At 39.7% G+C, this 72,089-nt stretch overlaps 1 non-coding gene across 1 annotated transcript; it reads right to left on the bottom strand.

Moving 5' to 3' along the window:
• Nucleotides 1-45,765: 45,765 nt before the first annotated feature.
• On the bottom strand, nucleotides 45,766-45,874 carry LOC120104879. The gene has a single exon (XR_005507235.1). It is a non-coding gene; the product is annotated as a small nucleolar RNA R71 (small nucleolar RNA).
• Nucleotides 45,875-72,089: the final 26,215 nt, after the last annotated feature.

The following is a 72,089-nucleotide window of genomic DNA, read 5'->3' as shown; positions in this document are numbered from 1 at the left end:
GAGTGGTTTTACAATACTGTGTAATAGTTTCAATCGTTTTTGTTTGCATTGTGAATAAGCCTGTCTCTGCTTTATATAATGCAGCAGGTTTGGGGGAAACTGCCATAGGACTATAGTAACTTTATAAATGCATTCCCCTTTTTTAATTGGAAGACTTCTTATCGATTCCTTTACATAATATTTTGGATTGAAAAAAAATCAGCCTCTGAAATACAATGGAAAAAGAAAAGGTGGATCCGTCGGCGCCCCCCTCCCATTTTAATTTTTAATATGCTGGAATTATTCTTGATGCAACTCGAGTTGTATTGCAAGCGTTATTGTTCAATCTTAAACCCATTTGTTAAGCTCTGTTATTATTGTTAAGCTCTGTTTAAGGGAAGCAGTTATTCAATCATGGTCTGTTCAATCATGGTCTGTTTAAGCTCTGTTTGCAACTCGCTTGAATCAGAGATTATTATAGACCCATTTGCAGCCCAACTTGCTTGCAACTCGAGTGGAAGGACTTGTCTAAAATCAGCTCTGTTTAAAAAATCTTAAACCCATTTGCCAGCTCTGTTGTAATTTCATATGAAAATAAGCTCATGGATTTTAGTGATTTGATGGTTTCTTTGTCAGCTCTGTTGTAATCTTAAAATAAGCTCATGGATTTTAGACTTTTGATGTCTAAAATAAACCCATTTGCCAGCTCTGTTGTAATCTTAAAATAAGCTTTGTTGAAAAATAAGCTGTTGTAATTTTGAGGGTTGATGGGTTGGGACTCTGTAAAGTTCATGGATTTTAATACTGGCTGCTATGTTATTCATTACTACAATCATTGTTCATCTGCAAGGAAAAATGGAAAGTGGTGGAAAGTGGTGTTGCTTCATGGTTGTGACTTATTTCCAGTGTGCAATCAAGAAGCTAGTCAAAAGGCTTGCTAAGAAGTACCATGCTTTCCTAGCATCAGAGGTGATCATGTATATTGCCATTTGTTCTATGTGAAGCAGATAGTATTCCATATGTAAATTTGGATGATTTGACTTGTATTCCTTGTCTTTGTAAAAATTAAATGCTTTTTGAATATTGCTGTTATTAGATGAATGAACAGATAACTTGTAAAGATTAATTCCTTATGTTCAGCTTTTTGTAAATATTGAATGTTTTTTTAATGTCAATGATGCTGGGACAAGATTGAATGAGTTATTTTTGTCATGCTTATGATAACTTCTCATTTTCATAAATATCATACCAGTTTTTGTTTCTTTTACATTTTTTTATGATCTTGCCTTTCGTGTTTTTAATGGTTCGGTTTTTCTTATGTTGTTTTCTTTTTTATCATCTCTCTAATATTTTCTAGGCTTTCTTATGTTGTTTTATTTTTTTAATTTTTAGAGGAACTATGTCAGTTGATCGTAATTGGATGTACCACCGACTTAGTGAAAATGGTTATATAAGAGCTGAGTTCTGTGATGGAGTTAAAGGGTTCCTTGAGTTTGCATTTACTCAGTTAGAGTATTGTAGTGGTGATAAGATTAGATGCCCTTGTATAAGATGTGACAACCAGAAATTTCTTAACCGTGATACGGTCAATGTTCATCTTTTGAGAAAGGGGTTTACACCGGGGTATTCAACATGGTTTGCACATGGGGAGTTACTTGGTGCAGTTGCTCCTATAAGTACAAGTGCAGTAGAAGCATCGACATCAATGGATGTTGGTTGTGAACATGGTCAGCAATATAAAACCATGGTGATGGAAGCTATGGGCCCAGAAGAGGAACTTCATTTGAGGAGTGCACTTGAAGTTAATCATGAGGAAGAGCCAAACAAGGATGCTGCAGATTTTTATTCTTTGTTGAAAGATGCAGAAGTACCTTTGTGGGAAGAGTGTAAAAAACACTCTAAGTTATCTGCTATTAGTCAATTATTAAATTGCAAGTCTGAATTTAATATGAGTATATCTTGCTATGATCGAATCATGAAAATAGTGAAGAATATGTTGCCGGAAAGTGAGAAGCTGCCCCCTGATTTCTATCAATCAAAGAAGATGCTTCGGAAGTTGGGATTGGAGTATACAAGTATTGATGTTTGTGAGAATAATTGTATGCTATTCTATAAGGAAACAGAGAATTTGATTGAGTGTACCATTTGTGGTCATCCTCGATATAAACTCAGAAGAAATGATGGTGGTGGTAGGAGAAAAGATATTCCTTATAGAAGGTTGCGATATCTTCCAATAACACCAAGACTTCAGAGGCTATCATGCGCCAATTTTTCAATGGTCCGTGGTTGTCATGGAGGGAGGTCCCTACACATGCTAAAGTTGGAATGTGGAACAAATTTGAAGTGATGTAATTAATTTATATTTCTTATCATTAACTTTTGCCCTTGTTACACATGCCAATTAATAAGTCTGATTACTTGCGACCTATATATTGTTAGGAGATACACACAATTCTTCCAGGACAATTGCATCATGTGCATCAAGTTTGGGACAAGCATTGTCAGCGACGGTTGACAACCTCATTAGGGAGGGTCAGAAGCCAAAAGCTTCTGGAAGCAAAAGGAGATTTAAATAAAGCCCGTGATAAACCCCCTAATTGGATCTCTAGAGAAAATTGGAATAAGCTAATTGATATTTGGATCTCCCCAAAATGGAAGAAGAAATCAGAAGCCAACAAAAATAATAGAAACACCATGAAGAATGGTAGCATCTCTAAACACTGTGGAGGATCAATCATATTTGTCAATCATGACGAACGATTAGTACATATCTTTATTCAATTAGATTTCTATAATAATTTTTATATTATTGTTCAATCATCTTAAATTAGCCCATTATATGTTAATGAATTTTTTCTTTTCTCTTTTGTAGAAATTAAAGTTAGGTAGGGAGCCAACAATAGTTGAATCTTTTAATCGGACGCATAAGACAAAGCAAGGCATGGGAGGATATGTAGATAAGAGAAGTGAAGCTGTCATGGTAAGTATAATTTTTTTATGATTCATAAATATTATTGAGCTTGCTCATGTTTATCTCTTGTTTGATCCACCATAATGTTTTTCTCTTCTTTTAAATCAACTGGCAGGCAACGTATTCAGCTGAATACTCCAAAAAATATGGTGATGCCTCCACCTCAGATGCTCCTCCACGTGATTATGACTTGTGGTTTGAGGCAACTGGTGTCCCCACTCATGGCCATGTCTATGGCTTTAGTCCCCTAGAGGATCTCACTGGAATTATTGGGCAATCATCATCCTCTTCCACCTCTACAAGTCAAGCTCCAGAGCTGTACACTCATGAAGACCTTCTACGTATTCTTGAGCAGGAAAAGAAAAAATGGCAAGAGGAGGTTCTTCAAAAGATGAGAGAAGAGATTGGCTTTGGACCAAGGCATGCAGATCGGGGGAGTAATGGTGATTCTGGTTCTGCTGATCATGCTTCATTATAATTGTTTTTGCCTTAGATGATAGGTCTTTGCATTCCTAGGAGGAATGAAATCTCTGTTGATCTTTATGACATATTTTTAGACTTTGATTTTGATGGATTCAGGACATGTTGATGCCAATTTTGAATGACATTTAAAATGACTTTTGCGTAATGTTGAATGCCTTTGCTATTAATGATATTATTATTATTATTATTATGAGCCAATCAATGTACCAAATGTACCAGGTTATTAGATTGTGATCGGTGACCAAATTTTGGTTACTAAATTGTTTATCAAGTATTGTGACGAGCAGTCATAAACTTAGTAACAGGATTTTGGTTAATAAAAATTGATTTTGCTCAGCGCGTTTGTAACCAATTAGTGACCGTAAACTTATCACTAGGTCAGTGACGGGATTAATGACAAATGTAGTGACAAAATGTGTGACCATGTCTGTGACGACTAAATCTGTCACTAAAGGTTGTGACAGATTAGTGACCAAACTTGTGACCGCATTCTGTGACAAAATCAGTAACCAAGTTACCTTCGTCACTAACTCCGCAACTAGATAGTGACGGGAAATACATAATTTCTTAAATATTTAATTCTTGAATTTGTAACGGCTTAGTGACGGCGGTTCTGTCACGGAGTTTAGTGACGGAAATCGCCGCCGTCACTGAGAATTTAGTGACGCGTGTTTTTGTAACCAAGTCAGTGACGGAAGCTCCGGTCACAAATTTCATATTAGTAACCGGAAACACGGTATAGTGACGGAAATCTCCGTCACTATACGCGTGTTTTCTGGTAGTGATCATTACATATTTTTCTCTTTTTGCAAGATGACATCTTTGCTTATCAGACCTTATAACCTGTGTATGGTGGTTCCGCTAGGGAGAGTGACACTAGGGGAATGAATACAATTATAACATCCTTCTTATACAGCACAAAGTCTTTGTCTGTTGTATATCATAGCTAGGCAAAACTAAGGCAAGAATGTAAGAGGCTATATTTACAAAATACGCGTTGCCCAACAAGAAGAGGAAGTATAAAATAAGAGGAAGAATGGAACCTGAGTATGTAGGAAACAAATGCAAGAAGGTAACCCAAGAGGAAGAATAGAACCTATAGAAGTATGTTTCTTCTCAAATGCAAACCCTTAGTCCATTATATATATATAAACTAAAATTTGGGCTATCTTTGATTGCAAAACTTAGAATAAGCAGCACATCAAGTGACTCCATTGACACAAAAGATGACACGAAAGAGGCATGGCATTCGGCAAGGATGAAACAAAAGCAATTAATATTTTCTTCCATAATATTCATTGGTTTATCATGAAGCAAAACCAAATTCAAGTCTTTAAAGACACATTAATATGTCAATAAAAGGTGATCTAAGTATTTTTTTTAACAAAGACATGATCTAAGCATTTTTTTAACTAATAAAAGTTGATATACCATCTTGTTGTGGCATGACAGGGTTAGTGTGTTTATGAATGCTATGTGATGATATACTATGTTGACATAAGTAAAACATGCTCATAGTTTGACACAATTAGATGGTTTTTGTCTAAACTCTAAACCATGTAATTAGAGCGACCAAAATGGCAAGAGCGACTGCGACTTATGTATCAGAACCTGCGTTTCTCATTCATGTGACCGTGGACGCTGCAGAGATACCAGAAGTAAACCAGTCAATGAGACTAATTGTGACATTTTTTTCTATTTTTTATTTTATTGAGAAAGACGACTGACATGTGATCTTTCAATACGTAATTCCACGAAACTTTTTTACTTCGTTTTTTTTTTGTTTCATGCAGAAGGACGCTTAAGATGTTCATGAGAAATTTCTTGAAACTTCCAGTAAACATTCCTTGATTTGTTCATCTGCAACTGATCAAACAATTTGTTCTTTTCACCATCAGATAGTAAATCTGAATAACTTTGCATTCTTTATATTTGATTGTAACATGTACTTGTTCTTTTCATTTCTTGAATCACGAGCCTTCTGTATATACTGATAAATTTTTAGTACCGTACCTGATCTTTAGTCTTCGATCATGTTTTCCTAGTGCTTACTGAAGCCTCCCACAAAGGAACCCACTGAGCCAATCGATCTCATTCTTCACAGTGATGTGCGTGCAGTAGAGCGTGCTGAGTTCGATCTTCAGGTAATTATAAAGTTTGTCAATGATGCCTTGTGATGCTTTCTTTTTCAAAACTTTTTGGTTAATGCTGCTATACCTAAATCAATTTGCTAGGTTGTCGAGCATCTAAATTTTCTCAAGCAAATTAGAATGGAGAAGGAGAGGCAGCGAAAGGTATAAAATATAATGTCAGAATGCATGGGTATATTGTTCATAGTAAACAATATCGGACCCTTCAATTCATGTGTCCTATCTAGCTACCCACCGCTAGCTCTTCTCCCTCACGAATTATGATAAACCTGGTCTCGCAGTTGGAAGAAGAAGAGCAAATACGGAGATTCAGAAAAGAGCTCATGCCGAGAGCTCGGTCCTTGCCTTACTTCGATCGGCCTTTCTTTCCGAAGAAGTAAGATAGTTCGTGCTGTTAAACCATACATACCACTTGGATTGCAAACTCTAGTCCAATTCCAAAAATAAAGGCCGACTCTAGCTTCACTAGACCACTCTGTTTGCGTGGTGAAGGTCAACGATCCTGTACAAAGCGACGGCGAAGATACTTGCTGTTAGGTTGAGAGATATTCTTCCGAGATTGATCAGTCCGGAGCAGGATGCTTTTTTGGGAGGGCGGAGTATTTCAGATAATGTGCTGATTGCCCAGGAGTTTATGTTTGACCTGCATAGAGCCCCGATAAGAAAGAGCTTGATGGGGATCAAGCTCGATATGGAGAGAGCCTACGACAGGACGAGTTGAGATTTTTTGCTGCGGTCTATGCAGGGGTTTGGCTTTCATGAGATATGGATCAAGTGGGTTATGAGATGTGTGAGGGCTCCTTCATTCGCCATCTTGGTGAATGGCTCGCCATCCCGCTTTTTTAAGTCTGCTGGAGGGCTACGACAGGGATGTCCCCTCTCGCCACCATTGTTTATTATGTGTGCGGATGCGCTGTCCAGAGCTCTCAGACAGGCGATGGCCACTCAGAAGATGGAGGTTTATAGACCGGTAGAGGAGGCTCCTTCGTTATCTCACCTTCTTTTTGCCGATGACAATTTATTGCTTACCCGAGCTACGAGGCGGACCGCGGAGGTCCTTCGCAAGATCCTTTGGCACTATTGTGAGGTATCGGGATAGAGAGTTAATATGGGGAAGTCTTCTGTATGTTTTAGCCCGAGGATCAGGCCGGCAGTGAAGAATTCTATCTTAGAGATTTTGGGGGTGGGCGAGCGGGAGGGCATGCTGAGGTACTTGGGGGTCCCGATCTCTGGCCGGCGGCTGCATAGCAGAGACTGCTCCTCACTCGAGCTCAGTATCAGACACAGACTGGAGGGATGGCAGATGCATACTCTTTCCATAATGGGGAGGATCGCATTGGTTCGGTCAGTCCTTTCTTCGATTCCCATCTATTTATTATCCAATTCCTTTATTCCGATGTCTCTTGTGAGGATCTTTGAGCAGATTTTTAGGAACTTTGTCTGGGGAAGGAGTAGGGGTAGAGATGGTATCCACTTGTTGGCATGTGAGGTGGTGTGTCAGCCGATCAGATTTGGTAGGTTGGGGGTGTTGTCTCTGATGGCTAGGCGGGAGGCTCTAGCGGCACGACATGCGACGAGATTTGTGTTAGAGCCTGGTAGTATGTGGTTCTCGTTGATAAGAGCCAAATATGGAGCTCTGATACCTGGAGTGCGAGGTGGCCGCTCCTATTCTTCGGTATGGAGGGAGATGTGTACCAGAGTTGCGCTGTTGCTACCGGAGATTAGATGGGCCATTGGGGATAGGCGGTCTATAGATGTTTTGGAGGACAAGTGGGTGACTGAGCATCCGATTAGCCGACTTCCGACCTTGGTGGATTCGACGAGGATTGCTGGATTTAGGATCAGTGACCTACTGGACCCAGAGGGGGGCTATTGGAGGGAGGGACTGATTCGGGAGGTGTTTGGGGAGCAGTCGGCAATGATGATTATGGATCTTTCGATTCCATGCAGGAGGTGCCAGACAGGTTAGTTTGGTGGCCGACGGGCCGAGCCCAGGTGCGAGCCAGGGATCTCCACACTTTGATCAGTAGGGTGCCAGATCGGCAGATTGAGGGCAGATGGATATGGCGGTTGCAGTGTGTCACGCCCCGAACCCATCACCCGGGTCCGGCACGCGACCGGCCGCATGAGCCCTAGAGCAAGGCCCTAAAGATCATGCAAGGCCTAAGATAAACAACAATTCCAATAATTCCAATAATTCCATAAATGCCAAAATCAAAGATTGATGTAATTCAATCAAATCCAGCTACAATGTACTGATTTATTACATAATTTCAAATGTCCATAAATAAAAGATAAATTGACTTCTAACTATCTAGCAGTCTGACTCCAGATCGAGCTCACTTCTTGTCCCATCCGACAGATTCTACGAATCCAGTGCCTCTGAAAAAAAATGGAAGTGTAGTATGAGCTTTTCCAGCCCAGTAAGAATCCCAACAGCCACACACAACAAAATCATAAAATAATCAAGTATCAAAATATATATATCATTTCATCATTTCAAAAGCTCAACAAACAACAAATATATGTAATCAGTACATATACACAAATCCTTTTTCACATTATGTGATCCATTCCCGTATTACTCAAATTCCAAAGTTTTCAAACTTTTCATTTCTGGCGTTGGACTAACCAAGATCATGTCCCAGTCCAAGACTGCACAAATCCCACGCATAAGCTCGTGGCAGCTATCCCACGCGTAAGCCCGTGGAGGCTATCCCACGCGTAAGCCCGTGGAGGCTATCCCACGCATCAGCTCGTGGCCGCTATCCTACGCATAAGCTCGTAGAGGCTATCTCATGACAAGGTTAGTCCAACCCATATTACATGTCTAGTTTTACATGTTCAATCACATTCCCATCACATCACATATTTTCATAAATTTTCAAAATATATGTTATTTCTTCCCAAATGAATTTATCTCAATATTTTCATTATAAACAACATGCACGCCTCATAGGTGCCGCATCAACTCATAAACAATAACAACATAATAATGAAAATATGTTGATAAAAATTCGTCTCATATGTATCATATCAACTCACAAGCAATAACATCAAAACCGTAAATAAATCCAACGATAAATCAATATATGCATAGAAGTGCTCAGATGTAGGGATTCTTACCGAAATTGTAGACTGACTCAAACACAGTCCGAATCACAACCTACGCGCTGGGGTGCTGAGTCCCTTGATCAAAACCTTCTGGCTCTGCCGACTCTTCCTCTACAACATTAATTACAAATCACAACTAAATTATTTAATATTTAAATATTCCAAACCATAATTGATATTTACTATGGGGTCCATAACCAGATCCCCAAACATCTCAATCTCTCCAAGTCTAGGGTAGTCGGGGTGGCCCGACTCCCACCCTTGTACCACCGGCCCATGTCGTCGCCAGCCGTGGCCGCTGCCACGCCAGCGACGATGGCCGGTCCCGATGAAAAGACCAAAAGAAGGGTGGATGATAGAGAAGGGTTCTTTCTCCACCTCTTTGGTCCAAGGGCAACAGCCAGGGTGGCTGTGCCCTCACCTTCCCCACCCTCGGCCACCATTGGCCGAACCATCGCCGGCCGCCCCTGCTGCAGTCACCGGCGATGGTGGCCGGCCAAGAGAAAGAGAGAAGAAGAAGTCTCTTCCTCTTCTTCTTCTTTTTCTTCTCCTCTTATTATTATTATTATTATTATATTCTTATTTTTCCTCCTCCTTTTTCTTCTTCTTCTCCTTCTCCTTCTTCTTTCCAACCGACACAGACCCCTCCCCCTTCCTCCATTTCTTCCACGGAAAGGCCACCGTGATGGTGGCTCAGCCCCCAACCGACGACATCCAGCCGCCGTCGCCGCCGCCGGTGGCCAACCGACGAGGGAAAGAGGAGGAGAGGATGGGATCCCGAGGAAGAAGACCACGGATCCACCCTCCCTCATCACATACATAGCCTAGAAAACCCTCTCCGACCCTCACATAGACCCGACCGACCCCCAATACCATGGATCTCGGCCCATCCCGGCGGCTGGCGGCGGCTAAAAATCAGAAAGAAGAGGCCGAAACAGGGGTACCCTGTTTCGGATCCCTCTCTGACGGTTTCGGCGGCCAAAACCCCTCCAACGCCACCCAAAATCCAGAACATGAAGCATAAGGAAGGAGATGTACTTACCTCAGCCCGACGAGGTGCTCCGGTGATGTTTCCGGCGAGGAACTGACGGAAAAACTTGTGAGCAACTAGCGGAGGGTTCTCACACCAAAGGAAAGGAGGAGGGCTTCACCGCGGCCGGCCGGATCTCGGATCTCCGGTGCTCGGTCTCCTCCGGCGAGCCTTCTCCTCCGGCAACCAATCCCTCCGACGCCGCCACCACCGGTCCCCCCTTCTTCCCCCTCTCTTCCACGATCGTGCCCTAGGCACGATCGTTTTAAGGGGGATGGGCCCGGTCTTTTCGGGCCAGCCCATCCGCCCTCTTTTTTTCTTTTTTTTTTTGTTGCTTTTCTGGAGTATTACATACTCTCCCCCTTAAAAAAAATTTCGTCCTCGAAATTAACTTACTTGAAGCCTCAAACTTTAAAAAAATATACATCCATCATATCTGTGGAGTGATTGATTAAAACCCCATTTGATTTTGATGAGCTCAAAGCATTTGAGTATATCTTGTGATTACTAATGAATTCAATTGAGTGTTTCAGTGAAAATCCTGTCCAAGTGTCTCTAGATTTTGGTTCATAGTATTTTGGATAAGTTAAGAAGTCTGCTGAACCAAAGTCTGAGACTCGAGTCGACTCCCGAGTATCACGAGTCGACTCCAAGCGTATCAAGTTCACTGGCACGAGCTCAAGTCGACTCCAGACTAGTACGAGTCGACTCCGACTGAAAACAGAAAGAAGAACAGAAAGCCTCATCTCAGAACCTGTCAACGAGTCGACTCCTGAAGTGCGCGAGTCGACTCCAATGTTCAACGAGTCGACTCCAGGGTAGTAAGAGTCGACTCCAAGAGGTACACAAAGAAAAGTCAGAGAGCAGTTTTCGAGTCTGAGATTCGAGTCGACTCCAGTGGAGTCGACTCCGATGGTTGGCAAGTCGACTCCAGAGAAAGCAAGAGTCGACTCTCAGCGGTACACAAAGAAAAGGTCAGAGAGCATTTTATGGACTCTGAGATTCGAGTCGACTCCCGCAATACGCGAGTCGACTCCGAGACTGTGCGACCATCGACAGACAGAAAACCATGTTACTGCCTCTGAGATTCGAGTCGACTCCCAGACAGCTCGAGTCGACTCCAAGACAAGCTTCACGTCAAAAGGCAGAAGACCAACTTTCGGAAACTGAGAGCCGAGTCGACTCCAAGGAAGTTCGAGTCGACTCCAAGACTAGATGAGCCAAAAGACAGAGAATCGGGAGTTCGGGCTCTGAGATTCGAGTCGACTCCAAGGACAGTCGAGTCGACTCGAGTGGACAAAATTCAAAATTGGATCCACGGACTTCAGTGGATGAGTCGACTCCAAAATTGCCAGGTCAGCTCCAGAAGTTGGCGAGTCGACTCCGGGTCAAGACGAGTCGACTCCCAGTCGTGACGGCAACTTTAATTCAAATTTGGAACAGTTGCCGAGTCGACTCCGGAAAAGCTTGAGTCGACTCACGCTACAGCCGAGTCGACTCCTGATCGCGCGAGTCGACTCCAACCCACCAACGGTCATATTGTCAGGCTGCGCAGAGTGTGCAGAACGGACAGAAAAAGCAGTGTAACGGCTAGTTTCCGTGGGGGTTGGCTTAAATAGCCACAGAAGACTGTAGCAAGGCAGAGAACAACCATTCCACTCCAAGCATTCAAGCTTTCAAGCTCTGCAACGTGCTCTTCAACGAAAAAGGGGAAGATCAGCATTTACTGCAACCAACTACATCTTCCCAGCAATTAAAGCCTCCTCCTGCATTCAAGTCGACTACTCATTCGAGAGGAGACCTGAGTTCAAGAAGCCATTCCTCTACTTCAGCTTAAAAGCGTTTGAGGGCTTCTAAACTCCTCTTTTGATTATATTGTTTTACATCTGCTTTTGAGAAGCTTATTTTCCTTTCTTTCTATAACTTGTATTTACTTGGTTCAATCGGGGGATTGAATCAAGGGGATTAAGGTTGGTTGGTGAGCCAAGTTAAAAACCAACGTGTGTAAGGGTTTGATTGTGAGCCCAAGAAAACAATCGGGGTTGGTTCTAGTCGGTGAGCCTGGGAAAACCGACCGAGTTCGTTGTGAGCTCGTAAAACAACAAGTTTGGTTGTGAGCTTGCAAAACAACCGGATGTAATCCAAGGGGGTTATAGTGAATTTCCAAGAGAGACTTGGGGAGTGGACGTAGGAGCAAGGGGTAGCTCCGAACCACTATAAAACTCTGTGTTTGCATTGGATTGTCTCTTCTCTTCTTCCTCTCACATCACTCACAGCACTTAGCATTAATTAAATAACTTGCAATAGTTTTTAATTAATCATCCACAACATTTTAATTATCCAAATTAATTTAAAACCCAATTCACCCCCCCTCTTGGGTTGTCTATCTGGGCAACAAGTGGTATCAGAGCCAAAAACTCTTCCACTCAAGAGTTAAAAGATCAAAATGACAACCCCATTTGGATCTTCTCACATTGAGGGTCAGTCCACCCAAAGACCCCCTTTCTTTAATGGATCCGACTACTCATACTGAAAGGCTAGGATGAGAATATTCATCCAAGCCCAAGACTATGAGATGTGGACCATTGTAGTAAATGGCCCATACATCCCATCCATATATGTAGATGGTGTCAAGGTACCCAAACTAGAAACGGATTGGGATGAACATGACATGAGGAAGGCACAACTAAACTCTAAAGCTATGAATGTGTTTTATTGTGCCTTAGATAGAAATGAATTCAATAGGGTCTCTACTTGCAACTCTGCAAAAGAGATCTGGGATAGACTTGAAGTGACCCATGAGGGCACGAATCAAGTTAAAGAATCCAAAATTAATATATTGGTACATAAGTATGAACTATTTAAAATGGATTCTAATGAGACAATCACTAGCATGTTCACTAGGTTTACTGACATTGTCAATGGCCTAAAAAGCCTTGGCAAGAGCTATACTAACAGTGATCTTATCAGGAAAATACTTCGCTGTCTACCAAGGTCATGGGAAGCCAAGGTGACGGCAATCCAAGAAGCTAAAGACTTGAACAAGCTTCCACTCGAAGAGCTCCTTGGATCCCTAATGACTCACGAGCTAACCATGAAGCAACACAGCGAAGAAGAGTCCTCCCATAAGAAAAAGGTAATAGCACTTAAATCTACTTCATCTAACAAGGACCTGTCTTGCAGTAGCAGCAGTGAAGAAGAAGAACATGAGGAAGATGATGGTGAGGCTCTTCTTGTGCGCAAGTTCAAGAGATTCATCAACCACAAGAAGTCCTATCATCAAAGGAGAGGCCCCTCAAATTTCTACCGCAAGGACAAAGGTAAGGAAAGGGAAAACGAGGGGATTGGGTGTTACGAGTGCAAGAAGCCGGGTCACATAAGAGCAGAGTGCCCCTTACTGAAGAAGGGGAGTAAGTACAAGAAGAAGAAGGCTCTTGTCACTACACTATCCGACTCCGACTCATCATCCTTCTCATCAGATGATGAACAAGAAGAGAAGGCCAATTTCTGCTTCATGGCCAACGAAAACGAGGTAACTTCCGATACGCATCTTGATTTCTCTTTTGATGAACTTTATGATGCATTTAATGAGTTAATGGTAGAATATAAGGCTATAAATCTTAAGAATAAAGAACTGAAAATAGCTAATCAATCATACCTACATAAATACGATAAATTAGTTAAGGATAAGGACTTAATCACCAAAGAAAATATTGAACTTAAAAAAAGCAACCAACTTTTAACTCAAAAGACTAACACCTTAACTAAAGATAATGAAAAACTAACTAAGGAATTTTCAGAACTTAAAAAATATAAACAAACCTTAGATAAGGATCTTACAAAAGAACTTAATGATCTAAAAGCAGAAAATCAAACACTAACTAAAGAACTTAACAAATACAAACCCTTAGTTGAAAAATTTACATATAGTTCTGAAAAATTAAACATGATACTAAATAGTCAACGAGCAGTATTTAATAAAGCGGGTTTAGGGTATAAACCAAGAAATAAACAAAAACTTCTTAGTAACTTCTTTGTTAAAGCTGGAGAAACTAAAACTAAGAAAATAACCTGCTTTTGTTGTGGAACTATAGGACATAAGGCAAATGCATGTGACTATAGGAAAAGTAAAACAAAAAGGAAAATTAAAAGGGTATGGGTTCCAAAAGGAACCAACTTGACTAACCATGAAGGACCCAAAAAAATTTGGGCACCTAAGATGACATGATTTGCTTGTGTAGGAGTGTCTTGCAGCCAAAGTCAACAAAAACTGCTGGTATTTGGATAGTGGCTGCTCAAGGCACATGACGGGTGATAAAGATCAATTTTTCACCCTTGAAGCTAAGAAGGGAGGTGCTGTGACGTTTGGAGACAACAACCAAGGCCACATCATTGGTATTGGTAAAGTTCAAATCACCCCTTCTACTTTTATAGATAATGTTAGATATGTTGATGGTCTTAAGCATAACTTGTTAAGCATTAGTCAATTATGTGATAAAGGATATGATGTTATGTTTAAACCATCACTATGCATTATAACAAATCCTAATGATAATAGTTTAGTTTTTAAAGGAATTAGACGTGGAAATGTATATGTTGTAGACCTAGAAGATCTTGCAAAACATAACCAATGTCTAGTTGTAAATAAAACTAAAGATAATGATGCTAGTTGGTTATGGCACCGTAAGTTAGGTCATGCAAGCATGGACACAATAACTAAACTAGTTAAAAGAGACTCCGTGATAGGTTTGCCAAAATTAAAATTTGAAAAGAACAAAATATGTGAAGCATGTCAATTTGGCAAACAATCTAGGAACTCTTTTAAATCCATAAAATGTGTCTCTACTTCTAGGCCTCTAGAATTACTACACATAGACCTATTTGGTCCAACTAGAACAACAAGCCTAGGTGGAAATAAATATGGTCTAGTTATAGTAGATGATTACTCTAGGTACACATGGGTCATGTTTCTAGCGCATAAGGATCAAGCATTTTCTATGTTTAAGAAGTTCCATAAGGAAGTAACAAATGCTAGAGAGTCTTCAGTCATAGCCATTAGAAGTGACCATGGTACCGAATTCGAAAATCAATTATTTGACGAATTTTGTAGTAAAAAGGGGATAACCCATAATTTTTCTGCACCTAGGACACCACAACAAAATGGAGTTGTGGAAAGGAAGAATAGAACACTAGAGGAAATGGCTAGGACTATGTTATGTGAAAGTAACCTCCCTAAGTACTTTTGGGGAGAAGCCATTAATACCTCTTGTCACATATTAAATAGAGTTTTATTAAGACCCATTATAAAGAAAATACCTTATGAACTTTGGAAAAACAGAAAACTAAAAGTTAATTACTTTCATGCCTTTGGATGTAGGTGTTTTGTACATAATAATGGGAAAGATAATCTAGGGAAATTTGATCCTAAATCTGATGAAGGAATATTCTTAGGTTATTCCACAATTAGTAAAGCCTATAGAGTCTTTAATAAAAGAACCCTAGTTATAGAAGAATCTATACATGTTGTTTTTGATGACTCTAGTGACATCTCATCTGGTAAGAAGGTTAATTTTGATGATGATGTTGAAATACTTGAAGAAAAGATAGATGAGATGGGATTACAAGATGATAATCAAAAATTGATTGAAGAAGCATCATCAAGCCAAGAGCCTATTGTGGATCATGGGCTAACAAAAGCTTGGAGGTATGCTCACGGGCATCCTAAGGAACTCATTCTAGATGATCCATCTCAACCGGTTAGGACTAGAGCTTCACTTAGAAATTTGAATAACCATCTAGCTTTTGTTTCACACTTTGAGCCCAAACATATAGAAGAAGCCGAAAATGATGTAAATTGGATAAATGCAATGCAAGAAGAACTAAACCAATTTACTAGAAACAAAGTGTGGGATCTAGTAGAGAGGCCTTCTGAATATCCAATTATAGGTACAAAATGGATATATAAAAATAAGCTAGATGAAAATGGAATTGTTATAAGGAATAAGGCTAGACTAGTGGCAAAGGGTTATAATCAAGAAGAAGGCATAGATTTTGATGAAACCTTTGCTCCCGTAGCTAGACTTGAGGCTATTAGACTATTATTAGCATATGCATGCTCTAAGGATTTCAAACTATTTCAAATGGATGTAAAAAGTGCATTTTTAAATGGGTATATTAATGAGGAAGTGTATGTAGAACAACCTCCTGGTTTTGAAAATCATCAATACCCTAATCATGTGTATAAACTGAACAAAGCACTTTATGGATTAAAACAAGCACCTAGAGCATGGTATGAGAGACTTAGTAAATTTCTATTAGAACATGAATTCTCTAGGGGAAATGTAGACACAACATTATTTCTGAAAAAGCAAAACAAAGATATGTTATTAGTACAGATTTATGTTGATGATATCATTTTCGGTGCTACTAACAATCGCCTCTGCGAAGAGTTTGCTGATTTGATGCAGAGTGAGTTTGAGATGAGCATGATGGGAGAGCTGAACTACTTCCTAGGGATTCAAATCAAACAATCTGAAGGAGGAATCTTCATCAATCAAGCAAAATATATCAAGGAGATGCTCAAGAAGTTTGATATGGAGGGAAACAAGTCAATCAGCACCCCCATGAGCTCATCATGCAAATTAGATCAAGATGAATCAGGTAAATCTGTAGATCAAAAACTTTATAGACGTATGATAGGATCTTTACTGTATCTTACTGCAAGTAGACCTGATATTATGTTTAGTGTGTGCATGTGTGCTAGATATCAGGCTAATCCTAAAGAATCACACCTAGCTGCAGTTAAGAGAATTTTTAAATACTTAATAGGAACTAAGAACATAGGGCTATGGTACTCTAAAGAATCTAGCCTAAACTTAATAGGATACACAGATTCAGACTTCGCTGGATATAAGCTTGATAGAAAAAGTACCAGCGGGTCTTGTCAATTTCTAGGAGAAAACTTTATCTCATGGTTTAGCAAGAAACAAAACTCGGTTGCATTATCCACTGCTGAAGCTGAATATGTGGCAGCCGGGAGTTGTTGTGCTCAAATCTTGTGGATTAAACAACAATTAGAAGATTATGGCATTAAACAAGATAAAATTCCCATTAATTGTGATAATACAAGTGCCATAAATCTAACTAAAAATCCAATTCAACATTCAAGAACTAAACACATTGAGATAAGACATCACTTCATAAGAGATCATGTATTGAATGGTGATGTGACACTCCAATTTGTTTGTACTGATAATCAATTAGCAGATATTTTTACAAAACTCCTAAGTGAAGAGAGGTTTAGTGTGCTTAGGAGGGGATTAGGAGTGATTGATCCATCCTAGTGGTGGTTTTCACTAGAATAATTGATTTTGATGATTACAATGTGGTTAAAATAGAGTTTCTTTTCAATGATCACCAAATCAGATCATAATTAGGTGATTTTCCCTCATTTGGCACGATTATAGCATGAGTTTTAGGTGCGTGCCAAAGTTAGAGACGACTCGAGTAAGTTTCAGAGCCGGCTCCTAAGGGGGAGTCGACTCGCGCATTTGCGGGAGTCGACTCGCGCATATTCTGGAGTCGACTCGAGGTCGAGTCGACTCGCGACTCAGGGGAGTCGACTCGCAGTCGGGATCCGACTTTTTAACCCTAGGTTTGTCGTTTCGCAAACACTTTTCTTTCAAGCCGCCACTGTTCAAAAAGCCCTAGAGCCGACTCCTAGGTCGTCCCCGATCGTCTCCAACCTCTGTTCGGTCGATTTTTCACCGGTTCTTAGGATTTTCGTCCGTTCCTAGGTCGTCTCCGGTTCGTCCCGAGTCTCCTCCATCGACCTTTCTCCGTCCTTTAGGTGTTTCTTCCCGTTTAGGTCAAGATGCCTCGTAAGACCGTGGTTAGGAAGAGGTCCCGTCCCGAGGCCGGTCCCGAGCGGCGCTCCAAGGCGCGGCACGATCCCGCGAGGCAACCACCTCCGGCTCGTTCCCCGCCTAGGGCGGTTCCCGCAAGGCCGTTGGCCGGGAAGGCCGTCACCACCGGGAGGTATGTCGACTTTGACTATCTCTCCCGGGAAGGGTTCACCATAGGTGATAGGCTTAGAGCCCAGGGCCTAGAGTACTTCCTTACTTTGGACCTTCCCACTTACCCTGGCCTTGTTCAAGAGTTTTATAGTACCGTCCATCGGGGAGATGGAGGTATCGAGGGCACAGTAGTAGGTGTCCCTGTGCGTGTCACGGAGGATCTCATTGCCCACATCCTCCACCTTCCATTAGTAGGGATGGCTCCCGCACACCCTGAGGATAGAGTTGAGGCCCTTACGGTCGTCTTAGGGCATCCACCTCAGTCCCCCCTAGACGAGGTATCTGCTAGCTCACTTCCTATTGAAGTGAGAATCCTTTTGAGTATTCTGTCCAGATCCATCTTCCCTAAGACAGGAAGATTTGATTTTGTAAATGAGAGGGACCTAGCTGTTATGTCTTACATTCTTCAGGACACCCCGGTCAACTTCCCCAAACTCATCTATAGGTATATGTGTGAGCCCCTAGATAGACCTAGGCTCACCCTCCCATACGGCATGATTTTTACTCTTCTCTTTAGGGAGTACGAGATTTCCATTCCTGAGAGGGAACCCTCTCGTGCATTGCGATGGACAGATCGCTTGTGTACGGGGACCATGCACAGGATGGGGTTTCGGAAGAGAGAAGGGATCTGGGTTAGGAAGTCTACCCTCACCGCTCAGACCACCAGACCTTCACCTAGTCCTGAGCCCGATTCAGACTACCCAGACCTTCCAGACCATCCAGACCTCCCATCCACTCCTCCTGCTCCTACCACCTCCGCCGGACCTTCCTCCTCGGCACCACCCTCTATGGCGGTCCGGATTGATCCTGAGCAGCTCCGGGAGCTGCGACAGGAGATAGTCAGAGAGGTGAGGGATGAGCTGCTTCGGGAGCTCCGAGGTGCGGTGCCTGCTCCCACTCCTGCACCCGTATCTTCTCAGTTGGTCCCTTCCTTGACAGCCGTGACTGACATGACGGCTCATGTACGGGAAGAGATCTACAATGTCCGGAGTTTGGTCCAGGCCCAGTTCCACAGCATGAGTGAGGTCACGAGCTCCACTCGACAGATGCGAGAGGAGATAGGTCGTGACATGTACACCACCACTGAGGGGGCCGAGCGCTTGGCGAATGTACTCATCGACAAGCTGGACGCACTTCAGACATCGGTGACTGGGCTTCAGGCGTCGGTGACAGAGCTCTCCACTACACATAGCCGAGCCACCATGTCTATCATCACACAGCTTGGCCATATCACAGATGCAGTCACCCTCCTCATGGAGCAGAGCCGATTGAGAGGAGGAGCCACATCCTCGAGAGGAGGAGCCACATCCTCTAGAGGAGGAGATGCATCCTCGAGAGGGGGAGCTTCATCCTCGAGGAGGACATAGATGTGTTTGAGTTCTGTTTTGTATTGTTTTACTTTACTTATTGTATGCTCAAATCTACTTCAATTCATATCAATACAATGAGTAGACATCTTATCTTCAATTATGTGCCATTTGATGATTGTTTGTACCATTGATTGTGGTTGATTACCTCCTTTTTGGTATGATGACAAAAAGGGGGAGAAATATGTATAAAATGTGTAAAAGGGGAGAAAAATAAAAAAAATATATGTAAAAGAAATCAATGGAAATAAATAAAAAGATAAACTCTTAAAAACACACACAAATTTGTTCTAAGTGAATTCGGTACCTCGAGGCTCATTATCTCTCTTTTGGGGCTCCTAATGGAGTAATCTCCAGAATCTACTTAAGGGATATTCGGAGATTAGCTGAATTCTATTCAAGAACAAATTGACAGATTTTCCCTCTAAAAACAAAAAATTCAGTTCAAAAACTTCAAAGCATTAAAAGGAAATTCAGAGAATCAAAACATAGTTGAATGCATATGTTGAGGGGGAGAATCTGAATTTTAATCAAGCTAAATCATTAATGACATATAAGCCAAACAATTGATTGCATAATATGAAGGCTTATATAATTCCAAATGAAAGGGGGAGCTTTAACTCCGAAATTTGTTGTTTCACTCCTTTCAAACTTGGATAAATTAAATTATCAGACATTTGAATTCATTTATGGATTTTATTTCATTATTTATTGAGCAAGTCATTTTACATATACTCAAAGTTTTGTCATCATCAAAAAGGGGGAGATTGTGGAGTGATTGATTAAAACCCCATTTGATTTTGATGAGCTCAAAGCATTTGAGTATATCTTGTGATTACTAATGAATTCAATTGAGTGTTTCAGTGAAAATCCTGTCCAAGTGTCTCTAGATTTTGGTTCATAGTATTTTGGATAAGTTAAGAAGTCTGCTGAACCAAAGTCTGAGACTCGAGTCGACTCCCGAGTATCACGAGTCGACTCCAAGCGTATCAAGTTCACTGGCACGAGCTCGAGTCGACTCCAGACTAGTACGAGTCGACTCCGACTGAGAACAGAAAGAAGAACAGAAAGCCTCATCTCAGAACCTGTCAACGAGTCGACTCCTGAAGTGCGCGAGTCGACTCCAATGTTCAACGAGTCGACTCCAGGGTAGTAAGAGTCGACTCCAAGAGGTACACAAAGAAAAGTCAGAGAGCAGTTTTCGAGTCTGAGATTCGAGTCGACTCCAGTGGAACGCGAGTCGACTCCGATGGTTGGCAAGTCGACTCCAGAGAAAGCAAGAGTCGACTCTCAGCGGTACACAAAGAAAAGGTCAGAGAGCATTTTATGGACTCTGAGATTCGAGTCGACTCCCGCAATACGCGAGTCGACTCCGAGACTGTGCGACCATCGACAGACAGAAAACCATGTTACTGCCTCTGAGATTCGAGTCGACTCCCAGACAGCTCGAGTCGACTCCAAGACAAGCTTCACGTCAAAAGGCAGAAGACCAACTTTCGGAAACTGAGAGCCGAGTCGACTCCAAGGAAGTTCGAGTCGACTCCAAGACTGAATGAGCCAAAAGACAGAGAATCGGGAGTTTGGGCTCTGAAATTCGAGTCGACTCCAAGGACAGTCGAGTCGACTCGAGTGGACAAAATTCAAAATTGGATCCACGGACTTCAGTGGATGAGCCGACTCCAAAATTGCCAGGTCAGCTCCAGAAGTTGGCGAGTCGACTCCGGGTCAAGACGAGTCGACTCCCAGTCGTGACGGCAACTTTAATTCAAATTTGGAACAGTTGCCGAGTCGACTCCGGAAAAGCTTGAGTCGACTCACGCTACAGCCGAGTCGACTCCTGATCGCGCGAGTCGACTCCAACCCACCAACGGTCATATTGTTAGGCTGCGCAGAGTGTGCAGAACGGACAGAAAAAGCAGTGTAACGGCTAGTTTCCGTGGGGGTTGGCTTAAATAGCCACAGAAGACTGTAGCAAGGCAGAGAACAACCATTCCACTCCAAGCATTCAAGCTTTCAAGCTCTGCAACGTGCTCTTCAACGAAAAAGGGGAAGATCAGCATTTACTGCAACCAACTACATCTTCCCAGCAATTAAAGCCTCCTCCTGCATTCAAGTCGACTACTCATTCGAGAGGAGACCTGAGTTCAAGAAGCCATTCCTCTACTTCAGCTTAAAAGCGTTTGAGGGCTTCTAAACTCCTCTTTTGATTATATTGTTTTACATCTGCTTTTGAGAATCTTATTTTCCTTTCTTTCTATAACTTGTATTTACTTGGTTCAATCGGGGGATTGAATCAAGGAGATTAAGGTTGGTTGGTGAGCCAAGTTAAAAACCAACGTGTGTAAGGGTTTGATTGTGAGCCCGGAAAAACAATCGGGGTTGGTTCTAGTCGGTGAGCCTGGGAAAACCGACCGAGTTCGTTGTGAGCTCGTAAAACAACAAGTTTGGTTGTGAGCTTGCAAAACAACCGGCTGTAATCCAAGGGGGTTATAGTGAATTCCCAAGAGAGACTTGGGGAGTGGACGTAGGAGCAAGGGGTAGCTCCGAACCACTATAAAACTCTGTGTTTGCATTGGATTGTTTCTTCTCTTCTTCCTCTCACATCACTCACAGCACTTAGCATTAATTAAATAACTTGCAATAGTTTTTAATTAATCATCCACAACGTTTTAATTATCCAAATTAATTTAAAACCCAATTCACCCCCCCCCCCTCTTGGGTTGTCTATCTGGGCAACAATATCATTCCTGAGATCTCAAATAGTCTCCCTCTTGGAGTACCACTCTTAAGATTTTGACATAGAAAAATCACAGCATCTCAAAACTTGATCCTTTTTATTTACCACACATAGTAAGTTCTTTTGATCTCCTTCAAAAGAATTCCAAACTCCCAACCTTGGATTAAAATGCCATAATTATATCCCAAAGAAATTAATTTCCCTTGATTCTACATAGAGATCATAATTGTCTTAACAGAAATAGGAGAAATCTTTTGTATCAAATGCTCTTAATATTCTATAATCATTTTTCTTTTCTTTCTCCCACATCATTCCAACAAATAAGAGATCCATGTTAAAACATTCCAAGTCTAAGACCAACCAAGAAATCATCAACCGTAAATGCTAAATTTGAGATGCCCCAAAATTCTTCTTAGAATTTTCAAAAATAGGAGAGCTCATAACTACTTCCAGTAGGCAAAAAATCAACCACATTCCCCTCTACTAGAAAACTAACTCAAGTCTTCCATAATAATACCCTTCAGATCAAGGTATTATTATCATTTTTTTTTTATAATCGATTTCAAAATAACTCAAACCACTACACTTCCGCTGCGCACTCTGATCTAACTCATCAAAATCTCTAAAGTCACAAAATGATTTCTAACCAAAGCATCACTTTGCACCGAGACTAAGAAAAATCCAAATTTTAGAACTTTAATTGAGCAGAACCTTCTGATCTCTCTGTCCTCAATTTATGCAGAGTATACTAACCATAACTAACCCCCAATCCTTTAGTCAAGTTTAAGGTCACTACGTGATCTCCACAACCTTCTTAGAATCCAAAATATCTAGGCTTAATTTAAAGGGAGTAATTCTTGTATTCCCTTTGCAATTTAATTAGAAAATCTACATTGATTTTCCTTCCAATAGAATTTACTTCAAACTCAATGGGTTAGAACTGTTGAGCTAATATCACTATGAGTAGGAATTAACTCTATCCACCTCCAAATCCTTCTTCACCAAAATCCTTGATGTCTATGATCAATGCTACACATAATAACTCACATAAGTATCTCAAAATCGAAATCTCTACTCAATATTGTATTTTACAATGACAAAAATTTCTGGTTAGATCAGGATCCTAGACTTGAGTTCAAGTTAACACATCCAATAATCTCCAACAATTATAAGAAAAATTCAGGAGCCCAATCCAAATATACAAATTCAAATAATTAGAATACTCCACCAATTTGCATACTATATGGCCTTAAGAATTTAATCCACTAATAGAAATATGCCGATTTACAATATTCAAACATGTCAATTCCAAATATAATCCACATACATTTTCAACTTCGAAGAACGTTCCTTTCAATATTATGAAATCTCCTTAGCTTACTCCAATACTAAATCAACGTACAAATCCCACTCTAATAATTAGCAGCAACATCCAAAAGTACAGTCACATCAAAACCCATATCAAGTTTGAATTTTCAGGTCATTTAAATAATATCTAAACATCGTATAACTGATATGCCATTGTTGACCTTCCTACACTTATTTTAGGTCAAACCTCTCTTATCATGATCAAAGATAATTTATACTTTCCTTCCGTATGCATCGAAAACCAAACCGATGCATACATTTTATCACAAGGCCAAGTGATCTTACAGCTTAAGCACTGAATTTAATTGTCATGTCCAAAGTGATCATAACCTTAAGCTATGATATATTTCTGTCACGATCCCTAGTGATCTTAAACATATGCTTAGATTCCAACTGGTCACATTTTCCAATAATCTTAAACCTCAAACTTTAATGCCACTAAGGCCACAGTCCCTAGTGGTCTTAAACCTTAGATTATAATATCATTCTTGTTATAATCTCAAGTGATTATAAACCAAATTTCTGATAGTTTTTCTATCATAATTCTCCACTGATACTCACCTGAATATAAACCCTAGGATACCTTAACCTTAAGCTCTGTGTGGAGTGATCGATTAAAACTCCGTTTGATTTTGATGAGCTCAAAGCATTGGAGTATATCTTGTGATTACTAATGAATTCAATTGAGTGTTTCAGTGAAAATCCTGTCCAAGTGTCTCTAGACTTGGTTCATAGCATTTTGGATAAGTTAAGAAGTCTGCATGAACTAATGTCTGAGATACGAGTCGACTCCCGAGTTTCACGAGTCGACTCCAAGCGTATCAAGGTCACTGGCACGAGCTCGAGTCGACTCCTGATCAGTACGAGTCGACTCCGACTGAAAACAGACAGAAGGACAGAAGAGCAGTTTTTCAGGTCTGAGATTCGAGTCGACTCCAGTGGAATGCGAGTCGACTCCCAGCGGTACACAAAGAAAAAGTCAGAGAGCGTTTTATGGACTCTGAGATTCGAGTCGACTCCCGCAGTACGCGAGTCGACTCCGAGACTGTGCGACCATCGACAGACAGAAGACCATGTTACTGCCTCTGAGATTCGAGTCGACTCCCAGACAGCTCGAGTCGACTCCAAGACAAGCTTCACGTCAAAAGGCAGAAGACCAACTTTCGGAAACTGAGAGCCGAGTCGACTCCAAGGAAGTTCGAGTCGACTCCAAGACTGGATGAGCCAAAAGACAGAGAATCGGGAGTTCGGGCTCTGAGATTCGAGTCGACTCCCAGGACAGTCGAGTCGACTCGAGTGGACAAAATTCAAATTTGGATCCACGGACTACAGAGGATGAGCCGACTCCAAAATTGCCAGGTCAGCGCCAGAAGTTGGCGAGTCGACTCCGGGTCAAGACGAGTCGACTCCCAGTCAAGACGGCAACTTTAATTCAAACTGGGAACAGTTGCCGAGTCGACTCCGGAAAAGCTCGAGTCGACTCCTGCTACAGCCGAGTCGACTCCTGATCGCGCGAGTCGACTCCAACCCACCAACGGTCACATTGTCAGGCTGCGCAGAGTGTGCAGAACGGCCAGAAAAAGCAGAGTAACGGCTAGTTTTCGTGGGGGTTGGCTTAAATAGCCACAGAAGACTGTAGCAAGGTAGAGAACACACATTCCACTCCTAGCATTCAAGTCTTCAAGCTCTCTAAGTGCTCTTCAACGAGAAAAAGGGAAGATCTGCATTTACTGCTCCACCAACATCTTCCCAGCATTCAAAGCTTCCTCCTCCTGCTTTCAAGTCGATCACTCTTTCAAGAGGAGACCGGAGTTCTAGAAGCCACACCTCTTCACCATCTTAAAAGCGTTTGAGGGCTTCTAACTCCTTTACGATTATATTGTTTTAAATCTGCTTTTTGAGAAGCTATTTTTCTGTTTTCTTCTATCTCGTGTATTTACTTGATTCAATCGGGGGATTGAATCAAGGGGATTAAGGTTGGTTGGTGAGCCGGTTTAAAACCAACGAGTATAAGGGTTTGATTGTGAGCCCGGGAAAACAATCGGGGTTGGTTCTAGTCGGTGAGCCTGGGAAAACCGACCGAGTTCGTTGTGAGCTCGTAAAACAACAAGTTCGGTTGTGAGCTTGCAAAACAACCGGCTGTAATCCAAGGGGGTTATAGTGAAATTCCCAAGTGAGACTTGGGGAGTGGACGTAGGAGCAAGGGTTAGCTCCGAACCACTATAAAACTTTGTGTTTGTAGTGCATTGTCTCTCATCTTCTTCCCCACACATTACTCACAGCACTTAGCTTTAATTAAATAACTGGCTATAGTATTTAGTTAATCATCCACAAAGTTTTAATTAGCTAAGTTAATTTAAAAACCCAATTCACCCCCCCCCTCTTGGGTTGTCTATCTGGGCAACAAGTGGTATCAGAGCCAAAAACTCTTCCACTCAAGAGTTAAAAGATCAAAATGACAACCCCATTTGGATCTTCTCACATTGAGGGTCAGTCCACCCAAAGACCTCCTTTCTTCAATGGATCCGACTACTCATACTGGAAGGCTAGGATGAGAATATTCATCCAAGCCCAAGACTATGAGATGTGGACCATTGTAGTGAATGGCCCATACATCCCATCCACATATGTAGAGGGTGTTAAGGTACCCAAACTAGAAACGGATTGGGATGAACATGACATGAGGAAGGCACAACTAAACTCTAAAGCAATGAATGTGTTTTATTGTGCCTTAGACCGTAATGAATTCAATAGAGTTTCAACTTGTAATTCTGCAAAAGAAATTTGGGACAGACTTGAAGTGACCCATGAGGGCATGAATCAAGTCAAGAAATCCAAAATAAACATCTTGGTTCATAAATATGAACTATTTAAAATGGATTCAAATGAAACAATCACAAGCATGTTCACTAGGTTTACTGATATTGTCAATGGCCTAAAAAGCCTTGGCAAGAACTATACTAACAGTGAACTTGTCAGGAAAATCCTTCGGTGTCTACCAAGGTCGTGGGAAGCCAAGGTGACGGCGATCCAAGAAGCTAAAGACTTGAACAAGCTTCAACTTGAAGAGCTCCTTGGATCCCTGATGACGCATGAGCTTACCATGAAACAACACAACGAGGAAGAGTCCTCCCATAAGAAAAAGGTAATAGCTTTAAAATCTACTTCTTCTAACAAGGACCTGTCTTGCAGCAGCAGCAGTGAAGAGGAAGAAGATGAGGAAGATGGTGGTGAGGCACTTCTTGTGCGCAAGTTCAAGAAGTTTATCAACCACAAGAAGACGTATCATCAAAGGAGAGGTCCCTCAAATTCCTACCGCAGAGACAAAGGTAAGGAAAGGAAAAATGAGGGGATTGGGTGTTACGAGTGCAAGAAGCCGGGACACATAAGAGCAGAGTGCCCCTTACTGAAGAAGGGGAGTAAGTACAAGAAGAAGAAGGCACTTGTCACCACCCTATCGGACTCCGACGCATCATCTTCATCATCGGATGAAGAACAAGAAGAGAAGGCCAATTTCTGTTTCATGGCCAACGAAAATGAGGTAATTTCCGATACGCATTTTGATTTTACATTTGATGAACTTTATGATGCGTTCAATGAATTAATGATTGAGTATAAGAATATAAATGTTAAAAACAGAGAACTAAAAGTAACTAACCAAAGTTATATTCATAAGCATGATTCATTAATTAAGGATAAAGATAATCTCACCAAAGAAAATCTAGAACTTAAGACAAGCAACCAACTCCTAATTAAGAAGACTAACACCTTAACGAAAGATATTGAGAAACTAACAAAGGAATTTTCAGATCTCAAAAACCATAAACAAGTCTTAAACAAGGATCTAACTAAAGAGCTAAATGATCTAAAAACCGAAAATCAGACATTAACTAAAGAACTAAACAAATACAAACCCTTAGTTGAAAAATTCACATATAGTTCTGAAAAGTTAAACATGATACTTAATAATCAACGAGCCGTATTTAATAAAGCGGGTTTAGGGTATAAACCAAGGAATAAGCAAAAACTTCTTAGTAACTTCTTTGTTAAAGCTGGGAAAACTAAAATTAAGAAAATAACTTGCTTTTGTTGTGGAATAGTAGGACATAAAGCAAATGCATGTAATTTTAGGAAAAGTAAAACTAAAAGAAAAAATAAAAGGGTATGGGTTCCAAAAGGAACCAACTTGACTAACCATGAAGGACCCAAGAAAACTTGGGTACCTAAGATGACATGATTTGCTTGTGTAGGAGTGTCTTGCAGCCAAGGTCAACAAAAACTGCTGGTATTTGGATAGTGGCTGTTCAAGGCACATGACGGGTGATAAAGATCAATTTTTCATCCTTGAAGCTAAGAAGGGAGGTGCTGTGACTTTTGGAGACAACAACCAAGGTCACATCATTGGTATTGGTAAAGTTCAAATCACCCCTTCTACCTTTATAGATAATGTTAGATATGTTGATGGTCTTAAGCATAACTTGTTAAGCATTAGTCAATTATGTGATAAAGGATATGATGTTATGTTTAAACCATCACTATGTATTATAACAAATCCTAATGATAATAGTTTAGTTTTTAAAGGGATGAGACGTGGAAATGTATATGTGGTAGATCTAGAAGACCTTACAAAACATAACCAATGTTTAGTTGTTAATGAAACTAAAGAAAATGATGCTAGTTGGTTATGGCACCGTAAGTTAGGTCATGCAAGCATGGACACAATAACTAAACTAGTTAAAAGAGACTCCGTGATAGGTTTGCCAAAATTAAAATTTGAAAAGAACAAAATATGTGAAGCATGTCAATTTGGCAAACAATCTAGAAACTCTTTTAAATCCATAAAATGTGTCTCTACTTCTAGGCCTCTAGAATTACTACACATGGACCTATTTGGTCCAACTAGAACAACAAGCCTAGGTGGAAATAAATATGGTCTAGTTATAGTAGATGATTACTCTAGGTACACATGGGTCATGTTTCTAGCGCATAAGGATCAAGCATTTTCTATGTTTAAGAAGTTCCATAAGGAAGTAACAAATGCTAGAGAGTCCTCAGTTATAGCTATTAGAAGTGACCATGGTACCGAATTCGAAAATCAATTATTTGATGAATTTTGTAGTAAAAAGGGGATAACCCATAATTTCTCAGCACCTAGGACACCACAACAAAATGGAGTTGTGGAAAAGAAAAATAGAACCCTAGAGGAAATGGCTAGAACGATGTTATGTGAAAGTAACCTCCCTAAGTACTTTTGGGGAGAAGCCATTAATACTTCTTGCCATGTATTAAATAGAGTTCTATTAAGACCCATCATAAAGAAAACACCATATGAACTGTGGAAAAACAGAAAACCCAAGGTTAACTATTTTCATGTTTTCGGATGTAGGTATTTTGTACATAATAATGGGAAAGATAATCTAGGAAAATTTGATCCAAAATCTGATGAAGGAATATTCCTAGGTTATTCTACAACTAGTAAAGCCTATAGAATCTTTAATAAAAGAACCCTAGTTATAGAAGAATCTATACATGTTGTTTTTGATGACTCTAGTGACATCTCATCTAGTAAGAAGGTTAATTTTGATGATGATATTGAAATACTTGAAGAAAAGATAGATGAGATGGGATTACAAGATGATAATCAAAAGTTGATTGAAGGAGAATCATCAAACCAAGAGCCTATAGTGGATCATGGGCTAACTAAAGCTTGGAGGTATGCTCATGGGCATCCTAAAGAACTAATTCTAGATGATCCATCCCAACCCGTTAGGACTAGAGCATCCCTTAGAAATTTGAATAACCATCTAGCTTTTGTTTCACACTTTGAGCCCAAACATATAGAAGAAGCCGAAAATGATGTAAATTGGATAAATGCAATGCAAGAAGAACTAAACCAATTTACTAGAAACAAAGTGTGGGATCTAGTAGAGAGACCTTCTGAATATCCAATTATAGGTACAAAATGGATATATAAAAATAAGCTAGATGAAAATGGAATTGTTATAAGGAATAAGGCTAGACTAGTAGCAAAGGGTTATAATCAAGAAGAAGGTATAGACTTTGATGAAACCTTTGCTCCCGTAGCTAGACTTGAGGCTAATAGACTATTATTAGCATATGCATGCTCTAAGGACTTCAAGCTATATCAAATGGATGTAAAAAGTGCTTTTCTAAATGGGTTTATTAATGAGGAGGTATATGTGGAACAACCTCCTGGTTTTGAAAATCATCAATACCCCAATCATGTGTATAAACTGAACAAAGCACTTTATGGACTAAAACAAGCACCTAGAGCATGGTATGAGAGACTTAGTAAATTTCTATTAGAACATGAATTCTCGAGGAGAAATGTAGATACAACATTATTTCTGAAAAAGAAAAATAAGGATATGTTATTAGTACAGATTTATGTTGATGATATCATTTTCGGTGCTACTAACAATCGCCTCTGCGAGGAATTTGCTGATTTGATGCAGAGTGAGTTTGAGATGAGCATGATGGGAGAGCTGAACTACTTCCTCGGGCTTCAAATCAAACAATCTGAAGGAGGCATCTTCATCAATCAAGCCAAATATATCAAGGAGATGCTCAAGAAGTTTGATATGGAGGGAAACAAGTCAATCAGCATCCCCATGAGCTCATCATGTAAGTTAGACCAAGATGAATCAGGTAAATCTGTAGATCAAAAACTTTATAGAGGTATGATAGGTTCTTTACTGTATCTTACTGCAAGTAGGCCTGATATTATATTTAGTGTGTGCATGTGTGCTAGATATCAGGCTAATCCTAAAGAATCACACCTAGCTGCAGTTAAGAGAATCTTTAAATACTTAATAGGAACTAAGAACATAGGGCTGTGGTACTCTAAAGAATCTAGCCTAAACTTAATAGGGTACACAGATTCAGACTTCGCTGGATGTAAGCTTGATAGAAAAAGTACCAGCGGGTCTTGTCAATTTCTAGGAGAAAACCTAATCTCATGGTTTAGCAAGAAACAAAACTCGGTTGCATTATCCACTGCAGAAGCTGAATATGTTGCAGCCGGGAGTTGTTGTGCTCAAATCTTGTGGATTAAACAACAATTAGAAGATTATGGCATTAAACAAGATAAAATCCCCATTAATTGTGATAATACAAGTGCCATAAACCTAACTAAAAATCCAATTCAACACTCAAGAACTAAACACATTGAGATAAGACATCACTTCATAAGAGATCATGTATTGAATGGTGATGTGACTCTCCAATTTGTTTGTACTGATAATCAATTAGCAGATATTTTCACAAAACCCCTAAGTGAAGAGAGGTTCAGTGTACTTAGGAGGGGATTAGGAGTGATTGACCCATCCTAGTGGGAGTTTCCACTAGATTAATTGATTTTGATGGTTAAAATGAGGTTAAAATAGAGTTTCTATTCAATGATCATCAAATCAGATCCCAACTAGGTGATTTTCCCTCATTTGGCACGGTTATAGCATGATTTTTAAGTGCGTGCCAAGGTTAGAGACGACTCGAGTAAGTTTCAGAGCCGGCTCCTAAGGGGGAGTCGACTCGCGCATTTGGGGGAGTCGACTCGCAAAGTTGGCAGCTGAGGGGGAGTCGACTCGCACATTGTCGGGAGTCGACTCGAAGTCTACAGGCGCATAAGGAGAGTCGACTCGCGCATTTTCTGGAGTCGACTCGAGGTCGAGTCGACTCGCGACTCAGGGGAGTCGACTCGCAGTCGGGATCCGACTTTTTAACCCTAGGTTTGTCGTTTCGCAAACACTTTTTCTCAAGCCGCCACTGTTCACAAAGCCCTAGAGCCGACTCCTAGGTCATCCTCGATCGTCTCCAAGCCCTTTTCCCGTCGATTCTTCGCCGGACATTGAGTTTCCGTCCGTTCCTAGGTCTTTTCAGGTCAGTCCCGAGCTTCCTCTATCGATCCTTCTTCGTTCTCTAGGTTTTCATCTCGTTTAGGTCAAGATGCCTCGCAAGGGAGTTGTTAGAAAGAGGTCCCGTCCCGTGGCCGGTCCCGAGCGGCGCTCCAAGGCGCGGCACGATCCCGCGAGGCAACCTCCTCCGGATCGTTCCCCGCCTAGGGTGGTTCATGTTAGGCCGTTGGCCGGGAAGGCCGTCACCTCCGGGAGGTATGTCACTTTCGACTATCTCTCCCGGGAAGGATTCACCATAGGCGATAGGCTTAGAGCCCAGGGTCTAGAGTACTTCCTCACCTTGGACCTTCCCACCTATCCTGGCCTAGTTCAAGAGTTCTACAGTACCGTCCATCGGGGAGATGGAGGTATTGAGGGCACGGTATTAGGTGTCCTATTGCGTGTCACAGAGGACCTCATTGCCTATATCCTCCACCTTCCATTAGTAGGGGTGGCTCCTGCACATCCTGAGGATAGATTTGAGGCCCTTACGATCGTCTTAGGGCATCCACCTCAGTCTCCCCTAGATGAGGTATCTGCTAGCTCACTTCCTATTGAAGTGAGAATCCTTTTGAGCATTTTGTCCAGGTCCATCTTCCCTAAGACAGGGAGATTTGATTTTGTGAATGAGAGGGACCTAGCTATTATGTCTTACATTCTTCAGGACACCCCGGTCAACTTCCCCAAGCTCATTTATAGGTATATGTGTGAGCCCCTGGATAGACCTAGGCTCTCCCTCCCATACGGAATGATATTCACTCTTCTCTTTAGGCAGTACGAAATTTCCATTCCTGAGAAGGAACCCTCTCGTGCCTTGCGATGGACTGATCGCTTGGGTACGGGGACCATGCACAGGATGGGATTTCGGAAGAGAGAAGGGATCTGGGTTAGGAAGTCCACTCTCACCGCTCAGACCACCAGACCATCACCCAGTCCTGAGCCAGATTCTGACTACCCAGAGTTCCCAGACCATCCAGACCTTCCATCCACTCCTCCTGCTCCTACCACCTCTGCCGGACCTTCCTCCTCAGCTCCACCATCTATGGAGGTCCGTATTGATCCAGAGCAGCTCCGGGAGCTGCGGCAGGAGATCGTCCGAGATTTGAGGGACGAGCTGCTCCGGGAGCTCCGAGGTTCCGTGCCAGCTCCCACTCCTGCACCCACTCCATCCTCAGCATTGGTCCCATCCTTGACAGCCGTGACAGACATGACGGCTGAGGTGCGGCAGGAGATCTACAACATTAGGACCCTGGTGCAGGCCCAGTTCCACAGCATGAACGAGGTCACGAGCACCACGAGGAGGATGCGGGATGACATCCGCCGTGACATGCACACCACCACCGAGGGGGCCGAGCGCTTGTCGAATGTGCTCATCGACAAGCTGGACGCACTTCAGACCTCGGTGACTGGGCTTCAGACGTCGGTGACTGAGCTCTCCACTACACATAGCAGAGCCACCACGTCTATTATCACGCAGCTGGGCCATGTTACAGAGGCAGTCGCCCTCCTCATGGAGCAGAGCCGATTGAGAGGAGGAGTCACATCCTCGAGAGGAGGAGCTACATCCTCCAGAGGAGGAGATGTATCCTCGAGAGGGGGAGCTACATCCTCCAGAGGAGGAGATGTATCCTCGAGAGGGGGAGCCACATCCTCCAGAGGAGGAGATGTATCCTCGAGAGGGGGAGCCACATCCTCGAGGAGGTCATAGATGATTTTGAGTTGTGTTTTGTCTTCTTTTGTATTGTTCTTGCTTTACCTATTGTATGCTCAAATGTATTCACCTTCATATCAATACAATGAGTAGACATCTTATTTTCATTTCTGTGCCATTTGATGATTGACTGTGCCATTTGTGCCATTGATTGTGTGTGATTACCTCCTTTTTGGTATGATGACAAAAAGGGGGAGAAATGTGTAAGTATAAAATATGTAAAAGGGAAGAAATATTAAAAAATATGTAAAAAAAATCAATGGAAATAAATAAAACGATAAACTCTTAAAAACACACATAAATTTGTTCTAAGTGGATTCGGTACCTCGAGGCTCATTATCTCTCTTTTGGGGCTCCTAATGGAGTAATCTCCAGAATCTATTCAAGGGATATTCGGAGATTAGCTGAATCCTACTCAAGAACAAATTGACAGATTTTCCCTCTAAAAACAAAAATTTTAGTTCAAAAATTTCAAAGCATCAAAAGAAAATTCAGAAAATCAAAACATAGTTGAATGCATATGTTGAGGGGGAGAATCTGAATTTTAATCAAGCTAAATCATTAATGTCATATAAGCCAAACAATTGATTGTAGAATATGAAGGCTTATATAATTCCAAATGAAAGGGGGAACTTTAACTCCGAAATTTAATGTTTCACTCCTTTCAAACTTGGATAAATTAAATTATCAGACATTTGAATTCATTTATGGAGTTTATTTCATTATTTACTGAGCAACTCATTTTACATATACTCAAAGTTTTGTCATCATCAAAAAGGGGGAGATTGTGGAGTGATCGATTAAAACCCCGTTTGATTTTGATGAGCTCAAAGCATTGGAGTATATCTTGTGATTACTAATGAATTCAATTGAGTGTTTCAGTGAAAATTCTGTCCAAGTGTCTCTAGACTTGGTTCATAGCATTTTGGATAAGTTAAGAAGTCTGCATGAACCAATGTCTGAGATACGAGTCGACTCCAAGCGTATCAAGGTCACTGGCACGAGCTCGAGCCGACTCCTGATCAGTACGAGTCGACTTCGACTGAAAACAGACAGAAGGACAGAAGAGCAGTTTTTCAGGTCTGAGATTCGAGTCGACTCCAGTGGAACGCGAGTCGACTCCCAGCGGTACACAAAGAAAAAGTCAGAGAGCGTTTTATGGACTCTGAGATTCGAGTCGACTCCCGCAGTACGCGAGTCGACTCCGAGACTGTGCGACCATCGACAGACAGAAGACCATGTTACTGCCTCTGAGATTCGAGTCGACTCCCAGACAGCTCGAGTCGACTCCAAGACAAGCTTCACGTCAAAAGGCAGAAGACCAACTTTCGGAAACTGAGAGCCGAGTCGACTCCAAGACTGGATGAGCCAAAAGACAGAGAATCGGGAGTTCGGGCTCTGAGATTCGAGTCGACTCCCAGGACAGTCGAGTCGACTCGAGTGGACAAAATTCAAATTTGGATCCACGGACTACAGAGGATGAGCCGACTCCAAAATTGCCAGGTCAGCGCCAGAAGTTGGCGAGTCGACTCCGGGTCAAGACGAGTCGACTCCCAGTCAAGACGGCAACTTTAATTCAAACTTGGAACAGTTGCCGAGTCGACTCCGGAAAAGCTCGAGTCGACTCCTGCTACAGCCGAGTCGACTCCTGATCGCGCGAGTCGACTCCAACCCACCAACGGTCACATTGTCAGGCTGCGCAGAGTGTGCAGAACGGCCAGAAAAAGCAGAGTAACGGCTAGTTTCCGTGGGGGTTGGCTTAAATAGCCACAGAAGACTGTAGCAAGGTAGAGAACACACATTCCACTCCTAGCATTCAAGTCTTCAAGCTCTCTAAGTGCTCTTCAACGAGAAAAAGGGAAGATCTGCATTTACTGCTCCACCAACATCTTCCCAGCATTCAAAGCTTCCTCCTCCTGCTTTCAAGTCGATCACTCTTTCAAGAGGAGACTGGAGTTCCAGAAGCCACACCTCTTCACCATCTTAAAAGCGTTTGAGGGCTTCTAACTCCTTTACGATTATATTATTTTAAATCTGCTTTTTGAGAAGCTATTTTTCTGTTTTCTTCTATCTCGTGTATTTACTTGATTCAATCGGGGGATTGAATCAAGGGGATTAAGGTTGGTTGGTGAGCCGGTTTAAAACCAACGAGTGTAAGGGTTTGATTGTGAGCCCGGGAAAACAATCGGGGTTGGTTCTAGTCGGTGAGCCTGGGAAAACCGACCGAGTTCGTTGTGAGCTCGTAAAACAACAAGTTCGGTTGTGAGCTTGCAAAACAACCGGCTGTAATCCAAGGGGGTTATAGTGAAATTCCCAAGTGAGACTTGGGGAGTGGACGTAGGAGCAAGGGTTAGCTCCGAACCACTATAAAACTTTGTGTTTGTAGTGCATTGTCTCTCATCTTCTTCCCCACACATTACTCACAGCACTTAGCTTTAATTAAATAACTGGCTATAGTATTTAGTTAATCATCCACAAAGTTTTAATTAGCTAAGTTAATTTAAAAACCCAATTCACCCCCCCCTCTTGGGTTGTCTATCTGGGCAACACTCTGATACCACTCTGTCACGCCCCGAACCCATCACCCGGGTCCGGCACGCGACCGGCCGCATGAGCCCTAGAGCAAGGCCCTAAAGATCATGCAAGGCCTAAGATAAACAACAATTCCAATAATTCCAATAATTCCATAAATGCCAAAATCAAAGATTGATGTAATTCAATCAAATCCAGCTACAATGTACTGATTTATTACATAATTTCAAATGTCCATAAATAAAAGATAAATTGACTTCTAACTATCTAGCAGTCTGACTCCAGATCGAGCTCACTTCTTGTCCCATCCGACAGATTCTACGAATCCAGTGCCTCTGAAAAAAAATGAAAGTGTAGTATGAGCTTTTCCAGCCCAGTAAGAATCCCAACAGCCACCCACAACAAAATCATAAAATAATCAAGTATCAAAATATATATATCATTTCATCATTTCAAAAGCTCAACAAACAACAAATATATGTAATCAGTACATATACACAAATCCTTTTTCACATTATGTGATCCATTCCCGTATTACTCAAATTCCAAAGTTTTCAAACTTTTCATTTCTGGCGTTGGACTAACCAAGATCATGTCCCAGTCCAAGACTGCACAAATCCCACGCATAAGCTCGTGGCAGCTATCCCACGCGTAAGCCCGTGGAGGCTATCCCACGCGTAAGCCCGTGGAGGCTATCCCACGCATCAGCTCGTGGCCGCTATCCTACGCATAAGCTCGTAGAGGCTATCTCATGACAAGGTTAGTCCAACCCATATTACATGTCTAGTTTTACATGTTCAATCACATTCCCATAACATCACATATTTTCATAAATTTTCAAAATATATGTTATTTCTTCCCAAATGAATTTATCTCAATATTTTCATTATAAACAACATGCACGCCTCATAGGTGCCGCATCAACTCATAAACAATAACAACATAATAATGAAAATATGTTGATAAAAATTCGTCTCATATGTATCACATCAACTCACAAGCAATAACATCAAAACCGTAAATAAATCCAACGATAAATCAATATATGCATAGAAGTGCTCAGATGTAGGGATTCTTACCGAAATTGTAGACTGACTCAAACACAGTCCGAATCACAACCTACGCGCTGGGGTGCTGAGTCCCCTGATCAAAACCTCCTGGCTCTACCGACTCTTTCTCTACAACATCAATTACAAATCACAACTAAATCATTTAATATTTAAATATTCCAAACCATAATTGATATTTACTATGGGGTCCATAACCAGATCCCCAAACATCTCAATCTCTCCAAGTCTAGGGTAGTCGGGGTGGCCCGACTCCCACCCTTGTACCACCGGCCCATGTCGTCGCCAGCCGTGGCCGCTGCCACGCCAGCGACGATGGCCGGTCCCGATGAAAAGACCAAAAGAAGGGTGGATGATAGAGAAGGGTTCTTTCTCCACCTCTTTGGTCCAAGGGCAACAGCCAGGGTGGCTGTGCCCTCACCTTCCCCACCCTCGGCCACCATTGGCCGAACCATCGCCGGCCGCCCCTGCTGCAGTCACCGGCGATGGTGGCCGGCCAAGAGAAAGAGAGAAGAAGAAGTCTCTTCCTCTTCTTCTTCTTTTCCTTCTCCTCTTATTATTATTATTATTATTATATTCTTATTTTCCCTCCTCCTTTTTCTTCTTCTTCTTCTTCTCCTTCTTCTTTCCAACCGACACAGACCCCTCCCCCTTCCTCCATTTCTTCCACGGAAAGGCCACCGTGATGGTGGCTCGGCCCCCAACCGACGACACCCAGCCGCCGTCGCCGCCGCCGGTGGCCAACCGACGAGGGGAAGAGGAGGAGAGGATGGGATCCCGAGGAAGAAGACCTCGGATCCACCCTCCCTCATCACATACATAGCCTAGAAAACCCTCTCCGACCCTCACATAGACCCGACCGACCCCCAATACCATGGATCCCGGCCCATCCCGGCGGCTGGCGGCGGCCAAAAATCAGAAAGAAGAGGCCGAAACAGGGGTACCCTGTTTCGGATCCCTCTCTGACGGTTTCGGCGGCCAAAACCCCTCCAACGCCACCCAAAATCCAGAACATGAAGCATAAGGAAGGAGATGTACTTACCTCAGCCCGACGAGGTGCTCCGGTGATGTTTCCGGCGAGGAACCGACGGAAAAACTTGTGAGCAACTAGCGGAGGGTTCTCACACCAAAGGAAAGGAGGAGGGCTTCACCGCGGCCGGCCGGATCTCGGATCTCCGGTGCTCGGTCTCCTCCGGCGAGCCTTCTCCTCCGGCAACCAATCCCTCCGACGCCGCCACCACCGGTCCCCCCCTTCTTCCCCCTCTCTTCCACGATCGTGCCCTAGGCACGATCGTTTTAAGGGGGATGGGCCCGGTCTTTTCGGGCCAGCCCATCCGCCCTCTTTTTTTTTTTTTTTGTTGCTTTTCTGGGGTATTACACAGTGTCATCCGTGGGTGCCGCTCTTCTTCTGAAAAGTGGCATGGGGCTGTCTACCGACCAGGAGTATGCTAGCCAGCTGGGGCATGCAGATTTCTTAGTGCTGTGATCTGTGTTCAGGTATCGGGGAGACCATTGACCATGTTCTATTGCAGTGTCCCAGGGTTAGGGAGATATGGAGCAGGTCTCCTGTTCCGTTACCCCATTCAGTGGAGTTGGCTCATGATCTGATTCACGTGCCGAGAGCTTCTATGCGGAGTCCTAGTTTTGTCGAGGCGGGCATTATGCTGGCGCATTTGGCTTATCATATTTGGTTGGATAGGAATGCTGGCCTATTTGAGGGTAGGAGGTGGTCCTCGGGGATGGTGGTGAATTGAGTTGTGCTACATGTAGGGGAGATCACCGCGGCCACTGCTTGGTTCACTTCTGGGATGGCCAGGGTCATCTGGGGTACTCTTTCTGCTGTTATAGCACCCAGGTTCGCCCTTGTTTCATGGGTACCCCCATCCTTTGGTCATCTCAAGGTGAACTTTGATGGTAGTCGGTCGGTGGATGGTGTCTCTGAAGGTGTGGGATTTGTGATTAGAGACTGTGGGGGCAGACTGATAGCCGCTGGTGGTCGTCGCATATCAGAGCTTACTGTTGTTGGAGCAGAGCTGCGGGTTGCTTGGGAGGGTTTATCCTATGCGAGGAGGGTTCTCGGCGCCGCTCGGGTGCATCTTGAGGGGGACTCTTCTGTGGTGATCGATTGGATCCAGGGGGTGGACAAGTATGGTGACCGTCATCCACTCATCCTTGAGACTAGGAGACTGGCTCAGGAGATGGGTGATTTTCATGCTACATATGTATACCGGAAGATGAACCGAGCAGCTGACTGGGTCGCCTCCTACGTCGTCCGACAATCCAAAGAGCTTCTTTGGACATCAGTAGCTGATAGTCCCACTCCATTGTTTTCTTTACTTTCTTTTGATATGGCTGGATGTACTCAAGTTAGAGTTATATGAACTGCCATTTTCACCAAAAAAAAAAAAAAGGTCAACGAAGCCCAAGACAGTCCCTAAGGAGCTGAAGTTCTACACTCACCCTCTCAGGTCATGGTAAGCCTAAAATTTTTTGACTTAAAGTCAGAGCATTCGGCATAATGATATTGAAATACCTCTTCTTATGGCCAATGGCTGCTTGATAGAAGTTTCAGTTGGATTTTGGTTGTTCAAATATAAAAATAGTTACGACCAGTCCGTTGTGAATATTTAAAAGTTGCGTCTATTCATCAAACAGACACAATTTTTAAAAAGAATGCAACAATTGACGAACAGTTGCAACCTTTTCATATAAATTCTATAAAAAAGAAACAAAAACGAATTTGAAAAAAAAAAACTTCTTCTAATTTTGATCATTTTTTCTTTCCTAGACAAAATCATTCTAATATTCTTAGGAAAACTTTTACTTTTGCTTGGTGCAAGTTACAGAGGCTTGTCATACTGGAAGTGATTTGCAATTAATTCCTACAAGCAATAAGGAGAGGGAGCAATACACTCTAAGAAAAGCGTAATTAGTACGTGTTTCAAGTCTACATTATGTATTTCCAACAATCTTAAGGTGTACTTGCACTGCAATGGAGATTGAAAGTGTACTACACCCGCTAGCAAGACAAACTCAAATTCCTTCTGACTTTCTTGAAGGTCTTTTGCATTCTTGATCCGACCACTGCACCAATTCCAGAACCTTCGGATACAGACACTGACGAGTTGAAGGCTAAAAGAAAGAAGCGAGAAGATGACGAACTCATATGCTGTGGGCACATACTTAATGCTCTGTCAGACTGTCTGTACGATCTTTATCAGACTTATCATTTATGCTAGAGAAATCTGGGAGGCGCTGGAATTCAAATACAAGGCAGAAGAGGAAGGTACAAATAAATTCTTAATTTCTAAATATTACGAATTTAAGATAACTGATGACAAGCCTATATTACCTCAAATGCATGATCTGCAAGTTATTGTTAACAAACTGAGGCCTGTAAAAATCGAAATTCCTGAGACTTTTCAAGTTGGTGCAATAATCGCAAAATTATCATCAACTTGGAAAAGTTATAGGAATAAAATATTTCACAGTTCCGAAGATTTTTCTTTGAAAAAGTTGCAGGAACATCTTGAGAAGGAATCGAAGGAGAGAGAAAAGAATGAAATTTTTTTTTGATGAAAATCCAAAAGCCAATACTGTGAACAAGCCCAATAAAAGCATTCGGAACAAAGGAAGATTTCTTGGTCCTAAAAAAGATCATGAAAAATTCAAGAAACCCCAGAATACCATCAAAAAGAATGGAGGATGCTTTGTCTGCGGTAAATCAGGACATTATGCATGGGAGTGTAGGTTTCGAAAGAAACAAAATGGAGATGTAGCAAAAGCAACAGTGAATTCTGTGGAAGAAATTGATGGGATTATCGCTGCTATGAGCGAAATCAATACTGTCCAAGGTAAAGTTCCTGGCTGGTGGTATGATACTTGTGCCACCACGCATGTATGCTATGATAGATCGTTGTTCAAGACCTATCAAGAAATAAGTGATGATCAAGAGGTTCAAATGGGAAATGAAGGTCGTTCTAAGGTGTTTGGAAAAAGAAATATAGAACTCGTTTTCACTTCTGGAAAGAAGGTTATATTAGCAAATGTACTTCATGTTCCTGAAATGAATAGGAACTTAGCAAGTGAGGTTCTGTTGGGAAAACCTGGAATTAAAACTGTGTATGAATCGGGAAAATTAATTATGTCCCGAAATGGTGATTTTATTGGCAAAGGCTATTTTAGTGAGGGAATGGTCAAACTATGTATTGTTGACAATGACAATAATAATAATATTTCTTCTGCTTATATAATTGACTATGTTTCTTTGTGGCATGGTAGATTAGCACATATAGGAATTAATACTATGAAAAGAATGATTAAATATGGTTTAATTTCTTGTGATGCTGATAAATTTAAAAAATGTGAAATTTGTGTAAAATCAAAGATGGTAAAGAAACCATTTTATAGTATTGCTAGAAAATCAGAACTATTAGAGCTTATACATACTGATATATGTGAATTGAATGGCATGTTAACTAGAGGTGATAATAGATATTTTATTACCTTTATTGATGATTGTTCTAGATTCACGTATGTTTATTTATTAAAACATAAAGATGAAGCTTTTAATTTATTTAAAGCATATAAAGCTGAAGTTGAAAATCAATTAGGAAGAAAGATTAAAGTACTTCAAAGTGATAGGGGTAGAGAATACTTTCCTAATGAATTCATTATTTTTTGTGAGGAACATGGTATTATTCATGAATGTTCTGCACCACGAACACCTGAACAAAATGGTTTAGCTGAACGTAAAAATAGAACATATCTTAAGATGGTAAATGCTATGCTGTTAAATGCAGAATTGCCATTTAATTTATGGGGTGAAACACTTCTTGCTGCATGTCATATACTTAATAGGATGTCTTTAAAGAAAAATAAAATCTCACCATATGAGTTTTGGAAGGGAAGAAAACCCAACATAGGGTATTTTAAAGTGTGGGGGTGTCTTGCATATTGCAAGAATAATGATCCTAAATGGACTAAATTAGGTCCTAGAGGAATTAGATGTGCTTTTGTAGGATATGCTACAAACAGCAAAGCTTATAGGCTCTTAAACTTAGAGTCTAATGTGATTATAGAATCTGTTCATGTTGAGTTCTTTGAGCATTTATTTACTTCTGTAAATAAACCTCAAGCTCCTAGTAATGAGAAATCTCAAATTGAGACTTCTAAGGTTGTAGAACAACCAAGTGAACCTAGAAGTAGCAAAAGAGTCCGAAAAGCAAAAGAATTAGGATCTGATGAGATTAACTCTCAACTTATTTCTTTTAACCTAGTTGACGGATATCAGAAAACAGTCATAAGAATAATTCCTATTGTTCTGCAAGTGGAAGATGATCCTAAAACTTATAAGGAAGCTATGTCTTCAAGAGATCATGCCTTTTGGAAGGATGCAATAAACGATGAAATGGATTCTATTATGTCAAACCACACTTGGGAACTTGTTGATTTACCCCCTGGTTTAAAACCAATTGGTTGTAAATGGGTATTTAAAAAGAAATATCATATTGATGGTACTCTTCATATTTTTAAGGCTAGATTAGTAGCCAAGGGGTTTTGACAAAAGGAAGGAATAGATTATTTTGATACTTATGCACCTGTAGCAAGAATAACTTCAATTAGAATTTTGTTTGCTTTAGCATCAATACATGATTTTTATGTTCATCAAATGGATGTAAAAACAGCATTTTTAAATGGTGATCTTGATGAGGAGTCTACGTGGAACAACTAGAAGGGTTTGTTCTACCTGGAAATGACATAAAGTGTGTAAACTTATTAAGTCATTATATGGTCTAAAGCAAGCACCTAAACAATGGCATGAGAAATTTTGTTGCCCAAGGTGACAACCCAAGAGGGGGGGTGAATTGGGTTTTCTAAAAATTATGTTGATGAGAGCACAAAAGTGCGATCTACACGCAGCTTAAATTAATATTATTTCCAACAAATAATGATAAAAGAGCTGCATTAATTTCATATTTTTTATTTGGCACAGATCAGAGTTTAAATGCGCATTGGGTCTATAAAGATGCATCGCCGCAGGTCAATAGCTGAGCACATAGGGTCAGCCCCATTTGCATACCAGAAGGAGCATCAGCAGACCAAATCCAGTCTAATGGAACAGCAACCAAAGGAGTTAGATTCATTATCCGGGAGGATCCAACGGTCCGTGCAGCTCATAGTAGCATGCCTACCATCCCACACATCCATCTATTCTTCATCATCCCAGCTTTCAGATTAGGCGTGCTACAACTCCCTTCCACTTTTATCCTTCAATTTCCGGATTAGGAATCAACCCCTCAGCATCCCGTCTCCACCGTGTCACGCATCTCCCACATCCAATTTCTCCAAAATCCTCCCAGCATTCGTGTGCAGCCTATCATCCCGCGATCATCTCCCACGCAGCCATCCGCCTCCTCCACTGATTCTTCCATGATCCTAGCTCCCGTATCCAGCGCCCTAGCCCCATCCACGGCGTCCGATCCTCTTCTCCCAAGCATCCGCCTCCTCCACAGCGTTCCACGATCACCTCCGGCATCCGTCAGCAGTCCGCGATCAGCGCCTCCCAGCCGTTCAATCCGCATCTCGGCAACCTCCCAGCAGTCCTCGATCAGCCCCGATCCCGTGAAGCGCCGCAGCAGCCAAGATCACCGCCCAGCCGTCTGCCTCCTCCATCGCGTCCGTTCTAGGCACCGGATCCGGCCGAGATCAGCTCCTCCAACGCTTCAGCCTCACGCGCCCGAGATCCAGCCGTTTGCCTCTAAAGCATTGATCTCCAGCGCATTCCGAAGATCCTTGGAGGGAGAGATTATAAAAGGCTCGGATCGGAGGAAGAACGGGAGCTCTCATCGACGAAAACAGAGGAGCCGGCCCCTTGGTTTCAAACGAAAAAAAAAGAGAGAAAGGGAAACAGGGGATGCCCTGTTTCCGAAAATAAAAAGAAGAAAAAAAAATAGAGAGAGAGAAAAGGGAGGGATGTTGATGTTTGTAATGTCTTGCTAAATCCTTTAGCAAAGGGTGATGGATGAATCCTTGTCATGTTGCTTTCATCAAGTACACTCTGAACTTTAAATCTAATTGTTTTATATCCATTTGTATGTTTTGGGTTCTTGCATATTTATTTATGTGATAGATCTTGCATGGTTTAAATATATTGATGCATGAATTATTTCGATGCTTGATTTGTCGTAGACGTAACCGGTACGATAAATACTTGGATGTTTAATTCATATTTTCAGATTGTATACTTCATGATTAGAACTATTTTATCATATTAATCCTTAATCAAGAATCGCCGAGTTTATTTATTGAAAGTAATATTGTCAAGGAGGATTCCGGATCCCTAGCCATCTCTATATTCTTGAACGTTGTTTAATCACATATTATTCTTTGCTTTTCATTTCTATAAATCAACTAAAAAAAAATTACATCTAAAAGTTACGCTAATAATCCATATTTCGTTCCCTGAGGATTCGACCTCGGACTTCCGAGTATACTACTTGTGCGATTCTCCTGCACTTGGGAGAGCAATTTTATTTTTGCACCAAGTTTTTGGCGCCGTTGCCGGAGAACGACTGAGTTATTAGTATAATTTTAGATTTAATTTTTACCTTAGTAGTTAGTATTTTTCTTTTGAAAAAAAAAAATTGCATCTTTACTACTATTTTTAATTCCCTGCACAGTTTGCATCAAACTCTGATATCATAGAAATTAGCCGTCTGATTTGACTCAAATTTGGTCAGCTAGTGCAAGACACATTATTAAATAATCTGAACGGTCTGATGGATATTCTGAGACTTTTAAGACCATTAGATTAATATAAAACCTTGCTGCTTTTTACTTTGAATTTTCTGCATTTAATTTTTTTTAGAATCAGAATTTTATTGTTATTATATCTCATCAACCCTTGTTGCTAATTGAAAATTGATTAAAAAAAAAAACTTTAAGAAAAGATCAAGGGTGATTATTCAAAACTAAAAAAAAGAAAAGAAAAAAAAAACCTAAAATTTTAAATTTCAAATTTCAAATTTCAGAATTCAAATTTCAGACTTCAACTCATAAAATTTTAAAAAAAATAAATAAATAATTTGCTTGATCACCTATTCAATGAAATTTAATGTCATGTCATAAAATATTAAAAAAAAATATCTTGATTGTTGCATATAGTATAAGGCATCAGAATAAAATATTCTAAGGGCTGAACCCATTTAAAAAGATAAGGTCGGGATTTCATCACTCGTCCTTAGCTCAAAAATCACCCCAGTGCATAAATGTCCCAAGCTTAACTAAAATCAACTAGACGTTGGCCCCTAAGGACATTCGAGCTCAATAGGACGAAGACCACCGAAAGTTGCACCAATTTCGCTCTGTGGCTTAGTTGATGTCTAGGCAAGCTTTGTCCCTATAAGGGAGACAGTTCATCTGTTCGAGGCAAGTGGGTTTTAAGTGGGACCTTTGCGAACGCATCGTGACCCCTCCACTTACCTGGGAGCTTACCTGGTCAACTCGGTTCATTAGACCGGATTGGAGGCTTAGGTGTCCTCTTCAAACCAGTTAGGAGCTGTCTAGAAATTTAAGAAAAACATTAGAAATTGAGGTGTAATGTTTTGTTGCATGTTTGATTGTGAATAAAATTTTTGTTTTAGGATATCGTTTTAGGGTAACTTTAGTTGGTACTTATATTTATTTTTTATTTTCTTTTATTTTTTTAAAAAAAGAAAAAGAAAAAAAAAGAGGAAAATATTTTGCATGCTAAAGTGGAATAGGGACGACACTGGTCGATTAAGTCGTACAACTTTAGATCATCCTTTAGGACATACCCCTGAAATTCCTTCGCAGTATCTCACACCTTGTGAGATGGCTGATTTAAATGAAGATGCGGGGAGTCACCACAATCGAGAACGAGAACCCCATGTTATGACTCTAAGACAATACCTACAACCGGCTAGGACTAGTCAGCCTTCATGCATAATTTTTCCTGATAATGTAGGACATTTTGACATCAAACCCGGGGTAATCCAATTGCTGCCCAAGTTCCACGGGTTAGAGTCCGAGAGTCCGTATCTTCATTTAAAGGATTTTGAAGAACTGAGCATTACATTTAGAGTGCCAAATGTCACCGAGGATGTCCTCAAGTTGACATTGTTTCCTTTCTCTCTAAAGGATAAGGCCAAAACATGGCTAAACTCTTTGCGACCTAGATCAATAAGAAATTGGCAAGATATGCAGAGAGAATTTTTAAAGAAGTTCTTCCCCACACAAAGGACTAACTTTTTGAAAAGACATATCAGCAATTTCCAACAAAAAGATAATGAAACATTTTATGAATGTTGGGAAAGATTTAAAGACCTTCTTCTCTCATGCCCTCATCACGGATTCGAAACTTGGAGAACCATTAGCTTCTTTTATGAAGGTTTATCTCCACAGTTGAAACAATTTGTAGAGACCATGTGCAATGGTAGATTTTTAGAAAAACAACCTGATGAGGCATGGGAGTATTTGGATTCCCTTGCTGAGACTACCCAACTTTGGGATAACGGGGATAGAAACAATAAGTCTTTGCCTAAGCCTACTAGCTCTGTACAGGGAGGCCTTTACAACCTTAGAACTGAGGATGATCTTCATGCTAAAATGGCAGCCCTCACTAGGAAGGTAGAAGAAATTGAGCTTAGGAAGGTTGAACCTGTCAAGACTATAGAGCTTAGAAACGAGTGTTGTGGTATCTGCGACATGTCGGGTCATACTACTACTGATTGTCCCACCATACCGGCATTCAAAGAAGTCTTGCACGATCAAGCAAATGCTATGAACTCCTACCAAAAGCCTTATAACGATCCATACTCGAATACCTATAACCCTGGTTGGAAGAATCATCCAAACTTTAGGTGGAGAAACGATCATCCTCAACAGTCACACCATTCAGCTCCTCCACCTGCACATCCTACTTATGCACCATCACCTTCTCAAAAGCCAAATATCGAGGATACCTTGCAATCCATACAAACTTTTCTACAAGGTCAAGCTAATATCAATGCTCAAAATACTCGAAATTTTGAAGACATAAGGAACCAATTGTCAATATTGACTACCGTCCTAAGTACCCAAGAGAAGGGTAAGCTTCCAGCTCAACCCCAACCTAACCCACAAGTGCACGGTAGTAATAATACGGCTCCCTCTAGTTCGCATACAGAACATGCAAAAAGCATTATGACTTTGCGTAATGGGAAAGTCATTGATCAAACCGTCCCATTGAGACCGCAAGTCACTTCCTATTCTGATGCTCCCAAAGTCGATGAAAGGGACAAAGAAGAAGTTGAGGTCCCAACTTCTACCGAGAAAGTTGAATGTCCTTTTCCTCCACCTTTTCCACAACGGTTAAAGCCGTTGCAAAAGCTCGAACCTAATTCTGAAATTCTTGAGCTTTTTAAACAAGTAAAGATCAACATACCTCTTCTTGATGCAATCAAACAAGTACCCTCATATGCCAAATTTTTGAAGGACTTGTGTACTGTTAAGCGCCGATTAAATGTTAAGAAGAAGGCATTTTTAACTGAAAATGTGAGTGCTATTTTGCAGCACAACATTCTTCCTAAATATAAAGATCCAGGTTGCCCAACCATCTCATGCATCATAGGTGACTTTAGGATAGAGCGAGCATTGTTAGATTTAGGGGCAAGTGTGAATTTGTTGCCATATTCTGTATATGAGCAACTTGGTTTAGGTGAGTTGAAGCCAACCTCCGTCACTTTGCAATTAGCTGACAGGTCAGTTAAAATTCCAAAGAGGATTATCGAGGATGTATTAGTCCAAGTAGACAAGTTCTACTTTCCTGTCGATTTTATTGTATTGGACACACATCCGGCTTCGAACTCACAGTCTCAGATTCCGGTCATTTTAGGACGTCCGTTCCTTGCAACTTCTAATGCATTGATTAATTGTAGGAATGGCGTCATGAAGCTTTCTTTCGGTAATATGACCTTAGAACTGAACATTTTTAATGTGTGCAAACAACCCAATGATTCCGAAGAGAGTAAGGAGGTTGATTGGGTTGAAACCATCGCAGAAGATTATTTGTTAGCTAAAGCAATTAACGACCCATTCAATGATAGCTTAATTGATTGGTGTCTTAATGGAACCAATGATGATGATTTGTCAGTCACACCTATTGTGGATAATCTGGATATCAAGATGGTCAATGGGTGGAGACCAAAAGAAGGAGAATTTGAGAGATTGTCGCCTCGAGAGGTGAAAATAGAACCATCCCATGAGCAAGCACCCAAGCTCGAATTGAAACCCTTACCAAAGGAACTTAAGTATGCTTTTCTTGGACCCGAAGATACTTTTCCTGTAATCATCTCGTCTGGACTTGATCATAACCAAGAAGAAAAATTAATTGATGTTTTAAAGAATCATAAAGGAGCCTTAGGATGGTCTATTGCCGATTTAAAGGGAATTAGCCCCTTAATTTGCACGCACCGGATATATTTAGAGGACAATGCCAAAACCACAAGGCAAATGCAACGAAGGTTAAATCTTACAATGAGAGATGTGGTTAAGGCAGAAGTCCTCAAGTTGCTTGACGTGGGTATTATTTACCCAATTTCCGACAGCAAGTGGGTAAGCCCTACTCAAGTTGTTCCTAAGAAATCGGGTTTGACGGTAGTAGAAAATGAATAAGGTGAACTAGTTCCAACTCGTGTCCCGACAAGTTGGCGCATGTGTGTTGACTACCGAAAGCTGAATTTGGTCACACGAAAGGATCACTTTCCTCTACCCTTCCTAGACCAAGTATTGGAGAGGGTTGCAGGGCATGATTTCTATTGTTTTCTCGATGGCTATTCGGGATATTATCAAATTGAAATTTCACCGGAAGATCAAGAGAAGACTACCTTCACTTGTCCTTTTGGCACATTTGCTTTCCGACGAATGCCATTCGGGTTGTGTAATGCACCTGCAACGTTCCAAAGATGCATGCTCAGCATCTTTGAAGACATGAACGAAAATTTTTTGGAAGTGTTCATGGACGACTTCTCCGTTTTTGGCGACACATTTGATGATTGCCTGTCACATTTACAAGCTGTCTTAGCTCGATGTATGGAAAAGAATTTGATACTGAATTGGGAGAAATGCCACTTCATGGTGCCAAAAGGAATTGTCTTAGGATATATTGTTTCATCGAAGGGCATGGAAGTAGATAGAGCTAAGACTGATTTAATTGCTAAGCTACCTGCACCCAAGACGGTTAGAGATGTTAGATCATTTTTGGGTCATGCCGGATTCTATAGGAGGTTCATCAAGGACTTTAGTGTCATATCTCGACCATTATGTAATCTCCTATCCCTTGATACACCGTTCAATTGGACTGAAACTTGCCAAGATGCATTCGAGAAGTTAAAGTCTATGCTTAGCACTGCACCCATCGTTCGACCACCCGATTGGTCATTACCTTTTGAGATTATGTGCGACGCTAACGACTATGCAATAGGAGCTGTCTTAGGACAACGCAAGGATAATAAGCCATATGTCATTTACTATGCAAGCAAAACCTTAAACGATGCTCAAATGAATTACACTACCACCGAGAAGGAATTGCTTGCAGTAGTATTTGCCTTAGATAAATTTCGCTCTTATATCCTTGGTGCTCCTATTGTTATCTTCACGGACCATGCGACACTAAAATATTTGTTGGATAAGAAAGAGGCCAAACCACGCTTAATACGATGGATACTTCTACTCCTTTTTCATGATTCAGTGCCACAATTTTCCATCAAGGACTCATTCCCTGAAGAGCAGTTGTTTGCACTTTCTAGTATACCATGGTATGCAGATATTGTAAATTTTCTTGTTACAAGCCGGATGCCGGAACATTGGGGGTCGACAGATAGAAAAATTTTCTTGCGCGAAGTAAAGAATTATTACTATGACGAACCCTATTTATTTAAATATTGCAATGATCAAATCTTTAGACGATGCATACCGGATCATGATATACAAAGCGTACTCTCTTTCTGCCACACTGATGCTTGCGGTGGACACTTTGCCTCTAAGAAAACTGTTGCAAAAGTTTTGCAATGTGGTTTCTATTGGCCCACTATGTTCAAAGATGCCCACGAGTTCTGCAAGACATGTGATCCATGTCAACGTATTGGAAGTCTAACTCGTAGGCAAATGATGCCTCTTCAACCCATTACTATTATCGAAATTTTCGATTGTTGGGGTATCGATTTTATGGGCCCATTCCCACCGTCTTTTGGATATGAGTACATTTTAGTCGGTGTCGAATATGTGTCCAAATGGGTAGAAGCTGTTGCTTGTAAGACCAATGATCACAAACCCATCCTGAAGTTTTTAAAAGAAAATATTTTTTCACGATTTGGGATGCCTAAGGTCATAATTAGTGATGGTGGAAAACACTTTTGTAATAAGCCTTTTGAGACATTATTAAAAAAGTATGGTGTCACCCACAAAGTTGCTACCCCATATCACCCGCAAACTAGTGGCCAAGTAGAATTAGCCAATAGGGAGATCAAGCGTATTTTAGAGAAAACGGTGAACCCATCACGAAAAGATTGGTCCTTGAAACTATCAGATGCATTATGGGCCTATCGTACTGCATACAAAATCATTCTTGGCATGTCTCCCTACCGTCTAGTCTATGAAAAAGCGTGTCATCTGCCTGTAGAAATGGAACATAAATCGTATTGGGCAATTAGAAAATTGAATTTTGATTTACAAGATGCCGGTCTAGCTAGAAAATTGCAATTGAATGAGCTTAATGAGATTCGCAGAGATGCTTATGACAATGCTAAAATTTGCAAAGAACGAATGAAGATCTTACATGATAAATCAATTTTAAAAAAATCTTTTGAACCTTTGCAAAAAGTTCTTTTATATGATTCCCACTTACATCTGTTTCCTGGTAAGTTGCGATCGAGATGGACAGGTCCTTATATTATAAAAACTGTTTTTCCACATGGGGCGGTTGAGATTGAGAATCCACGGGATGGTAGAATTTTTAAGGTAAATGGACACAGACTTAAACCTTTTCTTGAGAATTTTGCAGATGAAGAAGACTCCTTTTTCTTGGGGGAGCCTTCTTATGACTGAACATGAAGGCAAAGGTATGTGTATATTAGTTAGGATTATTTTTCTAGTTTTGTAGGTTTTATTTTCTGGATATTAACAGCTCAAGGTATTCCTCTTCTCTCCAATATTATTTTCTCTACTGTATTTCATTATAATTTTCTTGTATCTATTACATTGAGGACAATGCAATGTTTAAGTTGGGGGGAGGGAAGTATTTTGCAAAAAAAAAAAAAAAAAAAAAAGTTTTTGCATTCTTTTCTAAGCAAATGCACATGTATTTTCATATTGAGTTTGTGCAACTATTAAGGCAAGGAATACATGCGTACTATGACTGATTAGAGACCTATTATTAGATCTCCGCACATGTATTTAATGATTATAGGAAGGCCTCAGGAGTTCACATTTGTTTAATGCATTTTTATTAAGCCATATCTGTAAAAGAAGTACGAGTATCCTTGTCCGTACTATAAGGTTCTTGATTTGGTTTTCACATAAAGATAGAGGTTGAATACCCCGGCTAGATCATCTAAGTGCCTTATGTTCCGATCTTGGTTGACCTATAGTCACGTTGCAGTCACATTATATGGTTCAATTTACCTTCTCTATTTTGAAAAAAAAATAAAAAAAATTAAATAAATAAATAAATGAGGAGATGACAAGTCTAACCTCATGGCGTAGTTTGGTTCGAGTAATTAAGCCCGAGGGGTGTTTTCACCTAATGCCTTGAGCCAACTGAATCAAGAGTCATTGGCCGAAAACTCGCTACATGGACCTTGCTAGAGCCTAAGGGGGTTGGACTATTGTAATCACCATATGTGTTTAAAAAAAAAAAAAAAAAATATGAATAGGGTTGGTCGGGCTGAACCCAGTGACATGTGGTAATGGCTGGTTTGACTCCATTGTATTGGACCTTTGTGTACTTTGGATACTTAGTTGGGATTGATAGCTCTTTCTTTACATACGAACCATTCTTGACGAATGTAGACAACATGTGATATTCTGAAAATTTGATAGATCAGGTTCTAATAAACTGTAGTAAACACTTGCGAACTTGAGTAGTGCACCTAAAATTCAAGCGGTACCATGTTGTGGTGGAGGTATTAGTGCTCTAAGAAAGTCATTCTGTTTATGCATACTACACTTTAGTATTCCCCTTGCTTTGATAGTTGCTAAGCTTGAAAAAAAAAAAAAAAAAAAACATATATCACATGTGTATTGACTTAGATTTCATTGTATATCATTTTATGAATGATGTTTGTGGGTAACATCCCTGAAAATCCTCACGAGACAATACTCGTCCACTAGGGTAACCTAGGGGTTTAACGGCTTGTTGCACGTGCTAAGTGCAGTCGTGATGCCCTACGAAAGTGGGTACATATCTTAGTTTTATGTCTTTAGCTTTAATAAAAAGTCAAAGGATTGACCAACATCTTTTGTACTCTCATGTTATCATTTGCTCATTAATTGCAAGGGACTAGCAATAAGCTAGTTGGGGGGTGTGATGAGAGCACAAAAGTGCGATCTACACGCAGCTTAAATTAATATTATTTCCAACAAATAATGATAAAAGAGCTGCATTAATTTCATATTTTTTATTTGGCACAGATCAGAGTTTAAATGCGCATTGGGTCTATAAAGATGCATCGCCGCAGGTCAATAGCTGAGCACATAGGGTCAGCCCCATTTGCATACCAGAAGGAGCATCAGCAGACCAAATCCAGTCTAATGGAACAGCAACCAAAGGAGTTAGATTCATTATCCGGGAGGATCCAACGGTCCGTGCAGCTCATAGTAGCATGCCTACCATCCCACACATCCATCTATTCTTCATCATCCCAGCTTTCAGATTAGGCGTGCTACAACTCCCTTCCACTTTTATCCTTCAATTTCCGGATTAGGAATCAACCCCTCAGCATCCCGTCTCCACCGTGTCACGCATCTCCCACATCCAATTTCTCCAAAATCCTCCCAGCATTCGTGTGCAGCCTATCATCCCGCGATCATCTCCCACGCAGCCATCCGCCTCCTCCACTGATTCTTCCATGATCCTAGCTCCCGTATCCAGCGCCCTAGCCCCATCCACGGCGTCCGATCCTCTTCTCCCAAGCATCCGCCTCCTCCACAGCGTTCCACGATCACCTCCGGCATCCGTCAGCAGTCCGCGATCAGCGCCTCCCAGCCGTTCAATCCGCATCTCGGCAACCTCCCAGCAGTCCTCGATCAGCCCCGATCCCGTGAAGCGCCGCAGCAGCCAAGATCACCGCCCAGCCGTCTGCCTCCTCCATCGCGTCCGTTCTAGGCACCGGATCCGGCCGAGATCAGCTCCTCCAACGCTTCAGCCTCACGCGCCCGAGATCCAGCCGTTTGCCTCTAAAGCATTGATCTCCAGCGCATTCCGAAGATCCTTGGAGGGAGAGATTATAAAAGGCTCGGATCGGAGGAAGAACGGGAGCTCTCATCAACGAAAACAGAGGAGCCGGCCCCTTGGTTTCAAACGAAAAAAAAAGAGAGAAAGGGAAACAGGGGATGCCCCGTTTCCGAAAATAAAAAGAAGAAAAAAAAAATAGAGAGAGAGAAAAGGGAGGGATGTTGATGTTTGTAATGTCTTGCTAAATCCTTTAGCAAAGGGTGATGGATGAATCCTTGTCATGTTGCTTTCATCAAGTACACTCTGAACTTTAAATCTAATTGTTTTATATCCATTTGTATGTTTTGGGTTCTTGCATATTTATTTATTTGATAGATCTTGCATGGTTTATATATATTGATGCATGAATTATTTCGATGCTTGATTTGTCGTAGACGTAACCGGTACGATAAATACTTGGATGTTTAATTCATGTTTTCAGATTGTATACTTCATGATTAGAACTATTTTATCATATTAATCCTTAATCAAGAATCGCCGAGTTTATTTATTGAAAGTAATATTGTCAAGGAGGATTCCGGATCCCTAGCCATTTCTATATTCTTGAACGTTGTTTAATCACATATTATTCTTTGCTTTTCATTTCTATAAATCAACTAAAAAAAAATTACATCTAAAAGTTACGCTAATAATCCATATTTCGTTCCCTGAGGATTCGACCTCGGACTTCCGAGTATACTACTTGTGCGATTCTCCTGCACTTGGGAGAGCAATTTTATTTTTGCACCATATATTCCCTAATTTTTACTTTGAATTGAATGCAGCGGAATGATAAGATGTCATTTACTTAAGCTCTAGGCAATTACAAGTAAAGCAGTGAAAAATTAAGCTAGAGCAATTATACTATGGCTTTAGGGTGCAATTGATCTAAAATTAACTTATAGTTGTATGATCAATTCCAATCTATGTGTATGGTAAGAATGGAGTGGAAGCTAAGCAAATTCTAAACAATCACTTATAACTCTATAGAAAACAAAGCTAGAGATATTACACAATCAAGTATGAATGTAAGGTATGAAATACAAGAGATAAGGCATCACAAATATAAAGATGTAAAGTGGTTCGATGCACCCCAGCACCTACATCCACTTCCCAAGACCTCTTGGGAATTTCACTATAATCCTCCAGATTACAGTCGGTTGTTTTACAAGCTCACAACCCAACTTGTTGTTTTGCGAGATCACAACGAACTCGGTCGGTTTTCACAGGCTCACCGATTAGAACCAACCGATTGTTTTCACGGGCTCACAATCCAACCCAGTTGGTTTTCTCCGGTTCACCAACCACAATCTTACACCGTTGGTTTTTTCTTTGGCTCACCAACAAACCTTAACCCCTTGATTCAATTCCTTGATTGAATCAAGTTACAAGATATCAGACTAAGAATTTAAAGCAAATACAAGCTTCTTAAATAAGCAAATATAGCAAATATAAACAAGTAGAGTAAAGAGAAGAAGCCCTCAAACAAATTTGTAGATGAAGGAACTCGGCTTCTTTTTTACTTGACCCTCTTCTGATTTTGCACGAAGTAGAGGATCACCGAGGCAGCACACAGTTGGAGAGAAAGCTTTGGGATTCACTTGGATGCTCTTCTTCTCTCTCTTTTACTTTGAATGGCCCTTTTGTGCTTTTGGGAGATTTTCCTTGTAATCTCTTTGAAATCTCTTCCCTAAATGTTCTCTCCCACTTCCATTTCTTCTTCCCTAGCTCTCCTCTTGATTTTATAGCTTTGGATGGCTTGGGAACAACAATCTAGCCGTTAGAGACAAAAATAGAGCCGTTGGAATCAAGAAAAAACTAGCCGTTATGCCTCCCAGCGTGCTGGAGTCGACTCGGCTGAAGTAGGAGTCGACTCGGCTGAAACAGAAGTCGACTTGTGAATAGTAGTCTGTCGGCACTGTAGCTGGGAGTCGACTCCGCACTGTAGCACCGAAGTAGGAGTCGACTCGAGCACTGTAGCACTGAAGTAGGAGTCGACTCGAGCACTGTAGCGCTGAAGTAGGAGTCGACTCGAGCACTGTAGCGCTGAAGTAGGAGTCGACTCGAGCACTGTAGCGCTGAAAATCAACTCTTTGTCTTTTTGTTTGTTTTCAGTCGGAGTCGACTCGTAGAGTATCGGAGTCGACTCGAGCACTATTTCTTGAAACTCCAAAGTGCCAGAGTCGACTCTAAACTTCCAGGAGTCGACTCGAGGACTATTCTTTTGAATCTTTCTTTGAATTTGCTCCTCTAACTTGAATCATTTGAACTTGAAACTTGGGCCAATGAAGTATAGGTTTCTTCCAACTTTTCTTGAGAGTTTTTGAGGCCTTCTTCTATTCTTTCAACTTGTTATGTTTCTTGCAAAATAAATATCTTTCTTCTTGCAACACAAATATTAGTGATTATACTTCAAGGTTTTGTGATCATCAAAATCAATCTTTAAATCAATCTTTGGGTCATCAGTCTCCCCCTTTTTAATGATGACAAAACTTGGAGTATATGCAATATAAAATATATTGTATTCTAGAAATAATGCATAGCTAAGTTGCATGAAGTAGAAAATATATATCTCTAAAATATACTTCATGATAATGCTTTAGATTTAATCAACTTAACATAATCAACACATAAAGCATTATGAGCATATACTCAGATATTTCTCCCTCTTTTTGACAACATCAAAAAGGTTGCAAGATAATGAAAAATTAAGCACAAAGATAATGGTACTCAAATATTTCTTTTCCTTATAGTACTCTGATTTTCAGTTAATACATGTCAAATTATTGCAAGAATATGAATCATATAACTCAAGGCAATAATGTCAGAATAAGATTAATTAGCATAGATCAGAGCCAATTAAGATGATTTCAGAGCAAATTATGATGAGAGCACATCAAATGTGATTCCAAAGATAGTTTTCAAATCAAGTACAGGTGAAAATTAATTCAAGGAGTATCAAGAATGATATTCAAAGAAAGCACGAATGGAAATCTAACCTCTCTTCAATAATAAGTATGAAAGCTTGTTCATTTAAGATCTTTTGCCCAATATATTAAGTATTTTATCAACACGAGAGCAATTTAATTAATTTTCAGAGTATAAGATCAAAACTTATATACTTGAAAAACATACCATCATGTTGGATCATTAATTCTTAATGACTTCAAAGTTCTTTTATGATAATAAGAGCATTGGGGCATAAATACCAAAATATGGATTCATGCAATTTTTGATACATCTTAGAGCATACATAAAATTCAAAGCTTTGAAGGTTCTTTTAAAGCTCTTTTAAAGACTTTATTCCTTTAAAAAGAAGCACATTTTGGTACATATAATAATGAATTGGCACAAAAATTGAAGTTCTAAAGAACAAGCCAATAAGAACTCATTAGTGAATTCCAAAAATAGGTTTTCTAAGAGATACTCAAGAAAATTCAACACATTATTCTCCCCCTTTTTCATTAAATTAGAGGCTCTTAAGATCAACTATTTGAATTGCAATTTGGTTCATGATTGATGTATAAGATATACTAACCAAATAACAAGCCTCAAGGTTCCTTCTGAAATTTTCTTTCTCTCCCTTAATTGATCGTTCCATTTAAGAGTTTAGAATTTGAAGATAATGTTCAATAAAATTGTCAATCTCGAAAATATATTTTCTATAAGTTTCAGCATATTTTCATAAGACTCAAGGTTTGAGATAAGACAACCTTTATAGAACTCATCTTAAGATATAAGCAAGTCACGCAATATAAGGAGGTTCATCAAAATCAATTCATAAAACATTCAAGATATTCATCAAATGGATGTAGCCTTTTGCATTTAGATTGAATATCTAAAGCTCCCCCTCAAAAGATGCATTCTTCTTTAATCATTCTTTTCTTTGTTGAATTTCAGATTTTGATGATAAGCGTGAATAGAACTGAAATTCTATGATATCGAGAATGTAGAGTGATCTAGAATTATTCAAAATTTGTAGCAATTACTCTTTCTAATCCTTCAAGAACAAGTTATGCTTTCTCTTAATCTTTGAGAAAATGTATAGAAATATTAATTAGAAAATGATTCATTTGAAGCTCAATTTCTCTCAAAAGCATTTATATTTTCTTTCTTTTAAGAATCATTTGAGTGAGCTGAAATATTTCTAGCTTTAAGATCATTCACTCTTTTTAAAAAAAAATATATATTTTGATGGAAGTCTTTAAGAATGTAGGAGAGAAAAACATATAGATGATCATTGAAGTATATATATTTATAGAACTTAATTTTTTAATCATAGTTTTTTTCAGCAATGTATACATGAAGCACAATAAATTTTTTCAATATCAAAATAAAATCATATATTTAAAAATATTTGTTTGCAATCAAGATTATCGAAAGACACATCATTTAGACCAATATTAGTACACTTTAAAGATAAGAAATGATATGTTTCAGATGCGTATCGGGGCAAGCAATCAAGGCATCAGAATTATTCTATTTTTCTTAAACTGTAGTTTTATCTAGAAATTCATATTGAGTTTAAGCTTTTATACAAAATCAGATTCTGAATTTCATAAAGATTCTCAAGGAGGCTTTCAAAGTTGTAATTTGAGATATGTATCTTCCACATTGTAGCTCATCTTAAATCATTACGATTGAAAACACATATTTCAAACATATTAGAGCATATTCAAAATCTTTGTATTTAATGTTGAGTTTTGGTACGAATTAGAACATTATATACCAAATTTAGGCAAGTTGAAGGATAAAACAAAATCAATTCATTTTGCCTAAATAGAGATATCCTTCTCTTCTCCTTTTTACAAATTTATTCAACTTTCAGATTTTAAAGATGATTGTGAACGACAAATCTGAAATTTCTTTTCAATAATACCAAAAAAAATTTTATGTAGTATTTCAAACATTCAATCAAATTGTCCAAGCATGGAGCATTACAAAATATTGAGAACCCATAATTCAAGACATCATGCCACATGCAAAATATATTATGTGTTAAGTCATGCATTAAAATATTAAGAACAAGCATGTCAATGATCAAAATCAATTTTTTTTTCAAATAAACTCCCCCTATTTAAATATAATCTTGCACTGATTTCATCCTTAAGGTGTGTTTTCAAGTGATTAAAAATTTGACTTGATTCTTCTTATATACTTTCATTTACTTTGTCTTTCATTTTTACTTTCTTATGCTCTATACTCTATTTGCTCCCTATCCGGTGGAGTTGGAAGGGGCACGAGGTACTACCACTAGCCTCCCTCTTGTGCCGTCCCTAATATACCCTACACCGAATAGTTGGGTCAAATAGTGCCAGGTACTACCACTAGCCTCCCCATTGGCACCATCCCTATGATGAGCAATATAGAAAGGTTAAAATGTTCACTTCAAACTCTCCCTATTTAAGTGTAATTAATTACGGATTTTATCCCTTCCAAAAGAATGCTCACACAAGTCTCACAAATGTGCCGAATATATTATGCTTGTTTTGCTTTTCCTTAAGATTAGAGTATTTGCCTTTACTTAGATTTTACTTCTCTTGAATAATATCCATTTTCTTTACTTTATCTCTCTCTCTTTTTGTTATTCTCAAGTAATTTACATGAAAGAGCAGAATAAAGAAATAATCTTATGTATCATATAGATGTATATCATGCAAACAACATTTTCATTATGCTCAAGAATTCATAGCTTCTCACAAGTCATTTTAAATCAACATTTTAAGCATATACTTGTGTATTTCATGGTTATGATATAGGCAAAGGAATATTTTAGTTTGAGCAAACCATGAATCAATTTCTAAAAGCATAAGTCAATTAATACATATATAGACATGATATCAAGAAATTAATAATTAAAGATTTTAATCATGCCACAATAAGATTTAAGTTATTGACTTTGCTCAGCTAATTTATGAGAGAGGTATCTAAAATTACCGATTCATTCTATATTCTTCAAGTCAAACTAGATTTCTTATGTGTGAACTTTTGGCTGAAAAAGGTCCTCTCTCTTGTTTGCATGTAAATGTTTATTGTATCTTATGTGGAGGTGTCCTTCAAGTTGAAATCTCTCATTTTCTTGCTCAAGGATCCTGCATTATTAACAAACTTCTTTTCTTTCTTGAAAGAAAGTCATTAGTTTCTTCAAGATACAATACATTCATCCAACATATTTTTTAACTAGATGACTCAATATAAGATATGACAATAGTTGAATGTTGAGTCACTTTACTCAAGAGATTGCCTAAATATAAGTAAGCACATATCACTTGAACTAAAGAGATAGTTTCATTAACCAAGATGGTTCAAGGACAAGCACGTGAGGCAATAGGAAGATTCATCAAGGTCAAATCAATTTAGTTTAGATTTTATTTGCTTAAGATAATTATCAATAAGACACGCTAGCTAAGTTTTAATCAACTTATCTTAAACAGTTGTTTCTATCAAAATTCAGATTATGATTCATTTGTTATCAATAAAATATGATTCATTAGAGTTAGATTGAAGTCTTGCACAAGGGCACATAATGAGCATACAATCTGGTCTACTAGCTGTATGATAAAATAATTATATAATCATGCTTCAATACAGCTTTAAAATAATAGATCTACTTTGCTCATCCTTTTCAAATTCTACAAGATGGGGTCATAGACATACCTTCTTCATGCCAATCTTCTATAAGAGTTTTTTTGTGGACTAACTTTGGTCAATGAAGATCCCCTTTCTTGTTTGTCTTAATTTGGAGTTCAAGAAAAAATGTTAATTCATTCATTATACATATTTCAAACTCACTTTGCATGAGCTTAGTAAAATCTCCATATAAATCTTCATTAGTAGAACCAAAAATGATGCCATCAATGTATGCTTTGAGCAAGCAAGATATCACAAATTCTTCTTTTTAACGTATAGATTTATCATTATTACTTTTTATCAAAAAGTTACTCAAGCTTTTATATATCATGCTTTTGATGCTTGTTCCAAATCACATATTGCTTTATCATATTTGTAATGAGTGTTTTCAAATAAGGCGGTTATTTTACATAGATCTTTTCTAATGAAATAACCACATAGGAGTGCATTCTACACATTCATTTGACAGAATATAAAGCTCATAAAGCAAGCAAATGATAATGGTGATCTTAACTTCTAATCATGCAAGAATTTCATCAAGATCTATTTCATCTTTTCTTGATTTAGTCTTTTAGTAGTCATCAATTTTTCTTCATTAAGTGCATTTCTGAAAAATCCAATTTGGTTCTAATTATTAACAAGTTTTCAGATTGTTATATGTAAAAGATTAACTATATACATATATAATTTGATTTTAGTATCTTGATAATAAATCATTAGTCTCATAAAGAATAAAATGAATTGATATTTCTACAACTAGAATCTTTTCATTGAATGTTCTATATGCATTGCTTGATGAATGATATCCAAAGATAGAAATATCTTTATCAGATTTGGCATTATTTTCAAAAGACCATATCAAGCATAACATATACTACTGAAAAATATGAAAGATATGCAACAGATCATTTTCTATTTTTCAGAAGATCAAATGGAGTTTTCATCAAAAATAGATCTAATAGAAACCATATATATGACAAGCAATGATGATAGCTTTTAACAAAAAATCATTTAAGTAGATGACGATCATACAACATTGCTTTTTTCATTTCTTCAAGGATTCTATTAATCCTATTTTACTTATGGTGTTCTTGGTGCAGAAACAATTGTATTCAATATTATTTTCTGTGCACAACTTAATAAGAAATTGGTTTTCAAGACTATGTCATGATACTTCTTTTACTTTCATAGTTTGCAAACCTTTTTCATTTGATCCCTTTTTGTGAGTTTGTGCCAATGCAGAAAATATTTCAATTTAAGTGCCAAGAACAAAGCCAATGTAAGCTTTTGAAAACTTAGTGTTGGAAACAACATCTTTAGATTTAGAAATTGATTTTTGTTTGTTTCCTTAGTTAACATGCATAGCAAACTTTGACCTTTCAGAAGATAATCTAAGTAAGCCAATGGTAAGGTCTTTTGAAATTAAGTCCATACTAGTATAAGTTAATTTTATATGCCAAAAAAAAATTCTTTAATATTAGTATTTATAATGCATAATTTTTTAAGAGCATATTAAGTACATATTCTTATGTCTATGATCAATAGAAGATAATGCCTTGGATAAGAACTCTCAATCAAGCATATAGAGGACTCAAAAAGATAATTTAAGGAAATTGATTAATCATTAACAAAGTATCCCTCAATATAGAAAAGTGTAGAAAGATGAAGGACTTTGAATTTATTTCTTCTATTTTAATTACTTTTCTTGATTATATTTTAAGTTTCACTCTTTAACGTGTGTCTAGAACACCCATTTGTATGATCATAGGTATCTTGGCACACCTACATCTACATCCTTATATTTTCATTTTGGGTACCTAAGCTTGCTTGGGTCCTTGAGAGTTAGGACATATGGTTCCTTTTGGAACCCAAATCTGTTTAATAGTAATAACTTTACCATTTGATTTAATTATACTAGAACTATAGGTAAGGTTGTTATGTCCATTCTTTTGATGTTTGAAATACGTTATCCTTTTTGATGATTTGCTTGACGAATTTAAAACCTTTTTCTTTAGGGATTCATTGCTAAGTGAAGGAGTTAAGCCAATATTTGATTTATCAAAATCAGCATGTTGGCTTTCAAACATCATTTTTAATCTTTCTGACAGTAAATTTGTTAATAAAAGACTTCAATTGGTTAATTTCTTCACTTAAGTTTTGATTTTCTTTAATTAAATTCTGATTTTTCTGAATCAATTGTTCTGAATTTAACCTTAAGCTTTCATTTTCAGAATTTAGTTTGTCATATATTTCAGCAATAGAATTTCTTTCTTTTGAGATTTTGAGATTTAGCTTTTTAAGATTTTTATTTTTGATAGCTAAATTTCTACATTCACCATACAAATCATGAAAAGCATTTAATAGTTCATCATAAGAATATTCTTCATGAAATTCATTTGGTGCAAAATTAGATTCAAATTCTACTTTATCTTCTAGTGCCATAAAACATAAGTTAGTTACTTCTTGTAGTTTATTGTTGCTTCTAGCTTTCAATTTCTTGCTTGACTCTTCTTTAGTCAAGATTTTCTTTCTTTTTATCTCTTTCTTCCTTTCTTCTTGCTTTCTTTTCTTCTTTGTCTTTAGAAAGCTTTTGAAGTTTTCTGTTGTTTTTTCTTCCTCGAGTCGACTCGGGTTAACTTGGAGTCGACTCGACTGACTTGAGAGTCGACTTGAGATCTTCGGGAGACATCTCGTTCTCAGAGGCCTAAAGGATGATTCTCTGTCTTTTGAACTGTTCTGCCTCGGAGTCGACTCGGGCCTTGTTGGAGTCGACTCGGCTAACTTGGGAGTCGACTCGTTCACAGGATCTTCAAGACTGAGTCTCTGCCTTTCAGACTGTTCTTCTCTAGGAGTCGACTCGGACAAACTGGGAGTCGACTCGGCTAATGTGGAAGATTCTGCAGTCTTATTGTTAGTATGCAATTGAAGCATATGTGAGCTAATCTGAGATTTATCATAAATATTTTTTAAAGTATCCCAAATCTCCTTAGCAGATAAGCATGCAGAAATTTCATTAAATTTTGTTTCATGAATAGCACAATATAATATGTTCATAGCATTAGCATTCAATTGTGCTAGGTCTTTTTCATTAATAGCTTGAGAGAGTGTGTGAGGGCCATTTATAATGATATTCCATATTTTATAGTTTTGTGATTGAACAAAAATTTTCATTCTAGCTTTCCATTGAATATAGTAAGTTCCATCAAACAGTGGAGGTCTGTTTATGGAAAGTCCCCCGGCAAATAATATGTTATGTGGGGTTGTCATAATCTTTAGCTCTAGTCGGTTAAGACTATAATTAATAGAAGAGCACCTGCTCTGATACCACTTTTTGCCCAAGGTGACAACCCAAGAGGGGGGGTGAATTGGGTTTTCTAAAAATTATGTTCCCTAATTTTTACTTTGAATTGAATGCAGCGGAATGATAAGATGTCATTTACTTAAGCTCTAGGCAATTACAAGTAAAGCAGTGAAAAATTAAGCTAGAGCAATTATACTATGGCTTTAGGGTGCAATTGATCTAAAATTAACTTATAGTTGTATGATCAATTCCAATCTATGTGTATGGTAAGAATGGAGTGGAAGCTAAGCAAATTCTAAACAATCACTTATAATTCTATAGAAAACAAAGCTAGAGATATTACACAATTAAGTATGAATGTAAGGCATGAAATACAAGAGATAAGGCATCACAAACATAAAGATGTATAGTGGTTCGGTGCACCCCAGCACCTACATCCACTCCCCAAGACCTCTTGGGAATTTCACTATAATCCTCCAGATTACAGTCGGTTGTTTTACAAGCTCACAACCCAACTTGTTGTTTTGCAAGATCACAACGAACTCGGTCGGTTTTCACAGGCTCACCGACTAGAACCAACCGATTGTTTTCACGGGCTCACAATCCAACCCAGTTGGTTTTCTCCGGTTCACCAACCACAACCTTACACCGTTGGTTTTTCCTTTGGCTCACCAACAAACCTTAACCCCTTGATTCAATCCCTTGATTGAATCAAGTTACAAGATATTAGACTAAGAATTTAAAGCAAATACAAGCTTCTTAAATAAGCAAATATAGCAAATATAAACAAGTAGAGTAAAGAGAAGAAGCCCTCAAACAAATTTGTAGATGAAGGAACTCAGCTTCTTCTTTACTTGACCCTCTTCTGATTTTGCACGAAGTAGAGGATCACCGAGGCAGCACACAGTTGGAGAGGAAGCTTTGGGATTCACTTGGATGCTCTTCTTCTCTCTCTTTTACTTTGAATGACCCTTTTGTACTTTTGGGAGATTTTCCTTGTAATCTCTTTGAAATCTCTTCCCTAAATGTTCTCTCCCACTTCCATTTCTTCTTCCCTAGCTCTCCTCTTGATTTTATAGCTTTGGATGGCTTGAGAACAACAATCTAGCCGTTAGAGACAAAAATAGAGCCGTTGGAATCAAGAAAAAACTAGCCGTTATGCCTCCCAGCGTGCTGGAGTCGACTCGGCTGAAGTAGGAGTCGACTCGGCTGAAACAGAAGTCGACTTGTGAATAGTAGTCTGTCGGCACTGTAGCTGGGAGTCGACTCCGCACTGTAGCACTGAAGTAGGAGTCGACTCGAGCACTGTAGCGCTGAAGTAGGAGTCGACTCGAGCACTGTAGCGCTGAAGTAGGAGTCGACTCGAGCACTGTAGCGCTGAAAATCAACTCTCTGTCTTTTTGTTTGTTCTCAGTCGGAGTCGACTCGTAGAGTATCGGAGTCGACTCGAGCACTGTTTCTTGAAACTTCAGAGTGCCAGAGTCGACTCTAAACTTCCAGGAGTTGACTCGAGGACTATTCTTTTGAATCTTTCTTTGAATTTGCTCCTCTAACTTGAATCATTTGAACTTGAAACTTGGGCCAATGAAGTATAGGTTTCTTCCAACTTTTCTTGAGAGCTTTTGAGGCCTTCTTCTATTCTTTCAACTTGTTATGTTTCTCGCAAAATAAATATCTTTCTTCTTGCAACACAAATATTAGTGATTATACTTCAAGGTTTTGTGATCATCAAAATCAATCTTTAAATCAATCTTTGGGTCATCAAATCTGATTCTACTATTCTCTCTAATGGTTTTATTCATAATATTGCCGACAAGTGTTTATATACTAAAGTATGCAATGACTATGTTATATTTGTTTGTCTTTATGTTGATGATATGTTAATTGTGAGTAAAAATATGCAAGGCATAATAGAAACAAAGAGGTTTCTATCTCCACTTTTAAAATGAAAGATCTTGGACAAGTAGATACCATACTAGGTATCAAAGTGAAGAGAAATAGTGGGGGTTATATACTTAGCCAATCTCATTATATAGAGAAAGTGTTCAACAAATTCAGTCACTTAAAAATTAAAGAGGCTAATACTCCTTTTGATCCAAGTATAAAACTTGTTAAAAATGATGGAAGAGCAATTGCACAACTTGAGTATGCAAGTGCAATTGGTAGTCTAATGTATGCTATGCATTGTACAATACCTGACATTGCCTTTGCAGTTAGTAAACTAAGCAGGTTTACTAGTAACCCAAATGTTAAGCATTGGAAGGCCATGAGAGGACTCTTGGTTATTTAAAGAAAACCAAAAGCCTTGGTCTACAATATTTCAAATTTCTAGCTGTTTTAGAAGGATATACCGACGTGAGTTAGATATTGAGTGTAGGAGACAAGAAGTCTACCTCAGGTTGGGTGTTCACTCTAGGAGGAGGTGCAATTTCTTGGAAATCCAAGAAACAAACATACATTACACACTCAACAATGGAATCAGAGTTTGTGGCTCTAGCAGAAATAGGGAAAGAGGCTGAGTGGCTTAAGGATTTTCTTTTAGAAATTCCTTTAATTTTGAAGAATTTATCATCTATATCTATTCATGTGATAGTCAAGCCACGTTAGCACGTGCATATAGTGAGGTATACAATGGAAAGTCTAGACACATTAGTCTAAGACATGAGTATGTGAGAAAATTAATTAAAAATGGAGTCATTTCTCTCACATATGTGAAATCTAATGAGAACTTGGCTGACCCATTTACCAAACCTCTTACAAGAGAATTGGTAAGATTAACATCGAAGAGAATGGGGCTTAAAACTCCCTGATTAAAATCCACCAATGATGGCAACCCAACCTAACACTTGAAAATGACTAGTTTTAGGTTCAATGGGTACAAAGAAGTCATTGATTAGTGGAGAGTTTTCAGCACAAAATTAACATCGCCCTATCTAAGATAAATAGTGCTGGTTGTTATAGTATGAGGGTTGAGTGAATTGAAGCTCTTAATGAGGTTCAGTCCATATGAGACAAGTATCTCAAATGTAACAAAGATACTGGAAGAATTTCACCTATGTGAACTTAGAGGTGGTGCCGCTTCAAAGGAGAGTTGGAGTTTCTCTCTGAAAAGTTCATGAAACAGGAGGAGCACATGGCCAATAATAGTGCTAAGCAAGTATTGTGTAGAATATAAGAATGTAAGAGTATTTGTGTGTGTGGTATTACCGATTTTGTCACAAAGAATAATTAGTTCAAAGCTTGAAAGCTACTAAGGATTTTGACAAACACCTTGTGTACTTACACTAAGGTAAGGTTCAAATCGAAAGATACCTTACTTTATTCAAAAATACTGATTTTATTCTGGAAAGAATTTATTTATATTTGAACAAGTGGGGAATTGTTGAATTTTGGTTGTTCAAATATAAAAACAGTTACGACCAGTCCGTTGTGAATATTCAAAAGTTGCGTCTATTCATCAAACAGATACAATTTTCAAAAAGAATGCAACAGTTGATGAACAGTTGCAACCTTTTCATAGAAATTCTATAAAAAGGGAACAGAAACGAATTTGGAAAAAAAAAAAAACTTCTTCTGATTTTGATCATTTTTTCTTTCCCAGACAAAATCGTTCTAATATTCTTGGAAAAACTTTCACTTTTGCTTGGTGCAAGTTTCAAAGGCTTGTCATATCCTGGAAGTGATTTGCAATTAATTCCCAAAAGCAATAAGGAGAGGGAGTAAATACACTCTAAGAAAAGCGTAATTAGTACGTGTTTCAAGTCTTTATTGTGTATTTCCAACAGTTTCACACCATTGTTCTTAGTTTTCATACTACATACAACTTTAGTTCATTATTAGTGAATTTAGTGTATATATATTTCTACCATCATGTTCTCGTTGACGAGTTAGTGCTTCATTCTTAGGGAAACGACTTGAAGAACGAATGTGCCATGCGAGCATATTAGTATCAGTCTCCCCAGTGACTGTTGGAAGGCTAGTTTCTGATGGTCAAGCTGCTCCCGATCTCGTCGTGGGAACACTGTGCTCCCCAGAGCCATTATCTGTTATCAATTTCTTGACATTTGGCATCGTGTGTTTGTTTGAGTTATTGTTTGTGTATACCATTTCTTTCCGATGGCACCCATGACGGCGCTTGTGTTTTCGGGAATGCTTTTGATATTGGGCTTCTCCTTCCAATTACTTTACCATACTTTACATATGATGAAATTTAGAAAGAGTAGCCATTCTTTCTTGTGTCCCTAAGAAGTTTTGTCTTTGTTCCCATGCGCGACAAATGGAGATGAAGTAGCTATTTTTGTGTAAAGTGAACTGTGAACAAATTGTCTAATAAACAGGGTCAAACTCCCTAGAAGGAGATGTAGCTGCCGCAAATTGCAGAGTCTGGCACGCCAAAGATGGATTGGAGAAGCATAGTCTTTTTCACCACTGGCTCAACATGGAGCTGACAAAGCAAAGTGAATCCAGGTTCTACACCCATGACTATTTAATACAATCATAGATCCATGGCCCGACACACTATCTTGGACCAAAGTGCACATCTTGTCCTCAGGTGGAACATACCCAATGAAACAATTGACTCTATTTTCTCAGTTTGGTGCCTCCTAGAGATGGCTTACTTGCCGATCTCCAAACGGAGAGCTTCTTGGGTCAATTAGCAGAAGTATACGTGGGAGTATGGAGAACCCCCTTTCTATGGCTTGCAATTCAAGGTTTTGCTAGAGTTGTTTCAGAAAGAACAATTTTTATAGGGAGGTTACCCAAGAATATTGGCGGATGACGATGTGCAATACTTTTGTTTTTGTATTTTCATACAATATTTTTGTTATATATATATATATATATATATATATATATATATATATATTGCTTGACATATATTTTTTTTCTCAATCAATTTTTTTTTTTGTGGGTATGGAAAGGTTAGAGTCATAGCAAAACCCTACAATCTTTTTTTCTTCTTTTTGGAGAAGTAAATTCCTACAATCAACTATTTTTTTGGCTTTTGCAACCATTCTTCCTAGGATCTGTACAATATTTTTGGGTGCAAGTGTTGGTTATTTGGATGGAGTTGGGATCCTCTAGGGTGCGTGCTTTGCACTATAGAGGACTATGCAACCCTAAATGCCATGCCATCCATCTTGAAGGCAAACAATAGTCCAATGTGCCGTGTTTGGTATTTAATGTGACCTTCTCTATCCCCGAGAGTTGCAACAATCATCCGTATTCGAGATGGATGATGCGGCAAGGTTGCATAGCACTTTGTTGTGTAAAACATACACTATAGAGGATCCAAACTCGGACTAAAGTGATATTGATGAGAGGAATTTTGACGGATGAACACCACTTTGTGCCTATAGGAAGCATGGCAAGTGTGGTGCAATGGTATCAACTAAGAAATTAGCTCCCAGCTAATTTCAGTCATGGGGCTTGTCACGCCCTGAGCCCGAAGCGCGGCAGACGCCGCACGCCCGCACGGTGGGCCGCATAGGCGTGCAAGGCATCGGATCATATCAAAGCAAATACAGATGTTCAAAACTGACATAATTATTTAAATTTATTCAAAAGCAATCTTACAAAATTTCAAAATAACATTTGCTAACATAATTCAAATGTCCAAACTAATCTAACTGAAATGCCAATAACTGATGAAATCATCGGAACATCTAACGCACTCCCCAATCCGTGCGATCAAGCCTCTGGATCTGAAAAAATAAAGAAAATAAAATAATGAGCTACACTAGCCCAGTAAGCAACAAAATATCCCAAAGTGGGGTCAGAGCATATCAGGTCAAAATACAAGATAATGACTGGAATAAATCATAAATAACATCGTTTTACTATTTTCAAAACTTATTATCATTTTTTCAAAAACTTTGATACCAGAATCTCAACATAATAGGCTACGGCCACGTAACCTAGTGGTATGGATTGCACAAGGTGCCAAATCCACTATTTTTATCCACCGATGGCAGCCGGTGTTGCACAAAAGTGCCAAATCCACTATTTTTATCCACCGATGGCAGCCGGTGTTGCACAAAAGTGCCAAATCCACTATATTTACCCACCGATGGCAGCCGGTGTCGAAACCGGTTCCTCACAGATTACAAGTCGACAGGTCCAACGTATAATCCCCATTGGCGGGGCCAGAACAGAACAGAACAGATCATAGCCATGCTGATAATACATATATATAAAAATAGATTTCATAAATTGCCCAGTCATAGTTTATGGATTTCAAAGCATATAACGTAATTTTCAAATAAAATTTAACATGCCAGACCCATTTTATTAAATACAAAATATATTTCAAAATTTAATCTACTAATAATTATTTTAGAAAAATGCACTTTGAAGCATTAAGTTACTTACCTCTTCTCGCTTAATCCCTACTTTCAGATAGGCAGATCAGATTCACCTGTTTAAATTTAATTAATTTTTTGTTAATTTCAGAGCTAAGCAGAACTAAAAAAAAATAATACTACTGTACATGGCCCAACAGGGCCCAAAGTTGGCCCATAATGGGCATGGCCCGATAGGGTGTTGGGAACCCGCCCATGCCGCTGAAATTTCAAAAATTTTTCAGATGGCAGCGGAATCGGCATGCACGAGTTCGACGTTCATCTCATGAACGTTGTTTCGAGACCTTTCGTAATTAGGTAAGAATTAAATCCTTTTAAAACTAATAGGAAGATCAAATCTTCACCTTGCGCGGGTAGATGATCACCGCGAATCTGAATTCGTGGTTTTAGGAAGAGGGTTCGCTTGAAGCCGTTCAAACGTCCGGCCTCTACGGGTATCCACACGAAGCAGAGGACCGATCAAAGCTTTCTCGTCTCCCCGGGGTGCTAGCTCCCTTGCAGAGACTTCCTTTGATGGCTGATCTCCTCTCTTTCTTTCAACTCTTGAAAGTGCTTGAGAGGAGGAAGAAGAAGAAGGGACTCAAGGAAGAAGAACACAGCTTCTGCAGCCTTCTTTCTTTTCCCTGCGTTGGAAGAAGGATTGGAGGAAGAGGAAGACGCCAACGCTTGGACTTTGCTCTCCCTTTGCTTGCGGCTGAACCAAGAGAGGAGGGGGCTGGTGGCGGCAGCAAGAGGAGGAAGAGAGCTCTTGGCTAGGGCGCCGGCCTCATGCCTCCTTATAAAGCCATCTAGGGCTCCTACAATCTAGGAGCCCTAGACATATTGCCTAAGAGGGAAGGGGGGCGCCGGCCCTTCTCTTCATGCCGCACACAAGGAGAGGAGGAGGGGCGTGAACCCTCCTTCTTGTGATGCCCTAATCCTCTTCCAAAGAGGATTGGGTGCCTCTCTTATGGTTTAATCCCAATCCAATTAGGATTAGCCAAATTGGGTTCAATCTATGCTAGTCCTAATCCAATTAGGATTTGAATGAACCATGACTCAATTGAACTCTTCAATCCTAATCCAATTAGGAGTCATGTTGATTCATTAGATTAATAATTAATTTAGACTTAAGGAATCCTAATCTAATTAGGATGTATTTAATTTTAGTCCTAATCCAATTAGGACTCTATTTGAATCCGAAGTCCTAATCCAATTAGGATTTCTAGGAATCCTACTCCAAGTAGGAATCCAATTTTAATTCAAAATTCCTAATCTCATTAGGATTGTAGGAATCCTATTCCAAGTAGGAATTCCAGTCCTAATCCAATTAGAACTCTAGTTATCCTACCCGAAGTAGGATTCTTGTTTCAAGTCCAATTAATTAATTCCTTTTTCCTTCTTCAAATTCTTATCAATCAAATTGATTTCTTGTGATTCCTAATCACGATTTCAACCATCGGATCGGTCAATACTTCTAGTGTGTGTGACCCCATAGGTTCTATTCTGACTGGTAGTGAGATATATTGTGATCTCTATCACTATATCATTGAAAACTCCTTTCAATGGGTTGGAACGATTCCAACTCAACTCATTAGGGTTTATCGATCATCAAGATAATCCCTATGAGTCCCACCATCCACCAGTGACACCTAGCAGCATGTAGTGGCTACCCAGCAGAATGGAATGATGAACCTCTAGGTGCAGTTAACATGTGATACAGTCCTACTATCGTGGATCCCTACAGGATGGAGGTCATGGACAACTCGTCAAACCCCATCGTCTGTCATATGTCAAGATTTATTCGACTCGAGTTCGATAGTGAAAAACTCTTTCTCCACTGTGCATACTGCCCCGGCCGAGGTCTTACGAACTCAGTCTTATAAATCACATAGGATCTCTCCTTATCTATCAAGGTCGATAGATTCCATATAGGTGCATACCCTACTCCTACAGTGAACTTACTGCAGCCAATCTACACTGCATGGACCCATATGGCTAGAGACCATGTATGTGTGCAGTCAAACTACAATAACCTCACTGTGAGTAGCCGAAGCGCCGCAGGTCAAAGGACCAGTCACACTACTGCAACATCAAGCAAGTCACTGACGAGTGGATAGACATCCAAGTGACTTCTTGTATTGGTCACGCTCAGTACCCTTGTTCTCTAACAAGCACCTGCACTATCACTTCAGTGTCCCTACACTGTGGACTCAAGTCTCGTCCATCCAGAAGGAGAGTGATCTGTGCACTGATCGGATCGATCACCGTCCTCGTGATGATCCTTTGATCAGGAGCATTTAGAAATTAATCACCAATGATACATGGCTCAAATTCTCAACTCTTGAGAATATGTATCATCATCTTATTAATTTCTTGGACGATTCATAGACACATAAACAATATGAATGAAAAAGATGCCTTTTATTTATTCAATAATAAATAGTCAAGTACAAAATTATGTCCCTAGAATCAACAATGTGTCAGCCAAATTGGCTTCTAGGGCATACATCTAACAATCTCCCACTTGCACTAAAGCCAATTGGTCATATATCTTAGGCCCATCTTCTCAAGGTGGGCTTTAGTCTTTTGCTGACTCAGCTGCTTAGTGAAAGGGTCTGCCACGTTATCCGCGGAGTCTACTCTCTGCACCTCTACATATTTCTTCTCCACATAGTCGCGTATGAGGTGAAAGCGCCGCTCTATATGCTTAGACTTCTGATGAGACCTTGGCTCCTTAGCAAGGGCTATGGCGCCATTGTTATCGCAGTAGAGTGTTATGGCATCTGATGTCATCACATCCAGCTCTGCAATGAATTTCTTGAACC

Source organism: Phoenix dactylifera, unplaced genomic scaffold, assembly GCF_009389715.1.
Source record: "Phoenix dactylifera cultivar Barhee BC4 unplaced genomic scaffold, palm_55x_up_171113_PBpolish2nd_filt_p 000138F, whole genome shotgun sequence".
NCBI classification, from domain to species: domain Eukaryota; kingdom Viridiplantae; phylum Streptophyta; class Magnoliopsida; order Arecales; family Arecaceae; genus Phoenix; species Phoenix dactylifera.
The sequence above is the reverse complement of the archived record's forward strand: the minus strand, read 5'-3'. Positions and strand labels throughout refer to the sequence as shown.